The sequence below is a fragment of the Onthophagus taurus genome, unplaced genomic scaffold (assembly GCF_036711975.1).
Source record: "Onthophagus taurus isolate NC unplaced genomic scaffold, IU_Otau_3.0 ScKx7SY_15, whole genome shotgun sequence".
NCBI lineage: Eukaryota > Metazoa > Arthropoda > Insecta > Coleoptera > Scarabaeidae > Onthophagus > Onthophagus taurus.
This window is the reverse complement of record NW_027248940.1, coordinates 4,775,494-4,847,582: the sequence shown is the minus strand read 5'-3', so window position 1 is coordinate 4,847,582 and position 72,089 is coordinate 4,775,494. Positions and strand designations below refer to the sequence as shown.

At 33.5% G+C, this 72,089-nt stretch overlaps 2 protein-coding genes and 1 long non-coding RNA gene across 3 annotated transcripts; 2 read left to right on the top strand and 1 right to left on the bottom strand.

Annotated features, from left to right (window-relative positions):
- Positions 1 to 7,717: 7,717 nt before the first annotated feature.
- LOC139432463 (uncharacterized) lies at positions 7,718 to 8,337 on the top strand. The gene is made up of 4 exons (XR_011642228.1): positions 7,718 to 7,822; positions 7,880 to 7,969; positions 8,026 to 8,181; positions 8,248 to 8,337. It is a non-coding gene; the product is annotated as an uncharacterized lncRNA (long non-coding RNA).
- Positions 8,338 to 40,033: 31,696 nt separating this feature from the next.
- Positions 40,034 to 52,617, top strand: LOC139432437 (uncharacterized). The gene is made up of 6 exons (XM_071200964.1): positions 40,034 to 40,140; positions 40,315 to 43,015; positions 51,917 to 52,062; positions 52,126 to 52,225; positions 52,277 to 52,366; positions 52,423 to 52,617. Exons 1-6 carry the CDS (start codon positions 40,034 to 40,036, stop codon positions 52,615 to 52,617), a joined length of 3,339 nt encoding a protein of 1,112 aa, XP_071057065.1.
- A 6,152-nt stretch (positions 52,618 to 58,769) lies between these two features.
- LOC139432436 (uncharacterized) lies at positions 58,770 to 63,863 on the bottom strand. Its single transcript, XM_071200963.1, has one exon. The coding sequence runs from the start codon at positions 63,861 to 63,863 to the stop codon at positions 58,770 to 58,772; it is 5,094 nt and encodes a 1,697-aa protein (XP_071057064.1).
- Positions 63,864 to 72,089: the final 8,226 nt, after the last annotated feature.

Sequence of the window (72,089 nt, the reverse complement as noted above, 5' to 3'; positions counted from 1 at the left end):
GTTTAAATATGCGGTCAATTATGAGTTTTTTAACCGATTTTAAATTTTATAAATATTTAAGCGTAATATAAATATAAGTGTAAATGTTTGTTTCTTTTCTAATTTTTTAAACCTTTTTTATAACAATAAAAGTAATTGACCGCACTTAAGCAGTAATGAGTCTGTAAAATTAAAAGGATAAAAGGTTGGTCAGACGCTGACTGTTATAGTGGTCAATTATCAAACAATGAAAAACTATATGGAAAATCTAGCAAATATGAAACAGGTTAACATTTTATCAGTACCAATATGACAACGAAGCCTAAGTTTAAAAATAGTGAAGAAGATCTTCAAAAGACTCGATGTAAGAAGTAGGGGTTTATCTGATGAAAAAGCAGCCAAGATGTTTAACGTTCCAAAGTAAAATCTTATTTATAAACAAAAAGGAAAAACACCAGTGCAGAGGAAAATGGGCCCACCAGCATTTTTAAATTCTGCAGATAGGGGTTTTCCTGTTACAAAAACCCAATTTAAAACAGAAGCATTTTGCTCCTGTTTTAAAAGATGTTCTTAAAGAGGCAAAAAATATAAACATTTTTTTGTGAACAAAACAGTATGGAAAAATAATGAAAATGAATATTATATTAAGAATCGGTCAAACATTGACGGTTTTAAGGTCAAAGACTAGATATTATTGGTCAAGTAATGTAATCAAAGTGGTCAAACACTAAATGCCAAATACTGTTTTCCTTTTCAATTTTTAAAAAATATTACTTCATGATGTGTTACGGTTGTATTCTTCCTTAATGTTTCATTTGTGTGTTTAACCTTTACTTTCCTAATTCTTTGTTTTATTTTATTTTGGGTTAGACATTTTATTTTGTTATCGAGTATTTTGAGTTGCATAAACTTCGCGATGATTTATTTTGTTTATTTTGTTGAATTTTTGTTTAATTAATTTTTCTTTTTCAGCGACAATTCTCCGAAGATCTCCTTTCATGATTTTCCTTTTTCCTTTTCAATTTATTTTCCTCTAAACTTATTGTACTTCTTCGTTTCCCCTAAAAGATGGTGTTAATTCTTTCGTTATTCTTGTTTGTGCGCAAGTATCAATTTTTTTGTGAATTTTTAAGGATATTTATCGTCTGTGTAAGATTTTCTCTTCCTTTTTTTCAAGTCAGATCAGTACGTGTACGCACGTAGAGTTAGGATTTTTGGTAAAGCCATTTTGAATTTTTTGCGTGATGATTGGTTCCTAATCCAAATTTTTGGGATTCATCTACGTGTTGTGCAATTTATTGGTAACGTTTTTGCACGTTCAATTATCGGATTATTCCGGATTAAACCGTATTTTGAAACTTTTCTAAGTTTTTCTGACTAAACCTCGAAGATCTGAGGTAAGATATTTTTATTAAATACATTTTATATTTTGCCTTACACATTCATACCTTCATTTATTCAAACATACATCCTTTTAACACCAAATTAATTAAATTATTATCATCATTTTTTTTTATATTTTATTTTTCCATCCTTTCTACTTTTTTTTTATATTTTTTTTTCTTTTCTAATTTCCTCGTGTTCATTTAAGGTTTTAATTGAAGAGCGTAAATTTTGGCAACCTTTCTGTAACATTTTCGAGACAGAAGTTTGGTTATTTTGTGAGATTTTCGAAGTTCTACCTTTTCGGAGGGGTTCTTCCTTGAGGATTTTGGTCGAGGTTGCATTGCCACCACCTATTAAGTTTTCCTTTCCCTGAATCGGAGGAGATTGTCGCTGGAGCTGGAAGAATTTGCTTGGATCGTCTACACGTGGTCAAGACAAGGTCAGACCTAAACGTTTGTTTTTATATACCGCTTCCCGGTGAGCTTTTGTTCAATTAATTAGTACAATTTAAATTAAATTCATTAAATCATAAATCAAATAAATTAATTAAATATATTTTATATATATCATAAAATTATCATAGATTGAAAATATTCAGTATTTTGTTGTCAGTTAAATCAAACAAAATAATCTTTATTTTTCTTTGTAAAATTTTGGCGTACACATTTATTTCAATTTTTTTTTTGGTACGCCAACAATTCTTATCTTTTTTTTTATTGTGTTGCTTCACGTTTGCTGGACAACAACATTATTACTTACGTAGGTATATCATAATATTTTTTTTATTTACCTTATTATTTTTTTTTTTTTTTATTTTTACCGAATAAATATTTTTTTGCAACTTAAAATATCTCGAACTGTTTATTATTATTTTTTTTTTGTGTTTGTGTCCACTTGTGTCGATAGCATCACTTTACCACCTCACGTCACAGTTCGTGGACAACGCAGGGTTAACTGTGTGGCGCCTTATAAATAACCCTACCCGTGTTCACTGGGCCGGCAGAGGACCTGCGTTAGTTATTAAATTGCTAATCGACTGTATTGTTCTTTTTTGTGTTCATAAGTCGTCACAGATGTTATATTTTATATGTAGGGTAAGTAACTTTAAATGAATCAGATGTGTATTTGATCATATTTTGATCATTTTATGTAAAGGCAGAGATATCTACAAGAAAAATAATATGGCTCGGTCAAACACTGACATTAAAAAATCCTTAACAGGTCAAACACTGGTGCGTTTACCCTACATCAAAATTTATTAATCGTGCAAAGTTTAATTAAAAAAGTCGTTGCAACCAGATTTAAGGGAACTAAGAATTTATTTATGGCACACTAAAAATACATTAACTGAGCTTTAAAATGACGAATATCTCGCTATGATATCGCAATTAGTTTCTGAGATACGATTTAATCAATTGTATAAATACTAAAATGAACAGTGTCTAATTCAAGAAATCGTAACAATCGAGTTTATAGAAACTAATAAATTATTTATGGTACACTAAAACTAGATTAAATTTGCTTTAAAATGTTTCTTATATCATCATGATACCCCTACTAATTTTTGAGATACGATATCTTAGTTTTGTGTTAATACATCAAAATTTATTAATCGTGCAAAGGTTAATTAAAAAAGTAGTTGCAACCAGATGTAAGGGAACTAAGAATTTATTTATAGCACACTAAAAATACATTAACTTAGCTTTAAAATAACGAATATCTCACTATAATATCGCAATTAGTTTCTGAGATACGATTTAATCAGTTTTATCAGTACTAAAATGAACAGTGTCGAATTCAAAAAATCGTAACAATCAAGTTTATAGAAGCTACTAAATTATTTATTGTACACTAAAACTAGATTAAATTTGCTTTAAAATGTTTCTTATATCATCATGACACCCCACTAGTTTTTGAGATACAATATCTTAGTTTTGTGTTAATACATCAAAATTTATTAATCGTGCAGAGTTTAATTAAAAAAGTCGTTGCAACCAGATTTAAGGGAACTAAGAATTTATTTATGGCACACTAAAAGTACATTAACTTAGCTTTAAAATGACGTATATCTCACTATGATATCGCAATTAGTTTCTGAGATACGATTTAATCAATTATATAAATACTAAAATGAACAGTGTCTAATTCAAGAAATCATAACAATCAAGTGTATAGAAACTAATAAATTATTTATGGTACACTAAAACTAGATTAAATTTCATGATGTGGATCCTTATTATCAATATAAATATGTTATGAAAATAATTAAATTTATATTTATGCTTTTATTGATAAATTGAGTTATACACTCTGCCTGACGCGTTTCGGCGATTTACGCCATCTTCGGAGGCTTTAAAAATTAAACATAAAAGGTATATAAAACTATTTTTTTATAAAATAATAATAAATGTTTATAAATCATAAACGTATATGTATCACTTGAGATTGAAATTGAAAATCAATGTAGAGAAACAAAACAAAATGTAACAAAACTTATATGACATTACAAAACACATGTTAAAACTTACTTCGTCCTTTTTGGTTATGTTATGTAGTACATAAAAATATTAGTTTCTTTTTTGGTAGAGTTAAGGTGTTAATTTGTTTTCAGGAGCGGAGAAATGTGGAAAATGGCGTGCTATGTGGTCGCATGCAGTCTTGCGCAACAGTCGTTATAAGGTGCGCATGCGTGTTCAGAATGTGAAGATTTTCTTTTTAAGTATGAATTCGAAAAAATATAGTTTAAGTTTCCAAAGGGACTTTTTTAAAAGGTATATATTTTGTGAGAAACGGGAATAGGATCTAATTTTGTTGTCCAAATTATCTTCCTTTGGGAGATAAGGAGAGGAAACTGTGAGAGAAGTTGGGAGAGAAGCCATTGGGACCCCTTGAAGTGCGGAGACTCCACACGGACTAGATGGAGAAACCCTTGGCATCATGGGGGTTTTTTGAATGGATATTTGAGGAAGGTGTAGAGTGGAATTTTGTTTAGTTGTGTTTGATCGTTTAAGCATTTAATATCATGTCTTGTCTTCCTTAATTTGTCTATTTCGTATTTATTTATTTATTTATTTATTTATTTAGAATTTAAGAATCTTTTCGCCGTCTCTTATTTCTGTTTGTGCTATGTGTTCTTTGATGCGTTGTTCTAGTGTTCTCCCTGTTTGACCTACGTAGGAAGTGTTACAATCAGTACATTTCGATTTGTACACTCCACTTTTTTGTAATTTGTTTGTTTTATCTTTAGCATTAAATAATATATGATTTGTAGTATTGTTATTCTTGAAGGAAATCTGTATGTTGTATTTATTAAAAATTCGTTTGATGTTGTATGAAATAAAACCGGAAAATTGTATAGATCTGTAGGTTTTTTCATCTTTGTCATGGATTGTTTGTAAAGTGGTGGCTTGTTGTAATTGATTCTTGTTGTTAATTTTGTTTATAATTTTATCAATGTAGTTATTTGGGAATTTATTGTTTATGGCTATTGTTTTAATTATGTTAATTTCATTGGTTTTATTGGAAGGTTGCATCGGTGTTGTATTCATGCGTTGTAGATATGCTCTAATTGCTGATGCCTTGTGGTTGGGATGGTGAAAGGAATCGTAGGGTATGATAACGCCCGTCTGTGTGGGTTTTCTGTAGATGGTGAACTCGATGTGGTTATTTATTTTGTGTAATGTCAAATCTAAGTAATTTAATTGATTGTTTTCTTCTATTTCCATTGTAAATTTGATGTTAGGGTGTAGCTCGTTGAGGTAGTTGAGAAAATTTGCTATTTCATGTGTATCATTACCATTCCAGACAACTATCACATCATCCACATATCTTTTCCAATACAAGATGTTTTTATTTTTGTCATTATTTTTGTGTAATATATCTTTTTCTAGGGAATTGAGGAAGATATCGGACAATAAACCGCTAAGTGGTGAACCCATTGGGAGACCATCTTTGTATTTATAAAACTTTTTGATGAATTGGCAAAAATTCATTTCTGTGCTCAGTTTTAATAATTGGTATATATTGTTTGTGTCAGTTTGGTCGATTTTTGTTGTAAGTAAGTTCCTGGTTATTGATAAAGTTTCATCTACAGGAATGCTGGTGTACAGGTTAGTAATGTCGAAAGATAAAAGAGTATAATTGTCACGTAATGTAACTGCTTGTATCGTCTGTATTAGTTCATTTCTATTTTTATGTATTCTTTCACTTTTGAAAAAATGAGAATTTAGATTAAATTTGCTTTAAAATGTTTCTTATATCATCATGATACCCCCACTAGTTTTTGAGGTACGATATTTTAGTTTTGTGTTAATACATCACAATTTATTAATCGTGCAGAGTTTAATTAAAAAAGTCGTTACAACCAGATTTAAGGGAACTAAGAATTTATTTATGGCACACTAAAAATACATTAAGTTAGCTTTAAAATGACGAATATCTCACTATGATATCACAATTAGTTTCTGAGATACGATTTAATCAATTGTATAAATACTAAAATGAACAGTGTCTAATTCAAGAAATCGTAACAATCAAGTTTATAGAAACTAATAAATTATGTATGGTACACTGAAACTAGATTAAATTTGCTTTAAAATGTTTCTTATATCATCATAATACCCTCACTAGTTTTTGAGATATGATATCATAGTTTTGTGTTAATATATCAAAATTAATTAATCGTGCAGAGTTTAATTAAAAAAATCATTGCAGCAAGATTTATGGGAACTAAGAATTTATATATTTCGCACTAAAAATACATTAACTTAGCTTTAAAATGATGTATATCTCACTATGATATCGCAATTAGTTTCTGAGATACGATTTAATCAATTTTATAAGTACTAAAATAAACTGTGGCTAATTCAAGAAATCGTGAGGGGACAATACGTTTGATCAGCTTTCTTCAAGTATGAGTTACAGTCGAAAAACCTGAAGATGGCCATTATGTGTATTTTACGGAACGGTAAATTCAGCCAGTATTAATTCATATATACCTAGGATATTGCTACAATACGTTTAAGAGGGGTGAAAAACCTTTATCCCGGGAAAAATTTATGATCATTTGCGATATACTCAAGGTAGATGTGGTGGATGAGAATACGGTTCCTCAAGACAAAAAACGTATATACAATTTGTTTTTACTGCCCAAACAAATTAAGTGGAGTGACCACCCCGTATTGTGTGCAGTGTAGAAAGGCATTTTGTGGAACGCATCGTGGAAATTAGTGCACCGAATGCGCCTCGCATTAAGAATAATTTAGATTTATTATACATTATTGTGTTACTGAATACGTAAGTAAGATATCTTCATAGATTGTACATATTTTATAACAAAAATGTGATTTCTATATAATGGTTTTTTAATGATCATAAAGTTTACGACAGTATAATAATACAGTATTCTAGGGTTTTAAAAAACGTAGATGATAAATCAATAGTCATAATTCAAATTTTACTATTGATACACGTATCCACGTACACGTAGACTAGAAGCTAAGCTTTCCTTCTTTTTAGTTCAACATCATTTAGGATGTCGAAAACACTCGGTTTTTACCTTCTCGAAAAGTATTTGCGCAAATGCTACTCTTGGCCCACCTCGCGCGGATTTAATAAATTGGGAACATTTATATTGATCGTAATCAACATAATTTGGGGCTTTTATCCATTTTTTATAAAATTTACAAGTGAGTGTGTTACAACATAATTAAGTATACGTTAATATGGTTATTTTAACGAATTTAGATTACAAGAAGAACTTTGCTAATATATTATTTTATCTCGAATTTCTTGCTGCGTCTGCAGTTATTCTGATTAATAACATTCAAGTTTTGCGAAAACGATGTCAATTTCTCAAAATGATTACCATATTAAGTGATATTAAAGAGCTCGTTGACAATGAAAGATTTAAATTTATTGAAGAAAATATGAAAATTATTTTGAAATTGGTTCATTTCGGTGGATTTCTTTTGGGATATCTCATGGCGTATTATGTTATGATACGAAATGATTGTGACAACGTCGTTAATACTAAACTCTGCTTCGTAATGGAATATTATGTACCATTTAAATTGAATCAGTGGGAAATAACCTTAATAATGTTATTCCAAATTTATATCATAAGCAGTGGATTGCATATCATAATTTTTTCATCAATAATGTATGCCTACGTGGTTGAATTATTAATCATACGAATTGAAAACGTTAAAATCATGATTAACAACACACATTTAACAAGAAATAAGAATGAAAATTTTAAGAGTTTGCGACCTATCGTCTTGTATCATCAAGATATTTTCAGGTATACTAATCTAGGAGTTTATTTTACAACATTTACGATATCATTTATGATTTTAGCAAGTTTAAATGCGTTTACAATTTCTATGCGGGCTTTATTGCGCCTACAAAATTTTGTACTATACTTTGTTTAACAATCTCGGTCACCGCATTTGCTTTGGTTTGAGTTCTCGTATGATATAAAATCTTTTAATTGCTAATTAAGTACTTTTTGTAGGAAAAGAATTTAATAAGTTGCTTAGTGATGGTATCAACAGCAATTGCACTTTATACAATTCACGCAATTGGACAAAGATTTACCACAGCGGTATGAACTAATTTGTTATTCACCTAAAATATTAATAAAGTGATATTTGTTAATAGGCTGGTAGCGCTGCCGAAGATGTTTATAACTTGAACTGGTTTGAAGCGGACGTTTCAACACGAAAAGATATTCTGATATTGTTGTGTATGAGCCAAAAACCTCTCATTATGGATACTCCTGTCTTTGGCGAATTTTCACACGCAGCAGCAGCTAAAGTAAATATTAATAATTTCTAATTGATATACATACATACTTAAGAAGGTGAATGCTGTTCATTTAAGGAGTACAAGAAGGTGTATGTTTTCTACAATTGGATTTTAAAAGTCATGCAGAAGAGAATCGGTTAAAACTAAAATATTTTTACATCACTATTTCTTAATCCACTTCATATTCACATTAAAGCAACAATAAATTTTTCGGTTATCTACTTTGTTTATTTTTTCTATGATGATTTCAATTGAGATCTATGACCTGGAAATTTTTATAATCCTACATAAAACTTTTTATGCCTTATCCTAAAGTGCAATCATGTAGCTCCAATTTCAAATATAAATCGTTTCTTGACTCTTAAAAATGCAGTTGACTTTTTAAAGTTTAACAAACATTTTCGATTTTTCTTACAACTAATCATTGACAGTTTTCGATTTTACAAACAAACTTTTTCATCCAACGTGTTGCTTGTTACACATAGAAATGAAGATTAAAGTTTAAGCTTTAATTTAAGATAAAAGTCGTCTCTTAATTCCTATAAATAAAGTCGGTATGATTTTTTTTAATTTAACAAATATTTTCGATTTTTTGTAGAATTAAACATTGACAGTTTTCGATTTTACAAACAAATTTATCATCAAACGTGTTGCTTGTTACATATAGAAATGAAGATTAAAGTTTAAGCTTTAATTTAAGATAAAAGTCGTCTCTTAATTCCTATGAATAAAGTCGATATGATTTTTTTAAGGTTTAAGTGATATTTTCGGATTTTGCTATAATTAAACATTGACAGTTTTCGATTTTACAAACAAACTTTATCATCAAACGTGTTGCTTGTTACATATAGCAATCAAGATTAAAGTTTAAGCTTTAATTTAAGATAAAAGTCGTCTCTTAATTCGTATGAATAAAGTCGGTATGATTTTTTTGAAGTTTAAGTGATATTTTCGATTTTTACTGTAATTAAACATTGACAGTTTTCGTCTTTACAAACAAACTTTATCATCATCAAACGTGTTGCTTGTTACATATAGCAATCAAGATTAAAGTTTAAGCTTTAATTTAAGATAAAAGTCGTCTCTTAATTCCTATGAATAAAGTCGGTATGATTTTTTTGAAGTTTAAGTGATATTTTCGATTTTTACTGTAATTAAACATTGACAGTTTTCGTCTTTACAAACAAACATTATCATCAAACGTATTGCTTGTTATATATAGAAATGAAGATTAAAGTTTAAGCTTTAATTTAAGATAAAAGTCGTCTCTTAATTCGTATGAATAAAGTCGATATGATTTTTTTAAGGTTTAAGTGATATTTTCGTATTTTGCTATAATTAAACATTGACAGTTTTCGATTTTACAAACAAACTTTATCATCAAACGTGTTGCTTGTTACATATAGCAATCAAGATTAAAGTTTAAGCTTTAATTTAAGATAAAAGTCGTCTCTTAATTCCTATGAATAAAGTCGGTATGATTTTTTTGAAGTTTAAGTGATATTTTCGATTTTTACTGTAATTAAACATTGACAGTTTTCGTCTTTACAAACAAACTTTATCATCAAACGTATTGCTTGTTATATATAGAAATGAAGATTAAAGTTTAAGCTTTAATTTAAGATAAAAGTCGTCTCTTAATTCCTATGAATAAAGTCGATATGATTTTTTTAAGGTTTAAGTGATATTTTCGGATTTTGCTATAATTAAACATTGACAGTTTTCGATTTTACAAACAAACTTTATGATCAAACGTATTACTTAATATATATAGAAATGAAGATTAATGTTTAAGCTTTAATTTAAGATAAAAGTCGTCTCTTAATTCCTATAAATAAAGTCGGTATGATTTTCTAAAATTTAACAAATATTTTCGATTTTTTCTATAATTAAACATTGACAGTTTTTGTTTTTACAAACAAACTTTATCATCAAACGTATTGCCTGTTATATATAGAAATGAAGATTAAAGTTTAAGCTTTAATTTAAGATAAAAGTCGTCTCTTAATTCCTATAAATAAAGTCGGTATGATTTTTTTAAAGTTTAAATGATATTTTCGATTTTTGCTATAATTAAACATTGACAGTTTTCGTTTTTACAAACAAACTTTTTCATCAAACGTGTTGCTTGTTACATATAGAAATGAAGATTAAAGTTTAAGCTTTAATTTATGATAAAAGTCGTCTCTTAATTCCTATAAATAAAGTCGGTATGATTTTTTAAAGTTTAAGTGATAGTTTCGATTTTTGCTATAATTAAACATTGACAGTTTTCGTTTTTACAAACAAACTTTTTCATCAAACGTGTTCCTTGTTACATATAGAAATGAAGATTAAAGTTTAAGCTTTAATTTAAGATAAAAGTCGTCTCTTAATTCCTATAAATAAAGTCGGTATGATTTTTTTAAAGTTTAAGTGGTATTTTCGATTTTTGCTATAATTAAACATTGACAGTTTTCGATTTTACAAACAAACTTTTTAATCAAACGTATTTCTTGTTACATATAGAAATGAAGATTAAAGTTTAAGCTTTAATTTAAAATAAAAGTCGTCTCTTAATTCCTATAAATAAAGTCGGTATGTTTTTTTTAATGTTTAAGTGATAGCTTCGATTTTTGCTATAATTAAACATTGAGAGTTTTCGTTTTTACAAACAAACTTTCTCATGAAACGTATTACTTGTTACATATAGAAATGAAGATTAAAGTTTAAGCTTTAATTTAAGATAAAACTCGTCTCTTAATTCCTATGAATAAAGTCGGTATGATTTTTTTTAATTTAACAAATATTTTCGATTTTTTCTATGATTAAACATTGACAGTTTTCGATTTTACAAGCAAACTTTTTCATCACACGTGTTGCTTGTTACATATAGAAATGAAGATTAAAGTTTAAGCTTTAATTTAAGATAAAAGTCGTCTCTTAATTCCTATAAATAAAGTGGGTATGATTTTTTTAAAGTTTAAATGATATTTTCGATTTTTGCTATACTTAAACATTGACAGTTTTCGTTTTTACAAATAAACTTTATCATCAAACGTGTTGCTTGTTACATATAGAAATGAAGATTAAAGTTAAAGCTTTAATTTAAGATAAAAGTCGGCTCTTAATTCCTATAAATAAAGTCGGTATGATTTTTTTTAATTTAACAAATATTTTCGATTTTTTGTATAATTAAACATTGACAGTTTTCGATTTTACAAACAAACTTTTTCACCAAACGTATTGCCTGTTATATATAGAAATGAAGATTAAAGTTTAAGCTTTAATTTAAGATAAAAGTCGTCTCTTAATTCCTATAAATAACGTCGGTATGATTTTTTTAAAGTTTAAGTAATATTTTCGATTTTTGCTATAATTAAACATTGACGGTTTTCGTTTTTACAAACAAACTTTATCATCAAACGTATTGCTTGTTATATATAGAAATGAACATTAAAGTTTAAGCTTTAATTTAAGATAAAAGTCGTCTCTTAATTCCTATAAATAAAGTCGGTATGATTTTTTTAAAGTTTAAGTGATAATTTCGATTTTTGCTATAGGTAAAGATTGACAGTTTTCGTTTTTACAAACAAACTTTATCATCAAACGTATTGCTTGTTATATATAGAAATGAAGATTAAAGTTTAAGCTTTAATTTAAGATAAAAGTCGTCTCTTAATTCCTATGAATAAAGTCGGTATGATTTTTTAAAGTTTAAGTGATATTTTCGATTTTTTGTATAATTAAACATTGACAGTTTTCGTTTTTACAAAAAACCTTTTTTATCAAACGTGTTGCTTGTTACATATAGAAATGAAGATTAAAGTTTAAGCTTTGATTTAAGATAAAAGTCGTCTCTTAATTCCTATGAATAAAGTCGGTATGATTTTTTAAAGTTTAAGTGATATTTTCGATTTTTGCTATAATTAAACATTGACAGTTTTCGATTTTACAAACAAACTTTTTCATCAAACGTGTTGCTATTTATATATAGAAATGAAGATTAAAGTTTAAGCTTTGATTTAAGATTAAAGTCGTCTCTTAATTCCTATAAATAAAGTCGGTATGATTCTTTTTAATTTAACAAATATTTTCGATTTTTTGTATAATTAAACATTGACAGTTTTCGTTTTTACAAAAAACCTTTTTTATCAAACGTGTTGCTTGTTACATATAGAAATGAAGATTAAAGTTTCAGCTTTAATTTAAGATAAAAGTCGTCTCTTAATTCCTATAAATAAAGTCGATATGATTTTTGATAATTTAACAAATATTTTCGATTTTTTGTATAATTAAACATTGACAGTTTTCGTTTTTACAAACAAACTTTATCATCAAACGTATTTTTTGTTACATATAGAAATGAAGATTAAAGTTTAAGCTTTAATTTAAGATAAAAGTCGTCTCTTAATTCTTATAAATAAAGTCGGTATGATTTTTTTAAGTTTAAGTAATATTTTCGATTTTTGCTATAATTAAACATTGACAGTTTTCGATTTTATAAACAAACTTTATCATCAAACGTGTTGCTTGTTACATATAGAAATAAAGATTGAAGTTTAAGCTTTAATTTAAGATAAAAGTCGTCTCTTAATTCCTGTAAATAAAGTCGGTATGATATTTTTAAAGTTTAAGTGATATTTTCGATTTTTGCTATAATTAAACATTGACAGTTTTCATTTTTACAAACAAACTTTATCATCAAACGTATTTCTTGTTATTAGAGCTCGGATTTTTATGTAGTCAAATTATAGGAAATATGCGCATAAATATGCAAGCTTTTTATTCAAAATATGCAAAAATATGTGGAAATATGCAAACATATACCTTTCTTATAGTTGTTATCAATCTATTTTTGTCACATTGTTGTATATGGTTTGCACTTTTCGCATGTTGTTCTATTTGGGACTTCCTCTCACACGTTATCTTAAAAAAAGTTAGAAATGAAGATTAAAGTTTCAGCTTTAATTTAAGATAAAAGTCGTCTCTTAATTCCTATAAATAAAGTCGATATGATTTTTGATAATTTAACAAATATTTTCGATTTTTTGTATAATTAAACATTGACAGTTTTCGTTTTTACAAACAAACTTTATCATCAAACGTATTTTTTGTTACATATAGAAATGAAGATTAAAGTTTAAGCTTTAATTTAAGATAAAAGTCGTCTCTTAATTCTTATAAATAAAGTCGGTATGATTTTTTTAAGTTTAAGTAATATTTTCGATTTTTGCTATAATTAAACATTGACAGTTTTCGATTTTATAAACAAACTTTATCATCAAACGTGTTGCTTGTTACATACAGTGCTAGCGTAAAGTAACCCCCCCCCTGTTTAACTTCCGAACAAATTGAGATATCACTATGAACAAAAAAACGTCAGTTTCTATATTTTATCAACACAAATATTTTCTTATGGAAAATTTTGCCATCACTTTTAGTTTTTCCGGAAAATAGATCAACTTTGCTTTTTAAATGGAACACCCAGTATATTATGGTATCTTCCGAAAGATGAAAACAATACGAATCCAACGGTACCTCACAATCAAATATCGGTTTATTAGTTTTTCGCATAAAAATTAAACAAAATGCCGAATTTTGCCGGAAAAACCAACGTATCTTCGTCGACTACCTGTCGTAATGCAATCGGCCAGGTAAATGGTGGACGGTAGGTTTACGGTCGGTATACGCTCGAGCTAAGACGGATTTAAAATTGCAAGTTCAATTACTTATTTTTTTTAGAAATGAAATAAAAGTTGATTGGAAGTATATAAAATTTATGAATTAATCATATTTTATAAAAAAATATTTATAAAGAAAAAAAGTCAATATAAGAAATGAAATTTTCTTACTAAAGATTTTGCTAGTATAGGTAACGGTTGAAAAATTTGCTTAGTGTTGTTATTGAATAATAAAAGAATTTTTTATTTATTAAGAATCAACTATTTTGTAAATTGTTCGATATGATTACGTTGAACTTCTAGGCAGTGGTACCATCTTTGTAGTGTTTCCTCTCTCACACGGCTTAACATGTGATCAATATTTTGGCAGACGTCAATAATTTTTTGTTTTAAATCCTCAATACTACCCAACGGAATTTCATATACCTTGGATTTTAGATAACCCCATAAAAAGAAATCTAAAGGTGTCAGATCTGGTGATCTTGTTGTCCATTAAAATTTTTATCAAAATAATTTCGTACCATTGGCGCATAATGTGGAGGTGCTCCGTCTTGATGAAACACTAGTTCCATTTCAAAATCGTCAGAATTCTGTTGTACAATTTGCAAAAGTCTTGAAAAAAAAAACATTTACTTTCTAATGAAATTGAGTGATAACGTCACGATATTCATGTGGATTAACATCACGGCGATGCAATTTTCCACCCAAAAAGAAAGTACATTCATCACTGAAACAAATATGTTTCAAGTATAATCGATTTCGTTCAACCATATTTGTCATTAGCTCACAAAATTCTGTTCTTCTATATCAGGGTCATCTTCTGTTAATTCATGAAGCATTTTTATTTAAAATGGGTGATATTTATTCATCTTTAAGTATTTCCACGTCGTCCAACAACGACGCGGAAATATTTAACACATCACACGTTGATGCGATAGCAGCAGACGACATCATGGGCACATTAAATACTTCTGTTAATATCTGACGACCAGTTCTTTTGCGGTCTTCGACGCTTCCAGTTTCCAAAAACTTATTCACAAGCTCTCTTAAATATTTTCGACTAATTGGATGTTCAGGAAATCGTTCCTTAAATTGTCGCTCTGTTTCATGTAGATTTCTGTCAGCACGAGCGAATATTAAAATTGCTTCGATATTGTGCTCTAAACTCCTTCTAGCCATTTTGATCTCGCCTTTCTTTGGTTATACTTGGTCGGGTAGAATTCAAAGATAGAAATGAAGGAAAATATTTGCATGCTGCCTTAAATACAAAATTTCAAAGTACCTACAAACTTTAAAATTGTTGTTGTAACCATTTTTTCTTAGAAGTTTTAAAAAGAATTTTCTTTTTATCCTTTTCTTGTATTGATTGTTTCATAAAAACATTCTAAAAGAATTGCTGATTTTAACCCTGCTTAATCCGAGCGTAGACCGACCTTTAACTGACCGTCCACCATTTATCTGGCCCATTGTATCTCGACAGGTAGTCAACGAAGATACGTTGGTTTTTCCGGCGAAATTCCGCATTTTGTTTAATTTTTATGTAAAAAACTAATAAACCGATATTTGATTGTGAGGTATCGTTGAATTCGTATTGTTTTATTCTTTCGAAAGATACCATAATATACTGGGTGTTCCATTTAAAAAAACAAAGCTGTTCCATTTTTCGGAAAAACTAAAAGTGATACCAAAATTTTCCATAAGAAAATATTTGTGCTGATAAAATATAGAAACTGACGTTTTTTTATTCATATTGATATCTCAATCTGTTCAGAAGTTAAACAGGGGGGGGGTTACTTTACGCTAGCACTGTATAGAAATAAAGATTAATGTTTAAGCTTTAATTTAAGATAAAAGTCGTCTCTTAATTCCTATGAATAAAGTCGGTATGATTTTTTAAAGTTTAAGTGATATTTTCGATTTTTGCTATAATTAAACATTGACAGTTTTCGATTTTACAAACAAACTTTTTCATCAAACGTGTTGCTATTTATATATAGAAATGAAGATTAAAGTTTAAGCTTTGATTTAAGATTAAAGTCGTCTCTTAATTCCTATAAATAAAGTCGGTATGATTTTTTTTAATTTAACAAATATTTTCGATTTTTGCTATAATTAAACATTGACAGTTTTCGATTTTACAAACAAACTTTATCTTCAAACGTGTTGCTTGTTACATATAGAAATGAAGATTAAAGTTTAAGCTTTAATTTAAGATAAAAGTCGTCTCTTAATTCCTATAAATAAAGTCGGTATGATTTTTTTAAAGTTTAAGTGATATTTTCAATTTTTGCTATAATTAAACATTGACAGTTTTCGTCTTTACAAACAAACTTACCATCAAACGTATTGCTTGTTATATATAGAAAGGAAGAATAAAGTTTAAGCTTTAATTTAAGATAAAAGTCGTCTATTAATTCCTATAAATAAAGTCGGTATGATCTTTTTTTAATTTAACAAATATTTTCGATTTTTTGTATAATTAAACATTGACAGTTTTCGTTTTTACAAAAAACCTTTTTTATCAAACGTGTTACTTGTTACAAATAGAAATGAAGATTAAAGTTTCAGCGTTAATTTAAGATAAAAGTCGTCTCTTAATTCCTATAAATAAAGTCGATATGATTTTTGATAATTTAACAAATATTTTCGATTTTTTGTATAATTAAACATTGACAGTTTTCGTTTTTACAAACAAACTTTATCATCAAACGTATTTTTTGTTACATATAGAAATGAAGATTAAAGTTTAAGCTTTAATTTAAGGTAAAAGTCGTCTCTTAATTCCTATAAATAAAGTCGGTATGATTTTTTTAAGTTTAAGTAATATTTTCGATTTTTGCTATAATTAAACATTGACAGTTTTCGATTTTATAAACAAACTTTATCATCAAACGTGTTGCTTGTTACATATAGAAATAAAGATTGAAGTTTAAGCTTTAATTTAAGATAAAAGTCGTCTCTTAATTCCTGTAAATAAAGTCGGTATGATATTTTTAAAGTTTAAGTGATATTTTCGATTTTTGCTATAATTAAACATTGACAGTTTTCATTTTTACAAACAAACTTTATCATCAAACGTATTTCTTGTTATTAGAGCTCGGATTTTTATGTAGTCAAATTATAGGAAATATGCGCATAAATATGCAAGCTTTTTATTCAAAATATGCAAAAATATGTGGAAATATGCAAACATATACCTTTCTTATAGTTGTTATCAATCTATTTTTGTCACATTGTTGTATATGGTTTGCACTTTTCGCATGTTGTTCTATTTGAGACTTCCTCTCACACGTTATCTTAAAAAAAGAATAATTAAAAAAGTTAGCCATAGATACTCTAACAGATTAAAAATTTAATTCTGAGACTATAAAACTGATTCTTATTTTTCATTGTCGATTGTCTAGAAACGCATGTAAAAACATATTTCAAGAAGATGGGACATCAAATTTAATATAGTTTTATTTAGTTTTAATTTAACAATTTTTCATTTTTTTAACTCCTAGTGTAAAAGTCTATGAGAAAGACATTTGCTAAAAAAATCAGAGAAAACTCGATTTTTGGGATATCAATTTAGGATTCAGAACATGCTTAAGCAACATGATGGAGTATGTTTTGGTGCCGAGTATAGCTGTGTAGACTTACTACCATAACTTTTTACGTTAACTTTTCGAAACTTGAAAGCACCATAACTTCATTTTTTTAAATGGCATCCCCCACATTTTATTGCTTAGTCGTCTTCGGTGTCTCGTTATACATCTTTTATATCCCATATGTCCTATACCTAACATTTATGGTTAGGGAGATAATTAAGGTTCTTTGAAAAATGCACACATATCGATATTTAACCTAGTGTGCCATGAATATCTAGTATCCTTGTAGATGATTTATAAATTCTATAATTTATAAATTTAGACTCTGACCGCTGGAAAAAAAAAGTTGTGTTGGGAATGTTGTGTTTATGTATTATCGGAGGATCACTAAGGAAAAAATAAACAGTTTGACATTTGCTACCGATTATTAACATACATATAAAAATGTAAATTTACAAGAGAGTATCTGAGTATCTGTTAAGAATTAATACTCTGAAAATGAAAAAATCATTGCGGATTTCGGTTTTGTTGAAAGCGTTAGCTGTGTTAGCATAACGTACCACTAGGCAGCTTAACAACCCTTTCCCTGTACAGGGTGGGCAAATTTGGGTGTTATTATAGGCTATCTCAGAAACTATAAGAGATACGAAAAAGTAGGTGCCACGTCCCGGTCTCTTTTTTTGTTTTAAGTTGTAGCCAAAAAGTCAAATTTTCGCAATTTCAAAAAATGTTCATATTTCGTTTATTTCTGAAATTAAAGAAAAGTTGAAAAATGTTAAATTGTTATGATGAAAAATATTTATTAGATTTCAGTGCTACAATATTGTTTCGACTCGAACGAATGAGTCGTCTTCAGGCACGACTGTAAATTAAAATTATAAAATAAAAAATCTTAATTAAAGAAAAATTATAATAAAAATATTTACCGTCGTAAATTTAGTGGCAAAACTTGCGTAAGATGTACTTACATACATTGGAATGTTAACAAAAAACTTCATTGAAAAAACAAATTGTTGTAGAGAGAAAAAGAAGGGAAAATTTCAAAAAATAAAATTTTTACAAGTTGAATATTAAAGGGTTAAAGATTAAAATCAATTAGAATGAAATGATATTGAAAATTTAAACGATATAAAATTTGAGAAGTTTTCGAAAAAGATATAAAAACAAAACGTAGCAAATTGAAAAATTTACAAAAAAATTAAAATTAAATCAGAATGATAATTAACAAGAAAAATTTTTTAACTTTAAATGAAAAATAACAAAACAACTGAACTAAAAATCTATTCAAAAGTGTAACATGCGCATGTTAAATAAAAATTAAATTAAAATTAAAGGATTTTGAGAATTAAAAATAAAAAATAAATGCTTAAATTTCTTTCCACAACATGAAGTTACAAAATAAAAGAAAAATTCTAAAAACTAAAAAGAAAAAACAAAGATTAAAGGCGTAAAAATAAAATTTAAGAGCGATTACCTAAAACATGTATTCTTCAGCGTAACATGTTGTAGAGAGAAAGATAAAGAGGAAGTAACAGGTTAAATAAAACATTTAGAAATAAAAATTCACTATAAATGCGAACTTGACAAAATAAAATTTACTGTGTGACAGGCCAAACACGTTGTATGGAGATTCAAAAAATCAAATAAATTTCAAATAAAATCTGTGATTATTGAAATCAGTGATATCATTTAAGATCAAATCAGGGAATGTTTTTTTATGTAGGTCGATATACATTTCTTCATAAAAATCCATTAACTTTGATTTTTTCAAATTTTTGATAATATTGATATTGTTAGGGTGTGGAAAATGGTTTTTTGAAATTAAATGTTTGTAAAAGGCGTTCTTTGTACCTTATATTGATGTTGCGTCCTGTTTGTCCGATGTAAAAGCATTCGCATTCGTTACACTTGATTTTATATATGCCACTTTTCTCTTTTTCCTTAAATCTGTGTTTATTATTAATTAAGATTTGACCTATTTTGTTAGAATTTGAAAATGCGGGTGTAATATTAAATTTAGTAAGGTTGTTTTTGAAGACATATTGCAAATTAGGGTGAAAAGGGACTTTTATGTAAAAAGTATTCAACTTAGTAGCTGGAAAAATTAATTGGATTATGTTATTGTTATGAAGTTTGTTATAAAAACTCTGTATTTCGTTGATGTTAAAACCGTTCCTCAAACCAATCTCAGCGATCCTACGTGTTCTGTCTGGTGTTTTTGTTTTTTTTTGACTTAGAGTAATATTTGGTTATTTTTAAGTTGTAAGTTGGCAGCGAAATAAAAATGGACACTTCCTGTCGAATGAGAAAAGGTGTTAGGTGCGTTTTAGTTATCCTTTAGACAAAAACCTAAATCTACGAATGTCACTTAATTAAAAACAAGAAAATAAAGAAATACAGTTCATTTCAAAATAAATAGCATACAGAACACAACATTTGGTCCTTCGAGCCGGATTATCGAAAATTAAGTGATATCAACATTGTGGTTAGGTTACATCAGCCAACAAGTTTCGACGCGTCGCTCTTTGTTGGTGACGTCATTACGCTGAATGGGAAGGCAACAGACCCTAATATTAAACAAATATCGATAGCTCGATTGGAATTATGCGGAGCATTTTTGCTTGCTCAATTGATGACAAAAATTAAATCAATAATGTTAACAAATGATAAAATACAAATAAAAAATGTTTATTATTGGACAGATTCAAGCATTGTTCTTTCGGGGCTGAATTCCGAATCGCATAAATAGAAAATTTTTGTGGCTAATCGCGTCGCGGAGATACAAAGATTGACAGAGCGCGAAATGTGGAAACATGTTCCAACAGCTGATAATCCAGCAGACTTTGTTTCACGCGGTCTTAATCCCGACGAATTGCAAAATAAGGAATGTTGGTGGAAAGGTCCCGAATGGATAACATTAGAAGAAACGCATTGGCCCCAGAACCACACGGTAACGATAGACGACGTACCTGAAGCTCGAAAGCAAAATATTAATTTTTCATATTTGATAATGAATGACTTCGATATATGTACCCGCAATTCAACATTTTTAAAATTACAACATGTTATGGCATACCTACTTCGTTTTGTAAACAACATAAGATCAGAAACTAAATTAAGCGGTTTACTTTCTTTGGAAGAACTAAATAATGCTACAATAAAACTATGCAAAATTGTGCAAAACCAATCTTTTATACAAGAAATATCTCTTTTGCAACAAGGAAAAATGGTTCATAAACAAAGTAAATTAGTATGCTTAAATCCATTTTTAGATAACAATAACTTAATTCGTATAGGAGGACGTTTAAGGCACTCCGAATTATCTTATGATGAGAAGTTTCCAATAGTTTTACCTGCAAAACATCATTTTGTCAAATTAATTATTAAGTATTATCATCATAAATACTTACACGCTGGTCCACAATTCGTTTTATCCCGTATTAGAAGTAAATTTTGGCCACTGGATGGTAGAAATACCGTACGTAGATATTTGAGAAATTGTACAACTTGCTTCAGAGTCAAACCGTTAAATGTTGATCAATTGATGGGCGATTTACCAGATTTCAGAGTAACACGTACACGACCATTTGCAGCAATCGGTTTAGATTATGCAGGTCCATATTTAATAAAAGATAGTAAGAGTAGAAGTCGTGTGGAACTTAAGGCTTATTTATGTATATTTGTCTGCTTGGCTACAAAAGCTGTACATTTGGAACTGGTAACACAACTGACCTCAGAAGCTTTCATGAACGCCTTTAAACGTTTTGTATCGCGCAGAGGACTTTGCAGGACTGTTTATTCAGATAATGGAACCAATTTCGTTGGCGCTAATAATGATTTAAAGAACTTATATAACCTTATTAAAGAGACAGCTAAGGATGAAAATTATTATTCATACTTTGTTGACAATCAGATAACATGGCACTTTATCCCACCAAGGTCTCCGCATTTCGGTGGTCTTTGGGAATCGGCAGTGAAATCTTTTAAATTCCATATTAAAAGAGTTTTAGGTGAAACTAAATTAAATTTTGAACAATTTTATACGTTGCTTACTCAAATTGAAGCAATCCTAAACTACCTTTATCCTCTGACCCCACGGACCTAGAACCGCTTACACCTGGACATTTTTTAATTGGACAACCACTACAAGCAATACCTCAAGAGAACGTTGTCGACGTACCAACCAACCGTTTAAACAATTTTAAACAACAGCAACAATTGTTGCAAAGATTTTGGCGTGTTTGGAATCATGAATACCTACACACCTTACAGCAACGTTCAAAATGGACGCGCAATAATCATGACGTCCAGATTGGTGCCATGGTTTTGTTAAAAGAGCAAAACATACCTCCACTACAATGGCGTTTAGGTCGTATAGAAGAACTATATCCCGGCCAGGACCATATAGTGCGTGTAGTGTTAGTACGGATAAGAAACGGCATGGTAAAACGTGCCGTTGCAAAAGTTTGTCCGTTAGCGATAGATGAAGATTGACTCAGTTCAGTGAATATATTTTACAAATATTATATATTCCTATTTTTCTACAAATTTGTATTTGTTTTCATTTATGTATGTTAGTTTTAAATATTGATATTTCAAGGCTGGCGGCATGTTCTGTCTGGTGTTTTTGTTTTTTTTGACTTAGAGTAATATTTGGTTATTTTTAAGTTGTAAGTTGGCAGCGAAATAAAAATGGACACTTCCTGTCGAATGAGAAAAGGTGTTAGGTGCGTTTTAGTTATCCTTTAGACAAAAACCTAAATCTACGAATGTCACTTAATTAAAAACAAGAAAATAAAGAAATACAGTTCATTTCAAAATAAATAGCATACAGAATACAACACTACGTATTTCTTCTATAAAGTTAGTTTTATTAAGGGGTGTTCGTACAGCTAGTCTGAAGAAAAAGTTGAACACCGCACCTTTGTAATTATAATAACTATAAGAGTGTTTAGGAATGATACAGTCAGTACTGGTGGGTTTACGAAATATATTAAAATCTATATTGCAGTTATCTTGATTTCTATGTAAGGTTAAATCTAGAAAATTAAGGCGACGTTCAACTTCCTCCTCTATAGTAAAATTTAAACAATTAATATTATTAAAAACATTTTCAAGTCCTTTGAGCTTAGCACGATTCCCCTCGTAAACTATGAGAATATCATCGACATATCTGCAATAGAATTTTATGTCTTTAGTGAATAGATCATATTTTTTGGAAAAAAGTTGTTCTTCTAAATTGTTCACAAAGATATCCGAAATGATGCCCGATATGGGAGAACCCATGGGTAGACCATCTTTCATAGTGTAAAACTTATTATTAAAAGTGAAAAAATTTTGTTTACAAACATGATTAAGAACTTCTAAGAGATTATTTATATCCTGAAAATTAAGTTGATCTAATGATTCTGAGATATTGGTTAAATGTTGTCTGATAATATCAAGTGATTCGTTAATTGATACGTTTGAGTAGAGATTCCTCACGTCGAAAGATATTAATTTTGAGGAACTATTTAGTTTAAGAGTACTTAGTTTATTTATTAGCTGTTCTGAATTTTGAATGGTATATTTAAAAGTATAATGAAAATTTTGATATACAAATTTTTGAAAACGTTTTGCTGTTTTCTCTGAAGGAGTGTTAGAGTTACTAATAATGGGTCGAATACTAAGGTCTCTTTTGTGTAATTTAATTAAGCTCTTCAAACACGGTATTAAAGGGTTCATTTCGAAAATGTTATTAGTATCAATATTGAACTTGTTTAGACTTAATTTGTGTTTGTTAACTAACTGTTTTAATTTGTTGTTAAATGTAAGGGTTGGGTTGTTATTTATCTGAGAAATATTATTTTGTTTGAAGAATTCCAATGTTTTGTCTGTGTAGGCAACTCTACTCAAAAAGACCAGACCAGCATTTTTGTCTCCCATGGTCACCACAAGGTCATCATCACGGATTTTTCGTTTAAGTGATTTAATATTGTTATAATGAAAATTAAAATTAAAAGTATCTGAGGAAACGTTGTTAATATTTTTTATAATTTCAATATTATCCCTAGCAACATCTTTAAAAAAGTGGTGTGTGAAAAGTTGAGCTTCTAGAGTAATAGCTAAATCTATGGGTTTCAAGTTATGGGATAAAGAGAATTTATGACCAAGATTTAGAGTTTTGATTTCATCTTGAGAAAATTGTGTATCGCTGAGATTGGTGAATCTGGGACCAAAATTATAGTTGTTGTTAGATTTATTAATTGAAATTGAAAGTAATGGGAAATCTTTAGAAATTCTTTTTATATCCAAAGTTTGAGATTGGTTATATATATTGTTATTGTCATTATCTTTAACCTTAATTAAATCTCCATGATTGTTGTCTGGCCTGTCACTTACGTGTATTCCCAATGATCTTCTGTCTGCTTTTGCTTGGTTCTTCTTTCTTTGCATGTCGCTGTTTTTCTTCTCCTTCAACAATCTCCTGAACTTTTTCTCCTTCGTTTCCTTACTCTTTATTGTATTGTAGAATACTTCTCTATTGAATCTCTCTAATATAGCTTCGTGTTCTATGTGGTGTAAAATGAAATTTAATCTTCTGTGTATGAATTTCAGTATTATGTTAACCTTATTGTTTTCGATGTAGTACGTTCTTATACGTTTCTTCATTAGTTTACATTCCAGAACTTGTTGAAAATTATTGAAGCTCTTGGAAATATTTATTCGAAAGGAAGTTGGTGTAACATTATGTCAACATAATGCATTTATGTAGGAAGTTAATGTGGTCTTGTAAGTTTTCTCTCTTACGCAAAAAGCCCCTAAGTTGATGGAGAATTACGGATAACTCCGCATCTTGTAAAATAGCCAATGATTTCTCCAGGTTCATCATTACATAAAAAAATTGAAAAATGTTAAATTGTTATGATGAAAAATATTTATTAGATTTCAGTGCTACAATATTGTTTCGACTCGAACGAATGAGTCGTCTTCAGGCAATTAAAGAAAAATTATAATAAAAATATTTACCGTCGTAAATCATATAATGATGAACCTGGAGAAATCATTGGCTATTTTAAAGAAAAGTGGTTAATACTTATCTTTCTCGCAAAATTACCTTCAGAACTGATGTACACAATTTGAATCTTAGGCATGGATTTTGTATTACAGTTCCGCTGCATAGATCGTCAAAATTTCAGTGCTCGTTTTCCTATCAAGTAGCTCGTTTTTGGAATGCGATTCCCAGTTTTGCGAGGTGTGCCCGCTCGGTTCAGTTGTTTAGATCTATTGTTTTGCGCGAGAGGGTTGTAACGAAGTTACATTATTTTTATTTTTCAAAAACCGAATATTCCGAAAAATTACCGAAAATTAAATATATCCGAGTATACTTCCCACACTACCTCGATACGTTACAGTTTCCACCCGATTTATAGAAATTCCGAAAAAGATATCTTATCTCCTTATCACCGCCCGTTTATGCAACCCAATTCACATTTTATTAATTTTGATAATTTTCTTAATTAGACTTTGATTTTCTCCGTTTTCCATTTCGAAACCGTTATCTTAAATTCCAACAACGTTCCCTGACCGAATCATCAATAAATGAAAGTGATTAATAAAATTGCTGAATCACGAAAACATGTGCTTTCCGAAAAATTATTATTAAATAATTAAATAATGCCGAAACTAACAAATTTCCAAACAAGATACGACAAGCCACATGTTTCTATCAGTCCAGCCAACCGTCCCGAGGAAGTTTCAGCAGCCGGCGAGCTACCGTCGAGCTACCGTATAGCGACTATTTTTTATGATGCGGAATTAGAAATCGTAGACCGATCAAACCGATTTCAAACATTAACAAATATCATGAAATAACCGTTGAACGATTCTAAAGATGATCCGCTTATTATTAACATGATTATTAACCAAAATCATCCCGCATCTTAATTAATTAAATTACTCCATTCCTGATGGTCATCCGTTGAAAATATTGCCCATGTAGGATTGCCCCGAACATCAGCCAACTGCTGGAATTGTTTTGTGTTAAGATGCGCGTAAATTAATACCGATTAATTAGTGTTGACGTGAAACACGTGGTCGGGAAAACGTCTGTGAATATAAGTGCCGTAAACAGTGGCCGATTTTGTTAAAAATATTTTTGTGATTTTCTGTATAAGTAAGAGTACCTTTTGATTTGTGTTATAAATTTTTCCGTTAATTATTGTTGATTAATTGTTAATTACTCCGCCGTTCTTTAACCGATTTTACCCGTTCAAAAACTGTAATTATGTAATTTTATGTCCCGCATCCGATAGCGCCGTCAGAATTTTGCTATTTTTGTTAATTAGCGCCGCTCATTGTAAATTAGTCGTTGATAACTTGTACTGATACGATCCCCCACGCGGAAAAATCCAGTTTTCGCCCCAAAATGGTATAAATAGCCGGCCAAAATTCTGACTTGGAACAGTTCTTCATCAGTACTACGACCGTTTTCAACAAGTGTTACAACAGTCTTCGTCAACAGTTAATTTCCGAAATATCCGTATTTCAGTTTACCGTAAGTCCAATTTATTTTGATAGACTTTGATTTTATTTTGCTGTTAATTTTCATTAATTGTTGTACATTTTGTCCCAACCTTAATACTCTTGGAAGGTTCTTCGAGTATTCCGTTCCTTTGCACCTTAGGAAGGTTTCCAGGTGTATCCCATACCTCCGCCTCATTTTTTTTTATTTGTTTAATTTAAATTCATTTATTATAAACTCAAAGTCTTGTCAATTTATTCCCACCGTCCCCATTCTCCGACCGTGGTCACAAAGCAATAAACTGCCCTCCTATTTGTTTATTTTATTATTAATAAAGTTGATAGTTATTTGTTTTCCGAATTTTTCTTGTTTTCTTCTTTCCCATACCGAATCCCTGGATCTCCGACTGTAACCCCCAAAAGTTACCTGAAGGCGAAAGAGTTCCTTAACTCTCTAAACATAAGGTGGCGCCCGAGACCGTTAACATCCCGAACACATAACAGGGCACCAAGACCCCTTTTCTAGGACCGAACCAGGATAGGTCTTCGCAGGGTGTTTGATCGGTTTTTGTGATAATTGATATAATGTTGCTTTTGATTCTTTTGGTAATTTAATAATCCTAACTATTTGTTTTTATTTTTGTTTTTATTTTTATTATCTCATTTTCATTGATACTGCTCAGTTTTGATTTGATTTAACTTTTATTTTATTTTCTGCTGCTGTTCTCATTAGGTGCAAGTAAAATCAGTGGCATTGTTTTGCCTTTTCTGCCCTTGCACCCTTTGAGCTATAATTTAAGTTTAATATTATTGTACTTTTCCTTATTATTGTATTTTGTTTTTTCTAATTTGGCTCAATAAATTATTATTATATTAATACCTTCTTAATACACTTTTTTGATAAAAATATACTGTCGTTGAAAAATTTTAAACATATGTTATTACAATTATCGTTAAATTGGTATCCAGAATGGCACGAGATTGCATTTTTTATGCGGCTAGATTGCGTCGTCGCGGAGTCAATAGCCGTGGTTTATCGGTTCCTAATATCTCGGACAACTTATATGCCTTGCAGATAACCTAACCAGTGTTATCGCAACCGTTAGGAACTGTGATCAGGTTGAAATAGCCACGGAGCAGATCTCTGTGGCAATTCGCTCTGCATATCACAGTAGCAGTCCACTGAAGGTAGAAAAGTAGTAATCGGGGCACACCCTGGTGGAACGAATCTCTTAGCTCCGAAAGCTTTTCAACCGGGCCAAGACATTAGGTGAATGGGAGAAATATAAACAGGCTCTAACGAATTACACCAAAAACATACGTAAGGCAAAAAGAGAGTCTTGGAGGAGGTTCTGTGAGGGAGTGAAAGACACACCCAGCAGTGCAAGAATTCACAAGATTCTCGCTAGAGATCCGGCACTACCCCTGGGCTCACTTAGGCGGCCTGACGGTGGTTTTACGGACTCTAGCAGAGCCTCGTTGGAGCTTCTTATGCAGACTCACTTCCCAGGAAGCCTGATGATGAGGGCCGATAATGCCACAGCGGGCTATTCCTGCAAGGCAAAGCGCCCCTCAAATACGGATTGGAGTGTGGCTAGAAAAGTCGTCACTTACACATCCGTGGACCAAGCAATTCAAACGTTTAAGCCGTTCAAATCGCCTGGAGAAGACAATATCTTTCCTGCTTTGTTACAGCAGGGGAGGTCTTTGTTGTTGCCAATTTTGGTAAAAATTTTCAGAGCGAGTGTCGCCTGGAAATATGTGCCGGCAGAATGGACTAAGGTACGGGTATCTTACATACCCAAAGCGGGCCGTTCGGTCCCTACTTCTAATGCCTTTCGACCCATCAGCCTAACGTCATTTCTGCTGAAAACCCTTGAAAAAGTTCTGGAACGGTATATCCGTACGGTGCCATTGGTATCTGGTCCACTGAGTCGCCACCAGTATGCTTATCAAGCGGGAAAATCAGCAGAATTGGCTCTACACAACTTAGTTGGTAAAGTATCCAGGACGCTGCAGGATAAAGAAATCTTGGTTTGTGCGTTTCTGGATATAGAGGGAGCGTTCAACAACGCAATACCACAATCTCTTGAAAGAGCTGCTCTTGACAGGGGAGTGGAAGCAACTATAGCGGGTTGGATCCGCAATATGCTAGATAGTAGAATAGTTTCTACTTCACTCCACGGTGATACGATACGCTTCAGGCCGGGAGGTGGCTGCCCGCCGGGAGGGGTGTTATCTCCCCTGCTTTGGTCCCTCCTAGTTGACGATCTGATTGCGATAGTCGAAGCCGTTGGTGTGGAAATACAAGCTTATGCTGATGACATTGTCGTTATGGTCAAAGGAACCTGTTTGCCGAGGATATCTAAAGTCCTCCAGGTGACCCTAGATACCATTTGCGCTTGGTATAAGGGAGAGAACCTCTCAATAAACCCGCAAAAGACAATTGTTGTGCCCTTCACCAGGAAGCGAAAGTTGGATGGACTAATCCGCCCAACTATCCTAGGTGAAGAAATTCCTTTCTCAAAGGAAGTCAAATATCTAGGAGTAATCCTAGACAAAACCCTGTCATGGAATGGACATTTGCAGGGAGTTTTGCACAAAGCTAGACTATCCTTGTGGACTTGTCGCAGTCTTTGTGGAAAAAATTGGGGTCTTACCCCTGAAAGACTGTACTGGCTCTATGTGACTGTGGTTAGACCTATGATCACATACGGAGCAGCAGCCTAGTATAGGAAAGTCCGACAGACTTCAGTTATCAGTAAACTTTCACGAATTCAACGAGTAGCTGGATTGGCAATCTCTGGTGCGATAGGCACAACGCCAACTCTAGCAATGCAGGTTCTGCTTGGCCTATCTCCTCTGCATTTGCATATAGAGAAAGTGGCTAGAACAACCATTTACAGATTTAAGCAATATGCTCAAAACTGTTCCGAAATGTCCTACCAATGGGCTGCGGAAGACATTATAAGCACTGATACTGTGCTATTAATGCCGTCAGATTTGGCGGTATCACTATCAGTGATTAATGCTCGATACCAGATTGTACTGCCTGAGTGGCAGTCCTGAATCGAAAATGAAAATTCTCTGGTTCGGGCAGACATTTGCTTGTACACAGATGGATCAAAAACGCCTGAAGGGGTAGGAGCAGGAGTATACTGCCAGACACCTCGAATTAAGCAAGCCTATAGCCTGGGTACGTACTGTACTGTATTCCAGGCGGAAGTATTTGCTATTGACATGGGTGCTAAAATCCTTCTTGAAAGAGGGGTGAAGAACATGACAGTACGAATTTTCTCAGACAGTCAAGCCGCTCTCCAGGCACTGCAAGCCGTGAAAACAGTGTCGGCTCTGGTTAATGATTGTAAGAGAACATTAAACACACTGAGTTGTGATAACAGAGTCTCTCTGATCTGGGTCCCGGGTCACTCTGGGGTTGCTGGCAATGAAGCGGCAGATAAGCTAGCACGAGATGGCAGCGCTGAAGCGTTTGTGGGACCGGAACCAGCAGTTGGTGTATCATTTGCGATGGCCAAATATAGGATTGGACTGTGGGCTGAAGAGAGACTTCGCCTACTGTGGACCAGTTCTCCTGGAATGAGACATACTAAGGTGTTTATTAACATCGCCACTGTCAAACCCGGGAATATTTTAGGACTTGCCCGTAGTAGCATAAAAGTTCTAATGGGTGTTTTTACTGGGCACTGCCGATTAAAAGCACACCTCAACTTGTTGGGTTTAGCCGACGATGTTGAATGCCGACTATGTGCGGAGGAAGCAGAGGCGGTTGAGCATGTTTTATGCCACTGCCCTGCCGTTAACCGTATCAGATTCTCGATTTTTGGGTCGCAGTTTATCTCCTCAAAAGATCTGAATGACCTTTCGCCGAGCAAGGTATTAATATTCGTTAAGAGCATTGGACTGCACGGTGAAATTTGATAACGATATCTATCGGTGTACAATAGATCCTTAGGGTCGCGATGCAAGGTTGGTTGGTCCGCCTACCCGATATGTATTCTATGTAATGTAATGTAATGTAATGTTTTCGTTTTTCAAAAATGTATCTTGAGAGACATTCGAGCTCCAATCTAGTGGTAATTTTGCAAAAAATTGTCGATTACTTGCTTGTAATCAGGTAATTTGTGGTTACCGAGAAAGTTATGAACAACACTTTGAAACGATGCCCATGCTGCTGCTTCATCAAGCCTTAAACATTTTGTAAACTTTGCATCAGCCATTAGTTTTCGAATATCAGGTCCGACAAATATTCTTTCTTTGATTTTTTGCATATGACAGTTTTGGAAACAACTTGGTATTAAGTACTGGAAAGCCGCTCCTTCGTGATTGAGCGCTTTCACAACGTTCTTAATAAGGCCAAGTTTAATGTGAAGAGGTGGCAATAAACGTCCAATAAGCGGTTCACAAGTGGTACAGAGGACACGTTTTGTTGTTCTGGCTCATAATGGGTACGGTATCAACTGCACGGCTGTCCCACAGACACAAAAAACAGCAAAATTTCGTGAATCCAAATTGCATCCAAACCAATAACTTATAATGAATGTGTAAATCGATTGATATATATTTCAAAATTAAGTACAATTAATTTATTTCTCAACCTTTAGATCGCTACAAAGTTTCCATTGATGCTCATTGTATTTGATCTTGGCCAAAATTGTACGCATTGTGTCATAGCATTCCCGGGTTTGTACTGCGTGAGCAATCGGAATGGATGGTTTTTTATTTCCAATGTGGAGTAGAGCCACCTTCAAACTGTACTTAGAACCATCTATGAACAAACGGCATTCATTTCGATCATATGGTGTATTCATCATAGCAAATACACCTTTGATTTCATTCCAGAAACACATGTCATTTTCTTTTTTGAAAAACGGTAAAATCACGCGATTTCTATTTCTGTATATAGTGACTTGTGTTTTAGAGTCAAGCTGTTTCCATTTCTGCAACCGTGATGCAAGCAACTCTGGTTTTTGTTTTTGTTGAAGAAATTAAATACATTTTTTCCATAACGAAATCGCTTTCTTTGCTCGTCTTCTTGATGAAGACGAAGTTCTTAGGGTATTTTTTGCACTTACAAATTGGACAAATTGGCAATGGATCACTGTCCGTACGTGGAACTGGCTTCAACACTGATGATACGTCAGGATATTTATACTGTGCTAGTTTTTTGCATTTATACCGACGACATTCATCGAGCAAAAGTAGCAATCATCTACATGATTTTTCTGTTCTCTCCATAACGTTGACACAGAAAATGAAAAGTATACATTTTCACCGAGTGACCACTTGTACAGCTTTGTACTGCACGCGTTATAAAACAATTTCGGTACCCATGGTTTGTCAGTGTTTACTATAGCAAAACCAAAGTACTGCAAATACGCATCTTTGAGTGCATTTGTCATGATTTTTCCACGTTTTCCGAGCATATAACATCCACAAACGTAACAAAAACACTTTGAATCGACTTTGCAACGTTGTTCACACGTTTCCAAGCAGCACAAAAACAAGTTCCAAATGATGTTTAATGTAACGTGGTCAGCTGACAGCCGTTATAAGTGCGCAGGCGCGAACTCGAAAACTAAAACCAATCAGGGCATCAAATAACGTTAAGAATCGTTCTCATCTGTTCGGGTCCAAAGGTTGACCCACATAAAACAACCAACGGATGTTAAACGTTATCCTCTCAATTTTCCTTACAATTTTAACGGTACTGCTATCCGGTCCACGGATAAAGTAAAAGATCTTGGCATCATATTGGATTCCAAGTTGCGATCTCATCATCATATTGAATTTAAGGTAAAGAAAGCTCTACGTAACTTGCGGTTTGTTATCAGGATCAGTGAAAATTGCACGAATTTTTTGTGAATAAAAACCCTTTATTTAGCATTTGTTAAAAGTGTACTATGTTATGGTTCCGTAATATGGAACCCTATGTATTCCGTATATCGTGATCGTATTGAAGCTATTCAACGACGTTTTGTACGTTATTTACATAAATTACATCTTCCTTACTGCGATTACTATAGGCGTTGCGTAGTCTTCAACTTATTGTATCTGCAGCAACGTCGAGTTGTTTCTGACTTGATCATCCTTTTCATGATCAAAGTTTGTAATAGCATGCTGGATACCCCCGATCTTCTGCCTGAGTTGAGCTTCAATGTACCACAACGGCTTACACGTTACAACGCCACATTTCGTCTTAACATATCTAACACCAACCTTTATCAAAACTATAACCAGGGCTTCAATCATGTATCTTTCTTTGACGTTTCTTTACGCTCTTTTAGAGAATGTGTACTAACTAACGTATAGCGGATGTTTTATTGATCGCTTTATTGTTGTATTTATTTTAGTTTATGTCACAATTTTTTATATTAATTTTCGTTATTATGAGGATGCTTTGTTGGAGATATTCTCCCTGTATGTACCCCGAATATGTAATAAATAAATTAAAGATGAATGTTCCAAGGACTGTAGAATCTAACAGGACTGCTACATCCGTTGTATTTTTGTAGTCCACTACGGGTTGGTTGCCCGCACTCTACGTCACACTATTTGCCACGCCTGGTAACTGTCTGTGTTTTTAGAGGTTTTATGATAGACATTAATACACAAGACACACAGATATTGTTGTTGTCACAACAATGGATGTAGCAGTCCTGTTAGATTCTACTGTCCTTGGAATGTTCAAAATTTTAATTATCGTAGGCGGGGAAAACGTTAAATGCCACTTAGTTACTGTTACTAATTTATTATTGAAGTGGAAGCTTCCAGAGTTAATAGTGGACTTTCAAGGTATGTGTAAACTTCTACATTTTTATTATTAATATCGATTTAAGGTTAATTTCAAATACATTTTATTTAAAGCTTTGTGGATCAGTTGTTAATTTTTAAAAAGATTTTTTTTTGTTTATAATGCAACATAATTGTTATAACGGTTTTACACATATCGATTTCTCGGTCAATTAATTTATCAATAAATTGCTTCCATTTTTATATTTTACACGTATCTATTATTTATTCCTGTACTCGTGTGATTACACGACTCGTTCTACGAACTCGTCGTGCAATTCTCCGCACTCGTACAGTAATTATGTTTCTAGCCCACTTGTAATATAAATAACTTCCCAAAATCCGCATCAGATAGTCCGGGGTTGCACAGTTTCGTTCCAAGGCATGGAGGATCTCCTCCCAGCGCGCAGAGTTCAACGCGTTTCTAATGTCTAAGGTGATCAGTGCTACGATGGACCTAGAGTAATGGTTTTTTCGTTGAGCCTCCTTAAAAGTTTGGACTATTTTTTTGACGGCTCCTATCGTCGATCTGCCAGTGCGGAAGCCGTGCTGTCTGGTTGCTAGTCCGCCTGCGCTCTCTATTACATTATTTAATCTGCTTCGAAGCAGCCTTTCAAGCAGCTTCCCCGCGGTGTCCAGCATGCACAGGGGTCGGTATGCAGATGGACAAGAAGGATCGCCTTTTTTTTTCGAATCAAAACTAATCTCTGTACCTTCCAGGCATCGGGGAAAGTACCTTCTTTAAGGCATGCGTTGTACATGTGTAGCATGACATCAGAGGATGTTGTAACGGCCACCTTAAGGACCTTCGAAGGAATTCCATCCGGGCCTGGCGCCTTTCTATTCTTCATCGAAGTGCAAGCCTTAACTAATTCCTCGTCGGTGAAAGGGGGAGCCTCGTTCGTGTTGAGAAGGGATGAAAAATTCTGCTTGGGTCGGTTTGGAAAGAGTGCGTTGACTATGGGTAACATCATCTCGGAGTCAAACACTACAGGTGCAGAAGCGTGACCGAGTTTTTTCACGGTCACCCTATAGCCCAGGCCCCATGGGTCGCGATTAACGTCTTCCCGCATCTCCTCCCACTTCTTCTTCTTGCTTTCCCAGATTGCGGCTTTTAACAGCTTTTTGGCACGTTTCAGCTCCTCCGTCTCTCGTGTTACATTTTGCGTGTCTCTGCGTTTATGCCTGGTAAGCTTTCTTCGACTGTGGAGACAGGCCTTGCGGAGTTCTGCTATCTCAGGCGTCCACCAGTACGTTGCTGGCTTTGAACGATGATTTCTTTTTTTTGGCATAGAAGCCTCACATGCGTCTCTTAGCACATACATAGTTTTGGCTGCTATTTGGTCTGCAGAGCCGCTTGCTTGTAGAACGGCGTCCCGGTTTGCAGTTATAACGGCAGAGAGAGTAGGCACATTCATTTTTGCAGCGTTCCATTTTATACAATTCCCCATATTTTTTATTACCGTTGATCGATGGTCGCCAACAACGAAGCTAATGTACTGGTGATCGCTACCTGTGTAATCTTCGAGCACTCTCCACTCATGGACGCGGCCCGTCAGGGTTTCCGATGCGAAGGTGAGATCCGGAATCGTCTGAGTATATCCCACTCTCCTGAAGGTGGTGGTGTTTCCGGCGTTTATTAGGATGAGGCCGGTTCTGGCCGCCAGCTCGAGCACGCGTCGGCCCTTCGAATCTGTTCTGGTCGCGCACCATTCAGTCGCTTTTGAATTAAAATCGCCGGCCACAATTATTCTTCCACCGAGTTCGCGAATTGTGTCTTCGAGCAGATCTAGTTTCCTCTGGAATTCCAATATAGGTTTATTCGGGGTGAAGTAACAACTTATATACGTTGCATCCATCATTTGCAGCCAAACGTGACCTTCTCTCGTGCCGTGTTTTTTAACATTTATTTTAGTGTGATGTGGGACCCATATGGCGGCGGTACCGAGGGTGTCCGCGAACCATTCGGGTTCTTCGCGATCTCTATACTGTTCACTGATTATGAATAAGTCGACATTTTTCTCATGTTGGAATTGACACAGAAGGTCGTTCGCTACTCTACTACGATGTAAGTTTACTTGAATTACCTTGAATTTTGCCCTTGTTGCGTTTTGGCCGCTTGTAGTGCCGCTTTAAAATTTTTGCAGGCGCCGGAGCCCGAAGCGTGGTTCGTTGGTGCGTCGCTGTCAGTGCACAAGAAGCAGCAAGGCTCGTTTTTGCAAGCTGTTCTACTATGACCCGGTTGTCCGCAGTTGAGGCATAAGCCTTCACCCTTCCTATCTGGCCCTTGGCATCCTGTTGATCTATGGCCATAGCCAAAACATCTGTAGCAGCGTGTGATCACAAGTCGTTCTTTGATTCGAGCATTCACCCACCCTATTTTTATGCGATTCATCTTCAACAGTTTATTGGCGATTGGTTCGTTTGCATGTATAATAGCTTTTCGAAGCTTCTGGGCGGTCTCAGCCGTTATAAAAATTTTGAGATCCCCCTCCAGTTCCGGGAGCTGTCGTTTGATAGCCGCCTGGACTTCATCAGCGGTCGTCAGGCAGTCGAGATACAGCAGTTCTAGTGTTTTCTTGGACTCTAGGTCAGTGACCGTAGCCTGTTCACCGAGAGCTTCTCGCAGCTTGCTGCCGAAAACGCTAGCGTTCTTTGAGTTTCTACTCAGCTCTACCAATACGTTTCCGTCCTTTGTTTGCCGAACCAGCTTGACGGTAGTCTCCGTATCTTCCGGTTTTGTGCTGCCTCGTAGCTCGCGCAGGATGTCTGCATACGTCCTGTGCTAGGTTTGATCAGCAGGGCCGGGTTTCTAGATCTCGGAGCTCTGGCTTTTCCAGGCTTCTTAATAGGGGCGTCTTGAGGGAGATTTTGCCTCCGTTGTCTCCTCTCTTTCCTTGTTTTTTATTCTCTTCTTTTTTTCGGTTCGTGCCACCTCAATCCATTGCGGTACCAGCGGGTTTCGCTGTGGCAACTTGTCTTCTCGGTCTTCTTGTTGCTCTCCGCCTTTATTCTCCCGTCGTCTTTTGTCGCTTCCGACTGCCGGGCTTGTTGCATTTCGCTTCTTAGCGGTTTTATTTTGCAAGTCCTTTATCTTGGTAGCCTGCTCTCGCTCAGCGATTTCTCTCTCGACCTTCCGCTGGCCGGTCCTACACATTGCGATAACCTCCAGAGCCTCTTCAAGTTCACTGAGTCCGTTCTTTATATCCATCGATATATTTTTCTGGCGGGATGTCGCGGTTTTCATCTTTGTCAGGATGGCGAGACACCTATTCATTTCTTCTTCTTCGTCTCGTCTCAGTTTGTCAAGGAAATCCTTTTTCGGAGACATTCGGGGCAGTTCATCGTCTGTGCTGAACTCTAGTTCTATGGCACCTATTGGTTGGAGATTGTCTCCAATATCCCGGTCCAGAAACAAGGACTCGTCGTCGATCTCAGACGTGGCCGTGGTTACTGACGCGTCTTTGGGCGGAGACCGCGCCACTTTGCTGCTCCTTGCAAAAGGATCAGTTTTAAAGGCTTCGTACGTGCTATATATGCTTCTGTTGCTTTTGCAGCTTTTGCTATCAGTTGGCGTGATTATTTTTTTCTCCCCTCCTACGTATTTAGTGCTTCCCAGCTCATCCTTTTTCCCTACGCTGGGTTTTATCGCGCTTAAATATTTTTCTGTGATTTTCTTCGGTTTCCTCTGGCTCTGCTGATCCATTGCTAAAGAAAAAAGGTAGGGAAAGGCAGAACAAGGGCGTGCGATCTCCAAGTAGGCTCCACGCAGAAAAGGCCGACAAGCCGTCCGTTGCGGCGGTCGCAACCGCGATGAGCGAGTCTTGTTGCTCCTATTAGCTTAAGGCGATCGGCAAAAAATAAACACCAATACAACACAAAACAAAAGGCGTCTTTTTCCGCTATAAATCTAAAACTAACCTTATTCCTTAGGGGTCCTTGCCCATCTCCGCAGTAGGGGAGTTTATAACGTATAATAAAAACCACCAGAGACACTTTTGACGTGAAATTTTTCCGGCGTAAAGAAACACGACCACTTCACATCAATCACCTGTAATCATAGATATTATTACGTGAACATATTTTGTTGATACAAGATGATAGGTCGCAAAATCTTGCAGTTACTTTTCTTAATTTTGATGAAATTTGCTTTCGAAATCATCTCCTTAAGATTTTCAGTATGCGTGATAAATAATTTGAACGAATATGTGTAAAACAACGCGCATAATAATAACACTTTAATCATAACGCTCATACGGTATATTTGAAACATCATCAACGTCACCCCCCAATATTTCAGCTGAAACGGGGCGTAATACTCAAGTATAAAGCAATGTTTATTGAATATTAATAAAACTCTGGGTTAACGATGAAAATGGTTTATTTTATTTTAAATTCGGTGCTACATGTTTCGGAATTATCTTATTCCTTCATCGGGCACGACTGGAAGTATCGAAATGCTGTTAGTTATAGATTTTTTAGAGATAAAGAAAGTTATAATTACCGTCAATGTTGAGGAGTTAAAATTAATTGTTTCGTTAAATGAATCAAGGACATATCAACAGAATAAAGTTTCAAGAAAACTTTTCTTTAAAGAATATCTCTCTCCAAAAAAGTATCGATCTACACGTGTTTTATAGTTAAGAAAATACTTTTCTATCAAAATTAACATAACACACTATTCCATTTTTTTTTAAAACTGCTAAAAGAGAGAATGGGTTAAAAAAGGGGGGTGCGAGAAGCTTTCGAAACTTACAAAATTATTAAAATTAAACTCAGTCAGAGTCCATGTGTTGAGCACAAGTGGAAAAATTGAACTGAGGGGACATGAAATTTGGTTGGGTAAACGATAGCGCATGCGTTACAATTATTTAAGAGATGTGGAAAATTAGAAATCATCTTATAAATTTAATGAAATGTCTGAAACTATTAAGATCCTCAACATCGTTCATAAGTTGATTATTGTGATTATTAATATGAATGTAGTATTCCTCTAAAAGATCTAACTCTTTAGATTTATGGAAGTTCTTGATAAGTTTCAGATTACTAATATCTATCTTATGGTTAAATTTGTGGATGTGTTTGTAAATCGCAGAACTTTCTTTTGTTAGGTGTTCTTTAAATCTGGTGAGTATATTACGTCCTGTTTGTCCAATGTAAAACATATCATACTCGGAACATTTTATTTTGTAAATGCCACTCAGTTCCTTCTCTGTAAATTTATGTTTATTGTTAAAGAGATGTCTATAAATTTTATTTTTTGAGTTAAAAGAAGCAGCGATGTTAAATTTTGAAAGGTTTCGATTAAAAGATTTTGTTAGGGAGGGTTGAAAAGGTACAGAAATAAACTTTTGGAATTGTTTAAAGTGAGGATATATCAATTTATTGATATGTGATTTGTGAACGTTTAGATAGATGTTTTGTAATTCGGTAATAGTGAAATTATTATTTAGTCCTATTTTAATGATTTTCTGAATTTCTAGGATGGTGTCTTTTTCATTAAGGGGTATATTATATAATCTGTTAAAGAAAAATCTAAAGCTTGCTGTTTTTTGTTGATAGCATGTAAAAGAATTACTCGGAATGATGTTATCTGATGTGGTAGGTTTTCGGAAAATGTTATATTGTAAACAGTTGTCTTTAATATTTCTGGAGATCTGCAGGTCAAGAAAATTGAGGGTAAAATTATCTTCTGTTTCGATTGTGAACTGTAAATTATTTATATTGTTAATTATATTGTATATCGCTGACAATTTTGCGGGGTTTTCATTAAAAATAATAAAGATATCGTCCACGTACCTGGCATAGAAAATTATATCTTTCGTGAACAAGACGTATTTATTAGAGAAAAATTCAGTTTCGAAACTATTCACGAAAATGTCAGCCAAGACTCCAGATATTGGAGAACCCATGGGGAGCCCATCACTCATTTTAAAAAATTCATTGTTAAATGTAAAGAAATTTTGTTCACAAGTTAGTCGGAGTAAATCCACAAAAGAGTCTATTTCCATTATATTGAGGTTGAATGAATCTTGGGAGTCAATTAAATGTTTTTTAACTAATTTTAGGGTTTGATCTATGGGTACATTCGAGTAAAGATTTTTGATATCAAATGATATCAGATTGCTGTTATAATTGAGTTTTATGTCTTTTAATTTGTGGATTAAATCTTTTGAGTTCTTAATAGAGTAAGTAAATTTATCTTGGAAATGTTTAAAAAGAAATCTCTGGATGGTTTTGGAGATTTTACTAGTGGGAGTATTAGAATTGCTAATGATTGGTCTGATGCTCTTTTCTTTTTTGTGCAATTTTATAAGACTTCAGGGTAGGGACTAGGGGATTCATTTGTAAAGAATTAAATGAACTGATGTTGAACTTTGTCAGAAGAGTCGCGTTATCTCTCAGGAACCTTCTAAGTTTTTCATTGAAGGCTTTGGTAGGGTTGGCTTTGAAGAAATCAAGAGTCTTAGAAACATAAAGGGTTTTATCTAAGATGACAGTTCCAGCTCCTTTGTCACCCAAAGTAACGATCAAATCATTATCTATAATTTTAGTTTTTAATGAATCAATGTTAGTATATAAGTCCTTAAAGTTTTTGAAAGAAACTGGGTGGCTCACATAAGTTGAAGATTTGTCAATATTCTCAATCACCTTATCATTTTCATAAAATATTTGTTTAGTATTGGGGTTGTAATTAAGTTGAGCTTCTATTGTTATGGCCAATTCGTGGGGTTTAATTTTAGAAGGAAGAGAATATTTATGTCCTAGATTAAGAACATTGACTTCGTCTTCATTAAATTGAGTGTTACTGAGGTTGGTGTAACGTGGTGCAAAAGATATATGGTCAAGATTAGTTATGTCAATAAGCAAGTTTGGGTTATTTTTATCTATTCTCTTAAATTTGAATTTAACTGGCAATTCAGCAGTCCTTGAAAGATTGTTTTTATTTATTTGTTGCGACTCTCGTTCGTAGATGTCTTTAGTGAGCGATCGAAGGGACACACGTGTCGAGTTGTTACCCGCGAAAAGGGATCAGTCCGTTACGAGCAGCGATGACGGACGCTTTCAAGCATTATATTTGAGTTAAACAAAATAAATTAAAACAAAAATACAAGCTTTTCATTCAACTATATACAGTCCACAACATTTTGGTCCTTCGAGCCGGGTACGGGAGCAGATTTCCGAAGAAATTGGTTATTACTTCATTTTTAACGAACATTTGGCGCCATAACCGCAGCATTCGAGCCGGTCAAGGTCAGTCCTTTTTCTTTCTTTCCTTATCAGTCTTTCATCACAATGGAAGATTTACTCAAGAAACGAACTCTTATAAAATCTAAAATAACGAGATTCGAAACATTTTTAATCAACCAAGCAAACCGAAAACCAGACGAATTAAAGGTTAGGTTGGATAACGTTGTTAATTTATTACCCGAATACGAATCCATTCAATTCAAAATCGAATCACTTGATTGAACACAAGAAAGCGATAGAGAGGTATTTGAAAATAGATTTTACGAATTAATAACAGAAGCTCCTAAGATTCATATTAGTTTTAACCCACAATTGGATACCCCTAGAATTTCTACCCCAATTAGTAGCAATGATAATTCAACCAGTAATAAATTAAATGTCAAATTACCAAAAATCACCCTTCCAGAATTTAACGGTCATTATGAAAAATGGCTACCGTTTATCGATGCGTTCAATGCATTAATCCATGAAAACGATGATTTGAACAAAACACAAAAGTTTTATTATCTCAGATCTTGTCTAAAAGGTGAAGCGTCTTACGTTATAGACTCTTTGGAGGCATCCGATAATAATTATACCGTAGCTATAGAACTTTTAAAACACCGATTTGAAAACAAACGGATTATCGTACAAGCACACATTCGAGAATTATTTGAGTATTCAGCAGTTCAGCGCGAATCTCACGTACACTTACGAAAATTAATTGACCATTTTCAAAAATACATCAGATCGTTAAAAACTTTAGGTCAACCAACGGAATATTGGGACACCTTACTAATTCACTTAATTTCAAATAAAATCGATACAAAAACTAAGCGAGCATGGGAAAGTTCTATTAAAACCAATGCAATACCAGACCTCAAACAGTTGTTTGACTTTTTGTCTTCGCAGTGCATGATTCTTGAATCAGTAGAAAGAAAAGATAACAAATCCAACACAGTATCTTGTCTCGTTATAAATAAACCGAAATGTAGGTTATGCGACGAAAGCCACGCATTGTACCAATGTAAAACATTTTTGGATTTGACGCCGAAACAACGCCTCGAAAAGGTCAAGAATTTTAAACTTTGCATCAATTGCCTTAAACACGGTCATATACACAGAAACTGTAAACTAGGTAATTGTAAGAAATGTGACAATGCTCATAATACCTTGTTGCATTTTGAAAAAAGTAACTTTTCTACTGCACGTTCTTCTAATCCTCCAACGACAAGTGTGGTATCTGCACATACGATGAACAATAACAATGAATATGTTTTATTGTCTACAGCTCTATTATGGGTAAAAAATGCAATGGGAAATTTAATCAAATGTCGGGCTTTAGTAGACTCCTGTTCACAATCAAATTTTATTACCACTGAACTTGCATCTAAATTGAATTTACAAAAAACTAAGGGTTTAGCATCCATTAACGGAGTTAATCAATCGAACTTTAATGCAGCTACTAGAACACACACAGATATTTATTCATTAAACAAGCATTTTAACAAAAAATTGTCATTTTTAATAATTGATAAAATTACGGATAAGTTACCACAACAAAAAATTGATAAGGAGCGATTACAAATACCTGAAAAATTACAACTCGCTGATCCTGATTTTCATAAACCCAACAGCGTAGATATTTTGCTAGGTGCTTCAGTTTTCTTTGAACTATTGTCAGTAGGACAAATCAAATTGAATGGAAATGAAGGACCCATACTCCAAAAAACAAAACTGGGTTGGATAATAGCAGGGAATATCCCATTTTCGTTGAATTATAACTCTTGTTTTCTGATCACTCGTAAAACCATTAATGAGAATACTCCATTATTGAAATCTTTAGAGGGATGTTGGGAAATCGAGGAATCACCGAAGGTTAACCATTTATCTCTTGAAGACTTGGAGGTTGAGACTCACTTTCGTAACACTTATCAAAGAGAGACGGATGGTCGTTTTCAAGTTTCGTTGCCATTGAAGGACAATCCTCAAATTTTAGGTGAATCCTATGATATTGCAAAGCGACGTTTAATCTCATTGGAAACCAAATTCGCAAAAAAATCAGAATTGAAGAAAGAGTACGTTAAATTTATGTCTGATTACGAGTCATTGGGTCACATGTCTGAAGTTGGAGCGGATGAATTAGGAAAATCGGATGCATCGAATGAAGTAGTAAATTACGTACCACACCATTGTGTTCTTAAAATGTCTAGCACGACTACTAAGTTGAGAGTGTTAGTGTTTGAAGTGTCCGCAAAGAAATCCGCTACTAGATCTATTGATCATGATTTTTATATGGATGATCTATTGACGGGTGCAAATACTGAGCAAAAGGTATTGCAATTGAAACAGGAAATTTCAGGTATTTTGAGTCAAGGCAAGTTCAAATTGCGAAAATTTAATTCTAATAGTCACAAAGTTAATAATCACGCTGAGTTGAAAGATTTAAACTTGATTGAAGCAAAGAATTTAATGTATGCTAATTTAGAAGATCTAGCTAAGGATCCTGATATTTCAAATTATTTTCGTGACAAAGGGGTCATTTGGCACTTCATTCCCGCAAGAAACCCTCACTTTGGTGGGATTTGGGAAGCTGCGGTTAAACGGGTTAAGTATCATTTAATGAGAACAATTGGTGATGAAAGACTAACCTATGAGACCTTTTCCACAGTTTTGATCCAAATTGAGTCCATCGTAAACTCAAGACCTTTACTTCCTTTATCCTCTGACCCTCAAGATTTAGAATTATTGACTCCAGGACATTTTTTGATTGGCACGGCCTTGTTCGCAGTTCCTGAATTAGATGTTTCAGAAATTCCTGCTAACCGATTAACAAATTACAAACAACTCCAAAAATTACACCAATCATTTTGGAAAAGGTGGTCATTGGAGTATTTGCATACTCTACAACAAAGGACTAAGTGGAGATTCGACCGAGAAGATCTTGTCAAAATTGGAAGTGTGGTTCGGCTTAAAGATGACAACCTCCCCCCAATGCAGTGGAAAACAGGAAGAATAGAAGAACTCCATCCTGGTCCAGACGGAAAGGTTCGTGTGGTGAAGATCCATACTTCAGGTGGAACTGTGTCTAGAAGTGTATCTACATCGAGTTTGTGTTTTACCAATAGAAGGACAGTAACTGACTTTATATATTATATTTTCTTAAGTTTCTTTATGTGTTGTTTTTTTTATCTTTTGAAAGATAACTCTTTCAAGGCGGGAGTTATGTTGCGACTCTCGTTCATAGATGTCGTTAGTGAGCGATCGAAGGGACACACGTGTCGAGTTGTTACCCGCGAAAAGGGATCAGTCCGTTACGAGCAGCGATGACGGACGCTTCCAAGCATTATATTTGAGTTAAACAAAATAAATTAAAACAAAAATACAAGCTTTTCATTCAACTATATACAGTCCACAACATTATTATAGATTTTTTTGGTGTTAGCGTTAAAATTTTTTTGAGTTTTTAATTTTGATCATTAAACTTATTCTTAATTAGTCTATCTAGCTTAAGTTTTTTATTTTTCTTACTGTCTAATGTTTTGAAGTATATTTCTGTGTTGAATTTATCGTACAGCTCTTCTATTTCCAGGTAGTGTAGGTCGGTTTGTAGAGTTCTATGCAGATATTTAAGGATTGTGTCTAGATCTGCAAGTTTCTTGTATAGTTGTTTGATTGTATCCTTTATTAGTTTTTTCTCCAGTTTCTGTTTCATTCCATTAAAATGTCCTGGGACTTTCAACTTAAACGCGTTAGGTATGACATCAACTTGAATGGCTTTATGTAAGAAATTGATATTATCGGTGGTTCTTTCTTTTTTGAATTTCATACTTAATGTTTATTGGTCAAAAATTCATCACATCCTCTTTCAATCATAACATAATAACTCAAAAAATGCGCAGTAATAAATGCGGCGTAATGAATAATACTCAATAAAATTTTCATGTTTTTCCCAAGAAAATGAGTTTTGTTTGAAACATCGCTTAATAGATTAATCATTTTAAATAAAGCATCGCGGTTCCGAAATACCTGGATGTTATAGGAGATAACAAGTCCCGCCATTGAAGGACTTGCGCGTTAAACATGCATTTAGCAATGTCCGCCTTGAAATCTGCAAATATTTTAAAACGAAAATTCAAAAAAAATTGTATTGATTAACACCAATCTGTAATTTCCATAAATAAAGGATATATGGTTGGAGTCCTGGGAAAACATCGCGAAATGAGCCAAATTTTGAAAATTTGCATTTTGAAAAGTAGGGTTTTCGACATTTTAATTCTTTGCTGGGTGAAACGCATATGCATTAAATCAACTGTGGTTCGTTGTAAATCTAACAAAGTTAATAGTTTTCTTGGTAATGGATTTAATGCTAATGGTATTTCTTGATGAATCCATCTTCAATAATAGTAATTACTTTGGTTTAATGTTTCCAAAACCCATAACTCTTGAATTATAAAAAAAATTGTCCACTACATAACTGTGGGAGTTAAGAAATGATTCTTGAGTCAAATTATAGCTTAAAGCTTCCTCTTTCAGGAAATATTAAAGTTGATCAGTTAGCACAAAAAAGATTTTGTAAAAAAAATTTTAAAGTAACGATGCGTTTTTTGAGGTTTTAGGAAAATCACAAAAAAATGATCAAATTCAAAATCAAATCGTTGAGGTCTTATTTTTGATATTAATAAAATGGCTTTTATATGAAATTAAAGTTTAAACCTTCCTCTTTAAGAAAACATATAAACTTATTGTTTCAATTTGAATCAATTCCATCAAAAAAAAAATTTTTAAAGAAAATCTTGTGCATTTAGATTTAAACAGAAACATCTAATAAATGATCATTTTTAAAAAATCATCATTTATTAGAGACCTCATAACTGTGGGAGTTAAGAAAATAATTCTTGTACTAAATTATAGATTAATCTGCTTCTTTGCACTAAAGAGATTTTGTAAAAAAAATTTTATGTAACAATGCGGTTATGAAGTTTTAAGCAGAATGATTAAATTCAGGGATTACAAGAATTGTGTAAAGTAAATGGATTGTTTATACTTATTTATTTTCTTAATTTTTTTTTGTGATTCAATCATCTTGGCCATAAACCACATCACCCCGCTGGCCTATTCGGAACTTTTACAACACTACAGAGCAGGTAAAACCTGAATTGAATGCCTCGTGAACGTAGGTCGTTTCCAGTACAATTTTATGCCTCTACGAGCGACTCTTTTCGCATTATATCTGAACAGAACTGTACATGTAATTTGCCGAAAATGAAACTATCGTGTGTATTTGAGTATTGTTCTATAAACATTTGTTTTAATAAATTGATAATTTCTTGTCTATTCTTTCCATTGGAGGAATTCATTTTCGTAGAATAGGGATTGATGATATGGTCGTGAATTGTGATCGGGTTATGTATTTGAAGAATTGAATTTTTTGTTTGCCGTTTTTATATGAACGTTAGGTATTCCTTTAATGGGGGTTAGAGGCCATTTTTTGCATTTGAGAGACCAAGCCCCGTGGCCTTCTAAACCGCAGGACTTACATTTTTCGAGTAGTTGCGAGGTGCATTTAACAGTATCATGATTTCCTAAACATTTAGCACATTTCAATTCCTCTTTGCAGTTTTCTGTAAGGCGAGAAAATTGATTGCATTTATTGCAAGGAAGGCGGTGGTGGAAAACTTTCTTTCGCCGGGAAATGCGAATTCTTGTAGAAGAGGCCCTCCTGCATTAATCTTTAAAATGAATTAATGCATCCTGTAATAATTCTTACTTTATAAGAAGGTAGATTCGTGGCTCTAGATATGATTCTTTTGCAGAATCTATGGTTGATTTCTAACTTTTTCAGTTCGTTACTTATATCAAGGTCAGAAATTTCTAAGTCCACTGTGGATAAAACCGCTGAATAGGAAGCAGAAGAAATTTTTCTACTTGCGAGGATATTTTCCTTGGCTTCTTGAAAATCTTTAACTGTATTTTTTTTCGTAGTTGTAATAAATTTGAAGTTTGTTGTTCTTTTGTGTTCTCTGATTTTATTATAAAATCGCTTTGGGTTTTTACGATTACGTCTCTTGGAATAAAACCGTATTGAGACCATATTTCGGATAATTGAACCCCACTGAGAGAGGTATGAGTGGTTATAGAAAAAACAGTGTTGAATGGTTTAGATTGCTTTGCTACTTTCAGTCGTTCCGGAACCTCGTTTTTTTGAGAATGATTGTTGTTTTGGAGAAGTTGATGTAGAAGGATTAGGATTTGCAAATAATGATTTAGGGATTTTAAATCCTACCTCGAATTCGTCTGTTGCATGTTTTTTCGCTTGTCTTGATTTTGTAGGGGTGTTCGTTTTCGGTCATGCAATGGAGTTTGATTCGACATTGAAATTCTCTATCCCCAGAGTGGACATCTTTCTTTAAAGTTAAAACTTATAATAATCACTGCATTGTTTATTATAAAAAATGAAAGCATAATGATAAATCCATTATGCTTCATGTATATGCTTCAACTAGGTATGTTGGTATAGATGTTTGTGATATCAAACGAGACCACTTGAAAGTTATGTGGGAATCTGATATTAGAAATTGCTTCCACCAATTCCTCTCTATCTTTGATCGTGTTAGCAGGTTTATATTGTAACTGTCTAGTGATAAAAAGATTGATGAATCTCGCGATTTTCTGAGTACTTGAGTTGGCAGATGTGATTATAGGGCGAATAGGATGATTTTGTTTCTCTAAATTTTATGATTAAATTAAATACAGCATAGGAATTCTAGGATTCATAGGAGTAAGGTTAAATTTTTTAAGGTCTTGTTCTTTTATAAAAATCGTAAGTTTCAAATTCAAAAAATCTTCACCTTATTCAAAATCAATTAACCAAATTTTTTCCAGACTTTTTGTATATGATGATAAAAATAAACTACTATAAACAAAATAAAATATTAAAATTTATATTATAGTATTTGATAGACTAAAATGTTTATGTCTATGCAATTTGTTTTTTTATTTATTTATATCTATAACAACATTGTCATGGGAAAAATACATTATGTTGATATTACAACCAATGTTGATACAACATTATTTATTTATTGATATCGGGGAGCAACAACAGGACAAACCCAATAAAGTTGCTCCACATAATTATTATATACGAAAACCTTAAAGTAATATTTAATGTGATTACAAATATGTTGTTATCTTAAATTAATATTATTAACATTATTAAATATTTAAATTACACATGATGTGCGCAGTCTTCACAGCCTCGCGGACCGCAAACTTAATATTTCGTGGGTTACTCGAGAAAAGATCGCAACTCACCCTATCCGCGGTTCTTTCCATCCTCAGAATAGGCGAGTTACGATATGCGTTTGTTCGTGGAGTGGGCATATAAAAAAGGAAGCCGTACCGTAACTGACGAGGAGGAACATGAAAATCAATTCTTGCCATCAGCGATGGGGAATCAGTATGACCATTGACAAGCTTGTACAAAAATAAAACGTCATTATATGCTCGTCGCTGGGAGAGCGTTAGCAATCCGAACATTTCACAACCAGACGCATAGTTACTGTACACTTGTTGGGTTTTATAACACAAATATTTAATCAGTCGTTTCTGGATTCCTTCTAATCTAGTGATATATACGGAATATTGAGGATTCCAGATTACGCTACCAAAGTTTAAGATGCTGTTGACATATGCATTGTACATACTTATAATTGCGTTGTGGTTTGTGAAATCCTCGGAAGATCGCTTTATGAAGCCCAGCATTCTGTATGATCGAGCAATCACACCATCTACATGAGCATCGAAACGTAGTTTTTGATCTAGTGTTACACCAAGATCAACTGTAGATGTAACTCGACGCAACTTATCATAGTTAAGGATGTAATCATATTTTATGTAATTCTTTTTCCTGGTGAATGTGACACTTAGAAAAGTTTAAGTGTAATTGATTACTTGTACAGAAATTGCAAATCCCATCAAGATCTGCCTGTAATTTAACACAATCGTCGATGTTTCGAATAGAAAGGTAAATTTTTAAGTCGTCAGCGTACATCAGGCAACGCGAATTAACAATATTATTAAAAATGTCGTTTATGTAAATTAAAAACAGTAAAGGACCGAGATGACTGCCTTGCGGCACTCCGGATGTAGTGTGAATTAAGCCTGACTTATAGCCACCAATATCTACAGACTGAGAGCAATCGGACACGTATGAACCAAACCAACGCAACAAATTGCCAGAAATACCAAAAAGTTGCAATTTACTTACCAACACAGAGTGATCAACTTTGTCGAAGGCCTTACTAAAATCGGTGTACACTGCGTCCAAATGAACATTTTCGTCGAGCGACGCATATAGAAAATCGGTATATTCTAAAAGATTAGTTTCGACTGAACGCCCGGAAAAAAAAACCGTGCTGATTAGTATTAATACTTCCACGAATTTGAAAAAATACACTGGCGTACACCAACTTCTCAAAGACCTTTCCAAGTATGGGTAATATAGATATTGGACGATAATTAACAACGAAGTGTCGATCACCTGATTTAAAAATGGGTGCAACGTTGGCCTGCTTCCACGCATCCGGAAACACTCCCAGCTTAATGGATTTATTATATATCAGCTGTAAAGGAACTGATATTGCCTGAGCACAGTTTCTGACCAGTATAGCAGGTATATCGTCAGCACCAGGACCCTTATTCAAAGCTACTTGACGCAATGCCCCCTCCACTTCAATGAGACTAAAGTCATGAATGAGTACGCGCGGAGAATCAACCGTCCCCACCGCATCATAATGGGGAGCAGACGGTGCTGCGAAAACTGCACTAAAATAATTCGCAAATAACGAACAGATGGCATCGCCGTTCGATGCCTCAACCCCATCCAGAATTACAGTTGATGGGATACCCGTACCTCCTCTTCTGCGTTTGAGATGTGCCCATAGCTGCTTTGCATCTAATGCAACACCATCCTGCACACGTTTAATATACGCCTGATAATCCTGATCAATCAGGTATTTAGAGCGTCCACGCAGAAGACGAAACGTTAAATAGTCCAACTGATTTCCACAACGCTTCCACTTTTTATGGGCTTTATACTTTTCCTTTATTACTTTTATTGTGCTCTTAGAGAACCAAGCCGGGTAACCATTCACAGGATGGCATTTGTGTGGTACAACTTTTTTAATGGCTAAAGACAAATGATTATAGAAAATGTTCGTAGCGGTGTTGACATTTACATCTGTAAATACGGTTTCCCAATTAATATCATTAAGGTAATCACTGATATCATTAAAAGCAGCTCGTTTAAAGTTATAAGTAGTAGGAAGTCGCTCAGTGAGGTTGATTACAGGTGCAATACTGCACGCCAACTCAAGTGACGAGTGAGCTACGTCTTCTGGAAATAGAGAAGAATCGCTCAGTTGAATTCTAGATACAGTTACAAAGCGTTCCAAGACCAAATCTAACGTGTTGCCAGATATGTTTTTAAAAGAGTTATGCTGATTAAATTCACAAAGTGAAAGGACGTCTAAGAAATCAGTTGAACGTGGGCTAGCAGGAGAGGCAGTACACATTCCAGAACCATCGATATTCCAAACTATCTCGGGCAAGTTGAAATCGCCACAAATCAAGAATTTATCATCACGGAAGCGGTCAACAATGTGTCTTAATTCATTACAAAATACATTTAATGCAACATTATCATTAGGAGGAATATAGATACAACAAATATGCAGTTTGCTTATATGCTTATCACAATAAACTGACCTCTGAACACTGCGAAAACTCGCACTAACACCTATCAGCACACCACCCCCCCGAGACACACCACCCGGAACCGCACCAACACGATCTCTTCTGTAGATGTTGTAGGAAGTAGGAAGAACCTCAGCCGAATTGATACCAGGGGGGAGCCATGTCTCCGTTAGACATAGCACATCGACGTTTGTATTTAGCGCGTTATTATAAATAGTAATCAATTTGGTACGAACGTCACGGACGTTTTGATAATATACTGAGAGGCCAACCATTTTGAGCATTTGTTTTATTAATTCTTTTTAATTATTACATTACATTAATTATTTAAAGGCGTGAGAGGTCATCAGGAGATCTTATATGGACTACCGGCGATGATTCATTCTTTCTGGTAAAAATCTTGCCATCACGTGTCCATACAAAGCGATAGTTTTTATCTTTAGCAATCCCTCTCGTTCGAGCAAACAAGGCCTTATTAGCCGGCGTCAGATGATCATTAACGAAACAGCACTCCCCTACCCCCTCAATATGCAAACCCTGTCGAGAACCAGGTACGGACTTCCTTTTGTTGATTGCCGCCGCCAAAAAAGCATCGCGCTTTAGGCGGCTGCAAAACCGCATCACTATGGCCCGTGGAGCTTTATTTTGCTTATCAAAGTGCGGAACACGATGAATGGCATCAACGTCTGTCGATGAGAATTGGACTCCTACATGTTTGGCAATGTTGTCTACAATAGACAAGAGATTTTCATTTTCGCGTTGGGGAACACCATGAATTTCAACATTACTCCTACGGGAGTACTGCTCAACCTCATCCAGCCTGGCAGTCAGACTCGTTACCTGCTCTCGTAAGCGGGTATTTTCAGTGGTTAACTGATCAACAATTTTTATCTTTCCATTGAACGATTCAAGCAACTTTTCAAAATCACTAATCCGGTTGCTACAGAAATTTACAGAATCAAGTAAGCTATCGTGCTTATGTTGATATAAAAAATAATTAGAGTGCGTGATGCGCTACAATTATTCCCCCTTTCAATAAAAATTAAAAATTTGAATTAATAACAATGTTTCATACGTAGAAATAAACAGAACGAAGAACTAAAGGAAATCCATGGAGGGTGGCAATAATTGCTTTCATTCCGCACAAGAAAGACATTATACTATGTATTGAAATATTAAGTATTTGATTAAATTATAAAAAGGAAAATTTTACTATTGCTTAATTTTTTGGACATCACCAGGTAGTGATAGATAACAAATAACTAATGTCCTGTATCTACAACATGTAAGCCTGAAAGGATGGAGTGGTTCCGTCCTCGATACATAACTTTTCTAAAATGAAAAAATGTTGCCATTTTTGTACTTTTTAATATAATAATTTTAAAATTTCGTATTTATTGTTATCGAAATAAAAATTTCTCTTTATTTTATTCTAGTTCCGATTTCTTCTTCCATTTAATCGTTGATTAGAAATCAATTCTCATAATTCAATTTTTAATACACAACCTACGTTTACGTTCAATACTTTGCTTTCTGTTTGATTTTATCGTTTCAGTAGTTGCAGTTAAGATGTCGAAAACAGCCGGTTTTTACGTTATAGAAAAGTATTTCCGAAAATATCAGTGTTGGCCTACTTCGCAAGGATTTCGCGGACTTGCACCGACAATTCTGCTTGTTATAAATATAATTTGGGCAATTTATCCGTTCACAATAGAAATTACAAGTGGGTGTTGCCTACTATTATTCCGGATATATTTTTTATCATTGGTAATGATTTTAGATTATAAGACGAATTTCGAAAAATTATTATTTCACGTGGAGTTTAGTTTTATGTCAGCATTACTTCTATGGAGTAATATTCAATTATTGCGAAATCGACTTCACTTATTCAAAATAACCGATTTATTGAGTGATTTCAGTCAATTCAATATTCCGCAAAGGGTGAAAATCATTGATGAAAACTCAAAAAAGATGTTCAAAATTCTGCATTACGGAGGACTCGTTATTGCCTATTTTATTCCTTACTCTATTTTATTTGAGGAAAATTGTGTTAAATTTAAAAATACTAAAAATTGTTTAATGTTTGAATATTACATCCCTTTGCAACCCAAACAATGGAATATAGCATTAATGATGTTGTTTCAAATATATACCACAAGAATTACAATTTACTTTTTACTCAGTTTGCAGCTCTTGTGCAAATATTTAGTGGAATTATTGATTGCATGTTTACAACACCTTATTGAAATGACTGATGGTATAAAATTAACAAGAAATAAGAAAAGAAACTTTAAAAAGTTAAGACATGTTGTTATGTATCATCAAGAAATAATCAGGTATAGTAATTTTAAAGTTTATTTTATATGTAATATTGACTAAATTATTTATAACGATTTTAGGATGTTTCAATTCGCAAATGCTTTCTTTACCAGTTTTCTTATTCCTACAAAAATGTTTGTTGCTGTTTATTTATCTGTGGCGATTACTGAATTTGTTCTGGTTTGAATGCTTATTTAGTTTGTCTCAATTAATTAATACAATTACTTTTAGAGAAAGGATTTAGCGAGTTTTTTCCTAATCCTAATGAACCTGGAGACATTATTTATGGTTAATACAGTTGGACAACGACTTACCACAGTGGTATGTATAACCAATCTTATTTATAATTAAAAATATGACTTTAATGTTTCAAATAGGCCGCTAGTGTGACAGATGCTGTATATAACTTAAATTGGTACGATGCTGATGTATCAACACGAAAAGATGTTTTAATATTACTTTGCATGAGTCAAAAGGCGATCAAAGTGGAGTTACCTGTGGTCGGCGAATGCTCGCACGCAGCGGCAGCAAGTGTAAATAGTTACACTTGTTACACTTTGGCAATTTGTTGATAATAAATCTTCATATTTTTAAGGAATGCAAGAAAGTGTATGTTTTCTTTAATTGGATATTAACTGTTATGAAAAAAAGAAACTTGTAAACATTTTCACCACAAAATTATGGTACACATCTAAATGTTTAATAATAACTTTAATTATTACAGTAATAAACTAAAGTTTTCTTCTGTTGATGAGAAAATATATAGTAAGTATATAGTAATATAAGTATATATAGCCTATATATACAAGTCGACACTAATTTCATGTTGAGCAGTGAAGACGAGATGGGTGCATTTATAATTGACACACAGTTTATACTGCGTTGCCCACGAACTGTGACATGTGCTGATAAAAGATATTGTATAGACACAAACAGATACACAACAAAAGAATTGTAATGGTATTACAAATAGGCTAATAATTAAGCAGTTTAATGTAAACACGTAGTACTAAGTATTGTGAGTCAACGAACTGGATTAAGCTTAGTTCAGCATTTGAACACTAATAACTAAGTTTGAACGCACACCTCAATGAATTGCAGTTTTTGATAGGTTCCATTAAATTTCAATTAGATGTAATTGTTCTTAATTAATAATTAATAATTATAAGACATATTATAACAATAGTAATTTCAATAAAAATGATGGCGTAGTTATTCTCGTGAACGAATTTATTGATCATGAGTCCCACTGCGTTGATGTTAGTGGATTCAAGTTTCTGCGTATTGAGTTTAATTTGGGTTTGAGTCGGTTTGGTGTCACGGGAATTTATAAATCACCTTCATTTAACCCTAATACCTTTATTGACAACTTAAATTTATACACTAAATCCTTCTGCACTAGAGAGCATGAAGTTTTAACTGGAGATATCAATATTGACATCCATCCGGATATGCAGTTAAATCAAATACCTGCTCTTTATTTAGATGTAACGGCCGCTGCTGGCATTGAGCCCTATATCTGTGATTATACTAGAATTTTTAATAATAGTAAAAGTTGTTTGGATCACATCTTCGTTAAAACTTCTCTCCCGCGGGAAAATTTTCTATCAATAATATCGCATTTAAAAATTACAGACCACTGTCCTATGTTTTTACAGCTGAATTTCCCTGATAGTTGTGATAGTAATCAGAATATTGAAACTAATAGGTACAGCAACATAATTAATTATAACAAGTTTATTAGCACTATGGGTTCACAAGATTTCACAAATCTTCCTTTGAATATTGATGATGCAATTAAATTTATATGTGACAAAATAACTAATCACAGGGACGGTGCTTCTTTCAGAAAGAGAATTCCTGCCAAAAATAGGAAGCGTAAGCCTTGGATTACGGACGGAGTGGTAAGATCTATAAATGTTAGGGATACCTTGTATAAACAGTACAGATTAGATGATAGAAACAACCAGATTAAAACAGCATATAAGCAATATAATACTATGTTAAAAAAAATCATTAACAGTTTGAAGAATGATTATTATACTCGAAAAATTTGTAAACTGAAAAATGATACCAGACGGCTATGGAATTGTGGCAAGGAATTAACTGGTAAAAATAACGATACTAAGATATACAGTGCTAGCGTAAAGTAACCCCCCCCCCTGTATAACTTCTGAACAGATTGAGATATCAATATGAACAAAAAAACGTCAGTTTCTATATTTTATCAGCACAAATATTTTCTTATGGAAAATTTTGGTATAACTTTTAGTTTTTCCGGAAAATGGAACAGCTTTGTTTTTTTTAATGGAACACCCAGTATATTATGGTATCTTTCGAAAGAATAAAACAATACGAATTCAACGATACCTCACAATCAAATATCGGTCTATTAGTTTTTTACATAAAAATTAAACAAAATGCGGAATTTCGGCGGAAAAACCAACGTATCTTCGTTGACTACCTGTCGAGATACAATGGGCCAGATAAATGGTGGACGGTCAGTTAAGCCGACCTACGCTCGGGTTAAGCAGGGTTAAAATCAGCAATTCTTTTAGAATGTTTTTATGAAACAATCAATACAAGAAAAGGATAAAAGAAAGTTCTTTTTAAAACTTCTAAGAAAAAATTGTCATAATAACAATTTTAAAGTTTGTAGGTACTTTGAAATTTTGTATTTAAGGCAACATGCAAATATTTTCCTTCATTTCTATCTTTGAATTCTACCCGACCAAGTATAACCAAAGAAAGGCGAGATCAAAATGGCTAGAAGGAGTTTAGAACACAATAATATCGAAGCAATTTTAATATTCGCTGGTGCTGACAGAAATCTACATGAAACAGAGCGACAATTTAAGGAACGATTTCCTGAACATCCAATTAGTCGAAAATATTTAAGAGAACTTGTGAATAAGTTTTTGGAAACTGGAAGCGTCGAAGACCGCAAAAGAACTGGTCGTCAGATATTAACAGAAGTATTTAATGCGCCCATGATGTCGTCTGCTGCTTCGCATCAACGTGTGATGTGTTAAATATTTCCGCGTCGTTGTTGGACGACGTGGAAATACTTAAAGAAGAATAAATATCATCCATTTTAAATAAAAATGCTTCATGAATTAACAGAAGATGACCCTGATATAGAAGAACAGAATTTTGTGAGCTAATGACAAATATGGTTGAACGAAATCGATTATACTTAAAACATATTTGTTTCAGTGATGAATGTACTTTCTTTTTGGGTGAAAAATTGCATCGGCGTGATGTTAATCCACATGAATATCGTGAAGTTACCACTCAATTTCATTAGAAAGTAAATGTTTTTTTTTCAAGACTTTTGCAAATTGTACAACAGAATCCTGACGATTTTGAAATGGAACTAGTGTTTCATCAAGACGGAGCATTGAACATTGGCGCATAATGTGGAGGTGACATTATGCGCCAATGGTACGAAATTATCTTGATAAAAATTTTAATGGACAGCAAGATCACCAGATCTGACACCTTTAGATTTCTTTTTATGGGGTTATTTAAAATGCAAGCTAAATTCCGTTGGGTAGTATTGAGGATTTAAAACAAAAAATTATTGACGTCTGCCAAAATATTGATCATCACATGTTAAGCCGTGTGAGAGAGGAAACACTACAAAGATGGTACCACTGCCTACAAGTTCAAGGTAATCATATCGAACAATTTACTTAATAGTTGATTCTTAATAAATAAAAAATTCTTTTATTATTCAATAACAACACTAAGCAAATTTTTCAACCATTACCTAATACCTATACTAGCAAAATCTTTAATACGAAAATTTCATTTCTTATATTGACTTTTTTTCTTTATAAATATTTTTTGATAAAATATGATTAATTCATAAATTTAATATAGTTCCACCCCAAGGACAGTAGAATCTAACAGGACTGCTACATCCATTGTATTTTTGTAGTCCACTACGGGTTGGTTGCCCGCACTCTACGTCACACTATTTGCCACGCCTGGTAACTGTCTGTGTTTTTAGAGGTTATATGATAGACATTAATACGTCTAAAAACATAAAACTTCAAAAATAATATGAATAAGTCTAGGATATAACCTCTAAAAACACAGCATAGACCATAACAACAGCTGGGCGTGGAAAATGGTGTGACGTAGTTTGCAGGCAGGTTGTCACAACAATGGATGTAGCAGTCCTGTTAGATTCTACTGTCCTTGGAATGTTCAAAATTTTAATTATCGTAGGCGGGGAAAACGTTAAATGCCACTTACAATTAGTTACTGTTACTAATTTATTATTGAAGTGGAAGCTTCCAGAGTTAATAGTGGACTTTCAAGGTATGTGTAAACTTCTACATTTTTATTATTAATATCGATTTAAGGTTAATTTCAAATACATTTTATTTAAAGCTTTGTGGATCAGTTGTTAATTTTTAAAAAGATTTTTTTTTTGTTTATAATGCAACATAATTGTTATAACGGTTTGACACATATCGATTTCTCGGTCAATTAATTTATCAATAAATTGCTTCCATTTTTATATTTTACACGTATCTATTATTTATTCCTGTACTCGTGTGATTACACGACTCGTTCTACGAACTCGTCGTGCAATTCTCCGCACTCGTACAGTAATTATGTTTCTAGCCCACTTGTAATATAAATAACTTCCCAGAATCCGCATCAGATAGTCCGGGGTTGCGAAGTTTCGTTCCAAGGCATGGAGGATTTCCTCTCAGCGCGCAGAGTTAAACGCGTTTCTAATGTCTAAGGTGATCAGTACTACGATGGGCCTAGAGTAATGGTTTTTTCAATGGATGTAGCAGTCCTGTTAGATTCTACTGTCCTTGCTTCCACCCAACTTTTATTTCATTTCTAAAAAAAATAAGTAATTGAACTTGCAATTTTAAATCCGTGTTAGCTCGAACGTGTACCGACCGTTAACCTACCGTCCACCATTTACCTGGCCGATTGCATTTCGACAGGTAGTCGACGAAGATACGTTGGTTTTTCCGGCAAAATTCCGCATTTTGTTTAATTTTTATGCGAAAAACGAATAAACCGATATTTGATTGTGAGGTACCGTTGGATTCGTATTGTTTTCATCTTTCGGAAGATACCATAATATACTGGGTGTTCCATTTAAAAAAACAAACTTGATCTATTTTCCGGAAAAACTAAAAGTGATGGCAAAATTTTCCATAAGAAAATATTTGTGCTGATAAAATATAGAAACCGACGTTTTTTTGTTCATATTGATATCTCAATTTGTTCGGAAGTTAAACAGGGGGGGGGGGTTACTTTACGCTAGCACTGTATGACGAATTGGGTATTGCGAGTGAGTTTAATGTGTACTTTAGAGACGTTACCGAAAAATTATTGGAAAATTTGTATGTATCTGATGATCAGGATCTCAAACGTATTGAACGTTATGAGAATTCATTTGTTATAACGCCTACTAATCAGTATGAAATTATGGATATTGTTCAAAAATCAAAGATTAGCAACTCGACCGGGTGCGATAATATTTCGATGATTCTTATTAAGAAGGTTATTCATTTGATTGCATCTGCATTATCCAATTTATTTAATAGATGTTTTGTGTTAGCTTATTTTCCAGAAGCTTTTAAAAAAGCTGTGGTCGTACCTGTGTTTAAGGGTGGTGATCCTCAATGTCTAAGTAATTATAGACCTATTTCTTTAGTAAATAATTTCGCAAAAATTTTTGAAAAATTATTAAGAGTACGTTTGATAAATTTCTTTAATGAAAATAGTATTCTTTCTAAGAATCAATATGGCTTCACTGAGGGTAAATCAACAAGTGATGCCATTGCGGAACTTACAACAAAAGTTAAAAATAGTTTTGAGAAATCAAGGCCTTGCCAAGCTGTTTTTTTGGATCTAGCTAAAGCTTTTGACACGGTTGACCACAGTTTTTTGTTGCGTAAGCTCGATATTTATGGGGTGAGAAGTATACCTTTGAAATTAATGTGGGACTATCTGCACGAGAGCTCTCAATATGTGAGGATTGGTCAATGTCTCAGCTGTTCGGTATCGATGAATGTCGGAGTGCCACAGGAAACAGTTTTGGGTCCACTTTTGTTTTTAATTTATATAAATGACTTGCTTTCATTAACACTCAATGGAGACTTAATCTCTTATGCGGATGATACCGTTCTGTTTGTGGAAGGCTGTTCTTGGGCGGATGTTCAAGATAAAGCTATAGCAGATTTGAGATTAATAAATAACTGGCTAAATAGCAGTAAACTTATTTTAAATGATAGTGTTAACGCGCGGTAAAAAAAACCGGGTACAAAAATTTAAATAGGTGCTGAGTGAAGTATTTAATAAAGAAAAAGAATTTATATAAATAATAATTGTAATCTAATTGACGAAAGAATGATGTATAAAATAAATAATATAGAGCTTACGTGAAATAATTATTGTAGTGGAGGTAAGAGATGTGCTCGCAACCACCGTTCGATCGAAAGAGAGCGATAAAAATCTCTTCGCTGAGATTTATCATTACGGCGCATACAATTCGCGCAGTGACAAATATATAGTTTAAGGGTGGCGCGAACATTCCACCCACCAACAAAAAGGTAAGTGAACTTTTTTTACAAACATGAAATAATTAATAATTAAAAATTACATAGTTAGGCAATGCCAAAAAATAACAATGAAAATAATAAAAAAATAATAAAATAAACAAATAAAGAAAGAATTAACAATTTTAAGGTTTAGGAACTTTAGTTTCGTTGGCCGGCAGTGGACAGATTTTTATGGTTGGTCTTGTGAACAGTCCGTTCTTGGTTCGAATTGTTACAACACGAATCACACCATCGTCGCCAGGATGGAGCTGTGTGATTCGCCCCATCTCCCATTTCAAAGGTGGAAGTTGTTCATTTTTTACGATGACCAGATCACCGACAGTAGGAATTGGAGTTGGTGAGGTCCATTTGGATCTTGCTTGAAGAGTGGATAAGTACTCCATGGTCCATCTCTTCCAGAAGTCCTGGAGCATGCGTTGGAGGAGCTTCCATCGATCCAATCGATTTAGGGGAACCTTTGTGTAGTCTGGTTCTGAAATTAAACTATTTAGTGGTTCTAAACATAAGAAATGACCTGGTGTCAGTGGCTGAAGATCGTTTGGATCACTCGATATCGGTGTGAGGGGCCTGGAGTTGAGCACAGCCTCTATTTGGGTGAGGACGGTGTAGACCTCCTCGAACGTAAGACGTTGATCTCCAATAACTCGAAGCAAATGGGACTTTACTGATTTCACGCCTGCTTCAGCGAGACCATTAAAGTGAGGTCCACCAGGTGGATGAAAAATCCAATGGAGTCCTAGACGTGTTCCCGAAGCTTCTGCCATCTCTTTTAATTTATTGTTCGCTCCAACAAAGTTAGTCCCTTGGTCCGACAGGATTAAAGAACATCGACCTCTTCGTGCTATGAATCGACGTAATGCGGCTATGAATGCTTCAGTGGTTAAATCTGTAACTAATTCGAGGTGAATAGCCTTGGTGGACGTGCAGACAAATACGCAAAAATACGATTTAACAGACCGGGAGCCTCGAGTGCGATTCAATGTCGTGTAGATAGGGCCAGCAAAATCCACAGAGACGGTAGAGAATGCCCTCACATCAGCCACTCGACAAGAGGGAAGATCCGCCATAAATGGGGCGTAGGACCTTGGTTTACATCGGAAGCATCGTATGCATTTGGAGATGACACGTTGGATCACTTGTCGAGATGATATTATCCAAAAATGTTGTAGTACGATAGATTGTAAAGTTCTTGGTCCCGGATGTAGGTAAGTTTGATGAATATCTTGCACAATTAGTTCACTTAAACGTGATGTTTTAGGTAATAGCACAGGGTGTTTATGATCGAACGGTAGTGTTGCGTTTTTTAATCTACCACCCACCCTGAGAAGCTTGTCTCGATCGACAAAAGGAGCCAATTGACGATATGGTTTTAACAATGGTTTATTTTCTTTGATAGCAGTGAAAAGTGTAGCAAAATGCTGATTTTGAATAAATCGAATAAGAATATGGAGTGAGTTTTGAATCTCAAAGGGAGATAAAACTAGAGAATAATATCGTTTTTGTTTTTGACAATGAAGAATAAAACGATACATGTATGCAAGGATACGTTTGATTTTGTTGATAGAAGAAAACTTATTGAGAAGAGTGGATAAAATGTGAGTTTGCACCTCAGTAGAATTAACTTGAAGAACTCTTTGTTCATTGTGTATCTCTTTTATTTCAGGATTGATGCGACGATGAGCTGGCCAATTTTTTGGAGGACATCGGAGCCACGAGGGACCTTCCCACCAAAGTTGTAATGGGATTAAGGTTTCAGGAAAAAGACCTCTTGAACCACAATCGGCAGGGTTTTCCAATGAAGGTACGTATCTCCAAGAAGACGATGGTAAAATTTCCTGAATGTAATTGACTCGATTGGCGACAAAGATTTTCCATCGAGAGGATAATGATGCAATCCAAGCTAAGGTAACTTGTGAATCTGACCAGGCGGTAATTGAATCAAAATTAATTTGAGGCGATAAAATTTCTTTTAGATTCTCCAAGAGATTGACAAGTAAAACAGCTGCCAAAAGTTCCAATCGGGGAATGGAAGTTGATTTTAATGGAGCCACTCGTGATTTGGCGCAAAGAAAAGTTGTTGTTATTGATAAATCAGATTTTTGACAACGCAGATAAGCAACAGTACAATAACCCACTTGTGATGCGTCACAAAATAGATGGAGTTGAATTGACTGAGTTTTTAAAGGAATAGTTAAGCGAGGTAAGCGTAAGTTTGAAAGAAATTTAAGATTGTCTTTAAACTTTTGCCAATTTTGAACGATATTGTTTGGCGGTGTTTCATCCCAACCACTCTTTAATTGCCACAATTGTTGAATGAAACGTTTTGCTTTCAGAGTACAAGGAGTAAGAAATCCCAACGGATCGTAAATACGTGCAATGTCTGACAAGATAGATCTTTTCGTACAAGGAGTATTTCGACTGGTATGGGAATAGGAAAAATGATCAGTAGCAGGATCCCATTGAAGCCCGAGGACCTTGATATAGCTGATTTCATCGTAGTCCATTGAAACTGGATGTTGTAAGTCATCTTTTGATACTGATTGCAGGATATTGGAGCAGTTACTTGCCCATTTTCTGAGCTCAAATCCTCCCTTTTTTAAAAGATCTATTGATTCTTGCTGTAGTTGGCAAGCTTCTTCAATGGATGCAGCGCCAGTGACGATGTCATCAATATAGACATTGTTTTGTACAGCCTTTGAAGCCAATGGAAATTCATGCTTGTAAAGATGTGCAAGTTCAATAAGCGTTCGAAGTGCCAAAAATGGAGCAGATGAGACACCGTAAGTAACTGTGTTTAGAACATATTCTTTTATTGATTCATCAGGTGAAAATCGCCATAGAATTCGTTGGAAATCTCTATCTTTCGGTGAAATTAGAATTTGCCTGTACATTTGCTTTATATCACATGTAAATGCGAATGGAAAACATCTAAATTTCAATAAAATTTTAACGATATCTTGTTGTAATTTAGGTCCAATTAAAAGAGCATCATTTAATGAGTGACCATTGGAAGTAACAGACGAGGCGTCGAAAACCACACGAAGTTTGGTGGAGGCGCTTTCTGGCCGTAGTACGCAATGGTGAGGAATATAATAAACGGATTTCGAAGACACTTCAGGATTTGCGATAAGCGACATGTGCCCTGAATCCAGGTAATCTTTCATAAAATTGACATAATCGTTTTTTAGGGACAGATTTTTCAATAATCTGTTTTCTAAAGAAGTGAATCGTTTTAACGTTGATTGATAAGAACTACCCAGTATGGGTTCTTGGTTTTTGAAAGGAAGTGAAACAATAAATCTTCCAGCTTCAGTTCTTACATAATTTTGCTTAAAATGATTTTCACATTGATTCTCTTCCAAAGTTAAAGTAGAACTTCTTGGAATTGATTCAAGTTCCCAAAATCTTGGAAGGGATTCATCTAAGAAAGCGTCGGTAGTTGATAGGCATGTAGATGTTGTTGATGAAATAGAAGATTTTCCAATCAAAATCCAACCGAAAATGGATTCTAAAGCCACAGGATCATTGGGTTTGTTTTGAATGCGTCCGCTGAGGAAAACTTGTGGAACCAATTCTGCGCCAAGTAGGAGATCCACTTCCATGGAATTGCAATCGGGTTCAGGAGTGAAGTTTAAATGTTTAAGATGAGGATAAGCTTTAATAATGGATTGTACTGAAGGTTGATGGGAACAAATACTAGGTGTTATGAGAGCTTTGAAGTCTAAGGATGGTTCGGAATGTTGAATCGGTTGAACATGACATTGAACGGAGCCTTTGTTGCATATGGATGTCATGGAGTTGAGTCCTCTTATCTCTAAAGAAGAGTGATATGAACGAGGAAGACGTAATTTTTTTGACAATTTATCGGTGATAAAGTTGGACATACTGCCCGAATCAATTAAGGCTCGTACGAAGTGAGACTGTCCAAATCGATCTTTAATTTTCACAAATGCTAATGGTAAGATTACTCGTTGATGTTCGTTTTGATTTAACGGCTGTTTGATGTTCCACGAGGTACCCACATGAACTGAAGAAGGTTTTTTAGTATCAAAGTGAAGAGATGTATGATGATGTTGTTGACACATGCGACATCTATGGGAAGATGCACAATTTTGAGTTGTATGTTTGGAACTTAGACAGTTACGGCACAAGTTATGTTCTCTTGCTATCGATAGACGTTCAGCAGATGATTTGGCGTTGAAAGTTGCACAACGATAAATTGGATGTGATTCTTTGCATAATAAACATTTAGGAGAAATCGAATTTGTCTCAAGCTTTAGATTTGTGACTTTCTCTCTAGGATTATTCTTTATACGATTCATGAAAGGTTTTTCGTTGGATGTTAATACAACAGAATCTAATGCTTTCGCTCTTTTTTCTAGAAAATCCATCAACTGAGGATATGTTGGAATCTCAAAAGAAGTGTGCTCTGATTCAAAAGTGGTTTTAGTTTGCGTATCTAGTTTCAGCAAGAGCAAATTAAATAATAGAAAATCCCAATTATCGACTGGGAAACCCAACATACGAAAACCTTCTGTATTTTCTTTAAAGGTATCTATCAACGTTCTAAAAATTTTTGAAGATTCCTCTTTAATAGGTTTTAAGTTTAAGATTTCATGGAAGTAAAGGGTGGCTAGATGCCTCTTGTTTTGGTAACGTCCCTTTAAAGCGTTGTAGGCGATTTCGTAATTGTCATTGGTGACCGGAAAGCCTTTTAAAAGATTGAAGGCTTCTCCTTTTAAGGAAGTAAGCAGGTATTGATACTTGGCTATTGGCGATAGAGATGTGTTTTCGTGAACCATGGTTTTGTACAAGTCGAAGAAGGTATGCCATTCTTTGTAATTACCATCAAATGTTGGAAGTTGAAGTTTGTTTAATTTAGGTGTTGCAGTTATCGGAGAAGAAATCGTGGATGTCGGTAGATCTGACAGATTATGTAATAAAGCTTTGATTTGATAATATTCTGAATCCACCTTTTTACGAATAGCATCTTGGGCATCGAAGTCGACTTCTTCAACCAGGCCAATACTGGAATTGTGTGCGGCCTTAAAATCATCGTAGATTTGCGAAACATCATTGGCTCTTTCAGCAAAAATTTGATTTTGCATAGGATCGGAAGGGTTAGTAGGTAAGGCACGTCCATATGTGAACGTTTCAGTTATTTGATTAATGAATATATTGCGTTTTAAGGTTAACTTAGCGAGTTTATCACTCATGATTGAAACCAAAAGAAAAGTTTCAAAAAAAAAAAAATAATCAAAATAAAAATTAGAATGCTTCCAAAGGGAAAAGAAATCGTCAAAAAATCGAGCAGACAAATATATGAAAAATAAAGATTCCAAAGGGAATGAAAACTTGCGTAAACAATCGCAAAAAAAAAAAAATTCTAAAGGCAAATTAATGAGTAATTAATAAATTTCCCTTTAAAGAAAAAGAAGAAAAAATAAAAAATTAAATTCTTTAATAATAAAGATAGAAAAGAAAGAAAAAATAGAAATCCTCGACAAAAAATAAATTAAGAAAAATTGTAACTTCATAAACTGATGTATAATTACGTATTCTAACAATAAGTTTAAAAATAAAATAAGTGAAGAAAATAATTCTTGTTTGCAAATGACTAAAATAGCCGTAACCACTTTTTTCAGGTAACCAGATGTGCACCAAGTTGGTTTTGATGAATCGATAACCGTGAAAAAAAGTGGTTTTTGAAAGAACGGATGGCGACCAAATGTGAATAATGGACTCGATAACGGAAAAATTGAATGATAATTAGCGATAAGAAAGGCTAGCAATCACCAGAAAACAATGAAAAAAATCCGAAATCGTCGTTGCCATCCGGCTCGAAGGACCAAATGTTAACGCGCGGTAAAAAAAACCGGGTACAAAAATTTAAATAGGTGCTGAGTGAAGTATTTAATAAAGAAAAAGAATTTATATAAATAATAATTGTAATCTAATTGACGAAAGAATGATGTATAAAATAAATAATATAGAGCTTACGTGAAATAATTATTGTAGTGGAGGTAAGAGATGTGCTCGCAACCACCGTTCGATCGAAAGAGAGCGATAAAAATCTCTTCGCTGAGATTTATCATTACGGCGCATACAATTCGCGCAGTGACAAATATATAGTTTAAGGGTGGCGCGAACAGATAGCAAGTCATATTTTATGAGATTTACCATCAGAAAGGATACCACTAATAGCTTTTCTAGCCTTTCAATACATGAAAATGATTGTTGTGTGGTAGATTGCTATTGTAAAAGGATTACATCTGTGCAGGTTGCTACTTATTTGGGTGTATTAATTGACAATCATTTGAGATGGAATGCTCATTGCAAGGATGGTTGACAAGATTCGGCGTAGTACTTACACGTTCAAAAGATTACGTCATGTATGCGATTTCAAAACTATTAAGATATTTTATTTTGGAATTATACAATCAATCCTGCAATATGGCATTTTGGCATGGGGTTCTGCAGCTGATTCTTACCTTCAAAAATTAATTACGTTTCAAAAAGGTGTTATAAAAATAATGATGCACTTTCCCATCTGCGTTGTTGTTTGCTGAGTGTGACTTATTTACTATTAAACAGTTATACACCTTAGCAATTATGAATAACATTTTAAAATTACCGGACCGATTGGCGACTGTCTCACATGGTTACTCTACTCGGATTGCAACCCAAAATCGTGCTGTTATACCGCCCGTAAATAAGACTGTAGGTCAAAGACATTACTCTTACCATTCCATTAAAATATATAATAAGTTTAGGGAATACCTAACAGCACAGAACCTTACGTTGGTGAAATCTAGGTGGAAATACTTGTCAAAAAGATGGGTGAAATCACTTGATGATGGCGTGATAGATGGAATTTTTTCAATTATGGTTTAGTTCTTTCAATGTTGTTATCTTTGTTCACAGTAAGAATAATGTTTATGTTTGAATTTTGATTATTTTTTTTATTTCGAAAGCCGCGTGCAAACTGATTTTTTCAGTTTTTGCGGTTACCCCCATGCGCCAGCTGTTTGGTACTGATCATAATAGAAATTAGTTATATGGCGTGTTACGGGAGTTTTTGTTTTTGTTTACCTTATATACATAGTGTTTACTATTAATTTCTCTATAATTTCTTTCTGTAAACTGGATACAAAGACAAATAAATAATAATAAAAAAAAAAAAAAAAATAACGACTCGATAAAAAGGCAGTGTTGTGCATCTAGGTAAGATAATATTTGTTCATAACCTACGTCTATTTAATAAAATTAATAGCTATGAGTGTATACTTCATTTTTTAAGCCTAAATTTACTTGTCATCAAAATGAGATATTACAGGATTATTAGAGCGGTGAATTTCTGTGGAATAGGTGTTGGCTATTCCACAGAAATTCACACTGCGAACACATCGACTTGCAGCAGCAGCTATCTGGCGTACTTCCCCATAAATTAACGACATGCCAACAATCACTGTTGATGCGATGGATTTACATACAGTCAGTCCCAAAAATCATCGTACACCATCGTACACCAACGGTTTTTATATGATTTCTAAAGTAGGATCATAAATAAAAGTTTTTTTTCTTTAAATAGTTATAATTATTCAATTTAAACAGATTTATAAGTGAAAAAACTCTGAAACTGAAGAAAATAGCAAAATAAATTAGTAATTCTTCAAAATTCTTCCATTGCAACCTCACAAAATTAATTGTACAGTTTCAAATGTTGCAATGAATGATGAAATCTGCGTAGTACTAGTACTTCGTAGGTCCTCCATTCGCTTTTAGTACAACTTTCAATCTTCTCGGCATTGATTGCACAATGCCTTCAGTATAAGAAATCGGAATTTTTTCTATTCTGCTTGCAATGCAACTTTAACGATTCCTTACTATCAAAGTTGTGTTTTCTAATTGCTTTTTCTTAATAATTCCACAGGTGTTCTATGGGGCTAATATCTGGTGACTGTGGTGGAGAATGTAGGCACATTATATAAAAGCCATTCGCGTCCTACATGTGCTGTATGTTTTCTGTCTTGATCCTGTTGGAAGATCCAACTGTTTCCAAGGCCCAATTGTATAAAATTTTGTTTTAAATTGGCCGTTAAAATATTTAAATATTGCCATTTGTCCATTATATTATCGATAAAAATTAAACTCCCGACTCCAGAAGCAGCCATAGACCCCCACGCCATAACACATCCACCCCATGCTTAACTGTTGGTAGAAGATTTTTTAAATCTAGCGCTGTACCGGCTTTCCTCCAGGTTTTACCTCTACCATCACATCCAAAAATGTTGTATTTTGATTCGTCTGTAAACATCACCCTTTTCCAAAAATTGATATCCTTTTCTTTGTGCATTTTTATAAATTCAATACGTTTCTTTCTATTAACGACGCTAATGTAGGGTTTCTTTCGCGGTACTCGTCCGGCAGATCGCAAAACTCTTCTCACAGTTTCTGCGCATACAGTTTTATTAACTTGATTTTGAAAGTTTGTGCTATTTTTGGGGCTCTTGTCCGAAGATTACGATAACTTCTTCTTTATGCTTCGTTCATCTGAGGGAGTTAGCAATTTTATACGGCCCGTACGTGGTGTATTTTCAATATTTCCGGTATCTACAAATTTATTAATTATGTACTGAATAGTAGAAGCATTTTTGTTAAGTTTTTTAGCTATTTGACGTATAGAACGACCCTCCTTATGCAATTTTATGACAATGTTTCTAACTTCTATGCCTATTTCCGTTCTTCGGGGTGGCATGGCGTTTGTTTATGTATACGGAGTATAACGATTACTGGTAGGTTAGATAAGGTTTGCCGCACGGGAAATCACCGTTAATTAACAAAGACATGGGTTTTTTGGAAGAATCTTAAAGAATTATTAATTTATTTTATAATATGTATTTTAAATTGAAAGTGTTTTTTCTTTATAAATGCGTTCAAATAAAATAATTATAACTGTGATAAATAAATTAACTCCTATATACGAATTTTTTGGAAATCTTGCAAAAACCGTTGGTGTACGATGAGTTTTGGGACTGACTGCATATGTCAAATCAAAAGATCAGTGACAACTAATTTAAAGTCGTGTCTGGTGAAACAGATGCATACGTCTGCTGCAGGGTTAAACAAATATTATTGGTGTGAAGTTATCCATAAATCCCAGCCATAAACTTAAAACATTAATAATTCCCTAACCAGTACGATTTGGGTTATCAAATTTCACACACAGGTCACTCTTACGCCCAAGAACAGCTTACAACCCCATTTGGTAAAAAATTTTTTTTCAACTCCCACCCCCGAAAAGGGGATGTTTTCACCCTAATGGGCACCTTCGAATTAAACCAAATTCTACCACATAATAGAACGCAGTTCTAAGTATTTTTATCAATTTTCAAAACACCGTAACCCCTAACGGTTTTCGACAAAAAGAATCATTCTTATAAACCGCGGATGGGAATTTATGGGTGAATTTGACCCTGATGGGCACTGTAGCGTCGCTACAAACATTCACAATTCACCTTCCAAAAATTACAAAATTTTTAGTAGCCATGTTTTAATTTTCTTTGTTTCCATGGGAAATGTTATTAAAAAAATGAATGTTGTTATTTTTAGTTTTTCAACAGTCTCGTCTGATTGTAACTACGTGTAAGACGTATATTAAAATTATCTTCTAAAAAGAATATTTTTTTAATTTTTAAAAATATAGCAAGTGGCTATTAATAGAATCATTCTATTAAAATAAGCTATAGGCACTTCTGAAATGGATGAAATTTTAGGAAGGTTTAGAGGATGCCTTTAGCGATCTAGATTGACCGTCAAAACACCATAACCTTTAACGATTTTCGAAAAAGAAAATTTGTTGTTAGACTCTATACGTATATAGTGCGACGCGGACTTTGGGGGTGCATGTGGAGGTGATTTGTTAAGTAAAATACTACTTCCGGTTTCATGATTTCAATATAATTTTTTATCTATACCTTTTTCATAGATATAAAGGCTTATAAAAAATTTTAATAATTTATTTTACTTAGTACCAGTTTATCTGAAACAAATGGGTGACAAGAGTTCAAGTAAAGTACTACTTCCGGTTATGTGAGGTGGTAGCAATTTTGTATCTGAAAGTTACTCGATTCTTATTCAAAATTCTATTTTCTGATAATCTCTATTTAAAGTGCCAGTTTATATGAAACACTTTCTAAATCTGTTAAAGTAAACTGCTACTTCCGGTCGACAGATTTGTCCCAAACGTTGGTAGAGATCAACAGTCTTAATTTAATAGCCCCATACCAAATTTCATCGAAGTAGACAATTACGTCTCTGAGTTATCTTGTTTATGAACGCACGTATGTACAGGGCGTCCCAATTTCGATGTCCGCATAGGCCATCTCCGAAACTAAAAGAGATAGAAAAAAAGTAGCTTACATGTCATGATCTCGTTTTTCGAGAAAATGTTAATGCCGAAAACTCCGAACAGCTTTTTGTTTTCGCCCTATCGGCAAAAACTGAAAATTTTGCAAAAACGACAATCGCGTATATCTCACTTATTATCAATGAGTATTATAAATAAAACATTATATGGGCAACTTTTTACGAAGAATTCAGTGGCGTAGGTAAAATTTTATTCCCATCTTTTATTTTCGAGATTTTAGACGTAACTTTATTTTTTTAAATGGAAACCATAGTTGGCTATGATCTAAAATAATATGTTATTTTCTTCTGATAACAAATATATATAGTTTGTGGGGTATATTTCTTATAGTTATTGAACAATTAACAAAAATTCATTTTATTCTATCTAAAACTATTGTATGTATATGTTACAGTCAAAGTAATGAATCCAGATATTATATATACTATCCAGGCATTATTTATAATGTCTACTCAATTTAGACAAAGTGATAAAGACAGAATTAATCACATTAACTGGCAATTTTATATAATATCTTCGAAGAATTGGATAAAGTAATAAAACAAGTCGGTATATGTGTTATACTATTATTTAAATAGTAATACAAAGTAAATTTAAAGCTCACTAGCCATAAAACAAAATAATAAAAAAGAACAGAGAATAATACAAGTATTTGGTATCACTCTATAAAGACTAAAAAAATAAAATATTTAAATTCAACTGACATGAATTATGTAACCACAATAATAATATTTAAAAACAACTGAGTCATAATTATTATTTATTCTTACAAGTAAGGCTCTTGTGACATTTTGAGTTACACATGAGGCTTGACTTTTTACATTTACACCTATTAGAAACGCATTCTCCAGTATAGTTACAATGCTGAAATCCTTGGCCGCCAAGATGTGACTCTTTTTTTGCACATTGTCTGATGTTAACTTCATGTTGGGGAACGATATCAATTGTAATAAACGTTTCTTTGCAGACAGTGAACTAATTTCTTGCGTAAAGTTGATTTAGAATCCCATGCTTAGTTCTTAATTTATACATTCCTTCTGTCTCCTGAGAAATTATAACAGCCATAATGTTTCTATCATCGGCTTTGGCGCGATCTACATCAGGAATTTTTACCACTACATTATCACCCGTACTAGCAGCAGGATATTTTACCGAAGATAGAGCTAACATTTTATCTGCTTGCTTCTTCAGTGATTGTCCAAGCAATTTTCTGAGGTCTCTAATATCTTGTTCCTTTTTATCCAGAGCAATTACTAATTCTTCATCACTTTGCGTTATATTTGAGAGACCTGTAGTATTTTCTTGGTTGTCGGTCTCCTTATTAGGTTTTCCTGTTAGCTTATCTACAATTTCATTTTGCAAATCAGCGTTTGAAATTATAGTATCGCTTTCGATTTCTTCCTCTTCATTAAGCACAGGGTCGGTAATATTGGGCTCGGCTTCCCTCTCCTCATGCAACTGGTTTTCATCTTCATTTAATATAGATTCTAGCTCTTCTTCTGTTGATAGTTCAACTAGCACCTCTTTAGGAAGACTATTTAATCCGACTTTAGCTGATGTACTAAATGTGTCAGGGTTTAGCTGATGTACTGAGGTAACATATCAGTTGGATTGTATTTATTACTTTGGCTAACTTTGAACAGCTGTTATGAATAATGTCCGGATAAAGTGATTAATTTATCACATTGTTTAGACAATTTCGTTATTATATATAATGACCAGTCATTATGTATAATAGCAATTTAATCACAATGACTGTAACATATATATTACCATACCATGATGGAAAACATTGTTTCTAATTATTGTCAAAGTTTGTAGTAGTATTTAAAAATTCACTAACAATTCTGGCATTATGTGCTGGTGCTCCGTCATATGGAATATATATCATTTGAAACATATTTAATGGCAAATTGTCGACCAAAGGCTCAATGTGCTGTCTTAATATATTGAGGTATTTACTGAGTGTTAGTTTTTATGGTAGATACTATATGCCAAATATAGTAGACGCCACGAGAGCTGGCAGTAAATCATCCTTTTCCGCTCTTACAAATGCCATACGTAGTTCACAAACCGCTAGAGAGTAATGTGTGTTAGAAAGAGATAGCATTAGTTCAATATGTCTGCTGTACAATTCAAATGGCCACGTCGAAAAAGTACGTCTGTTCTTCTAAGGGATATAACTCTATAATTATAACCTCAAATCGAAACGTCTTGTGAGCGTTGTCATGAATCTGTTAGTGTTTTCACAAGCCGAAAATGTTTTCTTTTAAAGGAAAATCATTAAATAATATCTTTGACAATGTTTGACATATAACCTCCATTACTAACATAACCTACATTTAAATGTATGTGGTGAAATAATCTAAGTCATACGTCCATATCTTTATTCATACCATTTTTAAGCGATCTGTCACTGCCAGCTTTCGTGGTTTCTACTATATCTATTATCTAAAAGCGCACACCATACATTGAACCCCAATCTTCTTTGAACACTCACAAGGGAAGTATCAGAACTGTCCCTCACCGATTTTGTTGAAATTTGGTACAGCGATAGTATGGCCAAAAATAAGGTTTACGTATTTTTTTATACGTGCTAATAAAGCCCCTGGGGCGAGTTATAAGGGTTGGAAATCGGGGCGAAATATATATATTCGCTTATAGGCTGAAAACGAAAATAGCTATCGAAATGTGGTAAATGTAAACTGATATTCATTTTCAAAGAGCTTTCCATTGATGTATCACACATATATCTGAGGGCTTCAGGGGGTAAACTACCCCTAGTTTTTTGGAATATTTTAAAAACTACCCTGTCGATTTTTGCGATATTATGTGTCCTTATAGTACGTTTAAAAATATTAATGACGTGTTTTTTCTTATTTGCCTCTGACCATCCCCTGCAAAGTTACGGGGTATGATAGATAACCCCTTTGCTTAAGAAAAATGTGATAAACTGTTATACTGTTGAACAATATTTTGAAGAAAACCATTAATTAGATGTAAATTAAGATTT

Excerpts from the sequence above, each read along its gene's own strand:
- LOC139432437 (XM_071200964.1), top strand. The coding sequence starts at position 40,034 with ATGGAAGATTTACTCAAGAAACGAACTCTTATAAAATCTAAAATAACG. Across the intron at positions 40,141-40,314 it reads CCAGACGAATTAAAGGTTAG|AATTTCTACCCCAATTAGTA; the intron begins GTTGGATAACGT and ends GGATACCCCTAG. Across the intron at positions 52,367-52,422 it reads GACAACGACTTACCACAGTG|GCCGCTAGTGTGACAGATGC; the intron begins GTATGTATAACC and ends TGTTTCAAATAG.
- LOC139432436 (XM_071200963.1), bottom strand. The coding sequence starts at position 63,863 with ATGAGTGATAAACTCGCTAAGTTAACCTTAAAACGCAATATATTCATT.